This window comes from Ictidomys tridecemlineatus, chromosome X, assembly GCF_052094955.1.
Source record: "Ictidomys tridecemlineatus isolate mIctTri1 chromosome X, mIctTri1.hap1, whole genome shotgun sequence".
Classification (NCBI taxonomy): Eukaryota; Metazoa; Chordata; class Mammalia; order Rodentia; family Sciuridae; genus Ictidomys; species Ictidomys tridecemlineatus.
This window is the reverse complement of record NC_135493.1, coordinates 85566304-85638392: the sequence shown is the minus strand read 5'-3', so window position 1 is coordinate 85638392 and position 72089 is coordinate 85566304. Positions and strand designations below refer to the sequence as shown.

Below are 72089 nucleotides of genomic sequence, written 5' to 3'. Positions count from 1 at the left end.
CTCACCTCTTTATACATTTATGTACCCAGCCAACTCTCCTCCATCTATGTACTCCCTACTCACCCATCCATCCAGAGACACAGAAAAGAATCATCATCACTTACCACCTTGGTCTCCACCCGGATGTGGGGGCAGGGGTGGGAGACCTCCTCTTCTCTCTGGAAAGATTGAATGAGTTGAGAACTGTCACAACCTTGCCACAGGTTCCTGGGATAGCCCTTATTACCCCTACTTGCACTAAAGGACTCACCTTCATTAGCTGGTGCTGGTGGTGGGGGTAGCTGGCGTCTGTCTGCAGCTAGACAGGTGGATTGGAAGTCAGAATCATGAGAAAGGTGTTTCTAGATCCCCACCTGTGCAATCACCTCTTCCCACTTTCTGTCCTACCTTAAGACCTCCTCACCTCCACTTTGCCTCTGACTCCTTTTTTGTATCTTCTCCTGCACCAGGGCCCGGAAGGCCAGGGCCTCACCCTCGTCTGCAAAGTTCAGCCCCACTTGGCAGTCCTGCACATGTCTTGGGGTCAGTAGTCTTTCAGGCCCCCACACCTTTCCCATCTTCTCCCCACACCCCAAATGATGCCCAAGGATCAGTTGGCCACTTACATCTCCAGCAAATGTGTGAAAAAAGGGGGTGGGAGTGAAGTAGACCAGCTGCGAGTACAGTTCCTGTTCCCAGAGCAGCCGGCCAGCCTGGAGAGGAGCAGGGTGGGAGTCAGGCTAGTACTGAGGCAATTCTGGGTGTCAGGCCTTGGTTATCTAGCCAGAGAAAATGGTGTCCTGATTTGGGGCCTTGGTCTCTGACTTGGAAATTTTTAGATCAGGATCAGAGAGTTGGAGTTCTAGGTATCAGATATGGAGGGTTGGAATTCAGAGACTCAGATACTGCTGAGAATCAAACACTGCTGTGAGAAATTTAGATTGGGGGTTCAGGGCCCTAGATGTGAGATTGAGGGCTTGAGTTAAGAATTTAGAACTCTAGGCCTAGGAAAATTCAGAATATTGAATTCAGAATAAGTTTAAGGTAAAAATACAGTGCTCATTTAGGGGGGGGGGATTTGTGGAACAGATTAGGCTTAGGGAGTGTATGATATATTTGGGCTTAGAGATTTTTATATGAAGACCTTGGGGTCAATAATCCCAGATTTAGAAAGGCAAAACTGAGTGGTACATGCCTGTAATCCCAGCAATTTGGGAGACTGAGGCAGGAGGATCACAAGCTGAAGGCCAGCCTGGGCAACTTAGCAAGACTCTGTCTCAAAATAAAATAAAAATGGGTGGGGATATAGCTCAGTAGCAAAGCATCCCGGGAAAACTGAGTTTAGTATCTGTATAGTCTCTGGTTCTGGGGCTCAGGGGTTAACTACCTGTCAGAGGGCTCAGGCTATGGACACAAATCTGGTTTTGAGGATTAATAACTGGCTTGTATGTACAGTGGGGCACAGGGTCACCTGAAGGCCATAAAGGCGAATGAAGTAGGACTTCTGGGGGTTATCCTTCACGAAGCACACAGCCCCACAGTGTTCCATGGTCCAGTGCTCCGCTCCAGGGGGCAGCGCCAGGTACAGCTGAACAACTGCGGTGGCCAGTGTCTGGGAGGGGAGAGTAGGGGTCAGTGGAGTCTGTTCAGGGGTAGTAAAAGGGTTGTGGAGCCAAGCCTGGTCCTTTCTTGCCCATGGCTGTCATGGGCCCAGAGGAAGAGCTATAGCCAGAGGGAAGGCAAGTAGACATACATTGTTATCTTCCTGGGATGGATGAGTGGATCCTAGGAGATGAGATGGAGGAAAAGGAAAGGAGAAGAGGCAGTATGGGAAGAAAAAGGAGCATCAAGAAAGGATGTAGAAGAGAAGGACTTAGGAGGGAGAGGAAGAGGAGCTAGAGAGGAAGAGGAGGGAAGGGAGGGACAAAGGGAGGGCCAGGAATTCAACTCACCCAGCATTTTCGGCCAAGCATCTCGAAGAGTCGCTGGTTCTCATGATCTTGGAGGAGAGTGGAGGGAATGTTCTGCTGAGCTGTTGGTCCTCCTCGGCCCCCAGACCTGCTTCCCATAGGACCCCCACTCATAGTGCCTTTCGCCCTTGTCCTCTCCGGTTGTTAGACTCTGGGTATAGAGTAAGAAGAGGAACTTCCGCAGTGAGCAAGGGAACAGGAAGTGCAAAAAACCACAAGGGAAACAAGTCCTCCAGGGGCCCCTCAATGGGCCTGGTCTCCTCCTCCTTAGACAGACTTGGGCCCTCCTCCATTTGACTGACTAGACCCATCTTTTTGACCAGTTCAGGTCCTCCTCCTTCTTTCTTACTCTCTTAAGGCCCAACTCCCTCTGGCTGGCTCACACCTGCCTCCCTTTGGTTCGCAGCAAGAGCTGAACCATATGAGCACCTGTGCAGGGCTGGCTTTGTGGGACTTAGTCACACAGCAGGGTGACCTCCTTCCTCTCCAGACCACCCAGTTAGCTTGGGGTTGAGTCTCAAGGCGCCTAGTCATGAAGGGTTACTTCATTACAATTTTTTCCTTTTAATTATATAGTGAGCCCCTGTATTCCCATCCCTATTCCAAACCCCCATCTCCACCCTGGACATCACTAATAATGTATAAGCAAACCCCTAACTCACTTTCCCATCACTTACCCCTGCCTCCTGTAGCTCCCAGATTACTGTCTGTGTATCATAACCCTTCTAAAAGGAAGGAGGGACTGGGAGTGTAGCTCAATTGTAGAGTGCTTTCTGGGCATGCGCGAGATCCTAAATTCAATCCCATCACTGCACACACAAAAAGGAACTTTGTAGCACATACAAATGCTGAAGCAACATCTTGTTTAGTTTTTGAACTTTGTTTTCCAATGCTTGGCATTGAACCCAAGGCCTCACACATGCTGGGTAAGCACTCTGCCACTGAGCTACATCCCTGGCCCTTCAAAAATAGTTTTTCCTCCATTACTGGGGAATGAACCCAGGGGTGCTTTAGCACTTAAGTAGGTTCCAGTACCCATCCCCTTTTTGAGACAGGATCTCACTAAGTTGCCCAGCTGGCCCCCAATTTGCAATTCTCCTGACTCAGCCTCCTGAATAGCTGGAATCACAGGTGTGCACCACCATACTCACTGAGTTTTTGAACTTTTTGAATATAATCTTTGGAGAATTGCTTTTTCCCCATTTGATATTGTACTTTGTGTTTTGTTTTGTTTACTTTTTAAAATTTTGGTGCTAACGGTTGAACCTAGGGCCTTGCACATACTAAGCATATGCTCTATCTCTGAACTAACACCCCTGACTCTTCTAATTTTGTCATAACACTCATGTAGCACTTAATGTATGTACCAGGAACTGTTCTGATCCCTTTATATGAGAAATACTTTAAATCATTGAAATCCTCATAACAGCCTGTGGGATACACACTATTATGTCCATTTTACAGTTGAAGAAACTGAGATTCAGAGTAGTTAAATGGTTTTCTCAATAGCACCCATCTAGCAAGTAGAGAGCCCAGACTGCAAGCAGGGCAGTTGGGGTGTGTGGTGTACTTTTATACTTCTGCTTATGCCTTCTCTTCTGTGATATTACAATTCATATTCATATTTACTTGTAAAGTTTGCTATTCTTTGTCATTGCTATATAATATTTTATGGCGTAAATGTGCAATCTGTTTATCCACAGACTCCTGTTAACAGATTTTGAAGCTGGGCGTGGTGGCACACACCTCTAATTCCAGTGACTCAGGAGGCTGAGGCAAAAGAATTGCAAGAGGCAGAAGGATTGCAAGTTTCAGAAGGATTGCCAGCCTCAGAAACTTAGTGAGAGCCTATCTAAAAAAAAAAAAAAATCTGGGGATGTAATTCTGGGGCAATTTTTTTTTTAAAGAGAGAGTGAGAGAGGAGAGAGAGAGAGAGAGAGAGAGAGAGAGAGAGAGAGAGAGAGAGAGAGAGAGAGAGAGAGAGAGAATTTTTAATATTTATTTTTTTTTTAGTTCTCGGCAGACACAACATCTTTGTTGGTATGTGGTGCTGAGGATCGAACCTGGGCCGCACGCATGCCGGTCGAGCGTGCTACCGCTTGAGCCACATCCCCAGCCCTCTGGGGCAATTTTGAGATGTTTCTGGTTCTTACTGGTGGGAGCAATGCTGCATGGTCCACATTGACATGCAAACCCACACAAGGGTAATCAGTGGTTTCAGAGTTTGCACATCCCTAAATTTTCCAGATAATGTTAGATGGTTTCCTCAGGTGAATGCCAGTTCAGTCCCCTGCCTCCCTGGATGACAGTTTCCCTATCCATGAAGTAGACCATTTGGAGATATGAAATTCTTAGGCACAGGGACAGCACTTTGGGGAGCTGAGCAAGTCTAGGATAGGACTGACACTCTCCCAAGCAACTGAAAGTGAAACAGCACATCTCTTGAATGGCCCACAGGCCTGCCTGGAAACCTCTTGGCTCCACACACCCACAGATTCAGAGGTTTTCTCCTGAACCTAGGCTCAAAGGTCCTTCTAGTGTGGCAAATCCAACCTCCCTCCCACCTCTTCCCTTCCCAGCTTAGCTTATGGTGCCCACACTTCACCACGTCATCTCACACCTCCGAACTGGAGCACCTTCCAATCTGTTAATGGGAGCAAGCCCCTACTTGGGCATTAAAAATCCATTATGGCCAGCCACTGTAATGCACACCTGTATTCCCAGTGGCTCAGAAAGCTGAGGTAGCCTTAGCAAAAGTGAGGCACTAAGCAACTGAGACCCTGTCTCTAAATCAAATACAAAATAGGGCTGGGGATATGGCTCAGTGGGCAAGTGCCCATGAGTTCAATCCTCAGTACACCAAAAAAAAAAAAAATGTAATTTTAAAAGTCATTGCATTCATTCCTCTACCCTCACCCACAGTACTGGGAATAGAATCCAGGGGTGCTCTGCCACTGAGCTACATCCTCAGCTATTTTTTACTTTTATTTTGAGGAAAGATCTAGCTGAATTGCAGAAGCTGGCCTTGAACTTGGATTTCTCTTGCCTCGGCCTTACCAAGTCACTGGGATTATAGGCACGAGCCACCACAGCTGGCACAAAACCCATACTGGTTTTTGAAGATTGTTCTTGGTTCCCAAGAAAGATTCTCTGACATTCACATATGTGACCACTTTGGCACAAAAGCCTTACAGCAGGGGAAAGCTTTGTGTCGTCTTCCCTAGTTCATCAGCATACACTTGTCTATGTTAAACTGGGAGTCATAATGTGGCCTTGGTACCCCAAAATAAACCATCAGGTAAGCGTATGTTGTGATATCAAGATGATGTCACTCAAAAGAGTCAATATAGCTGTTTTTAGTTTGTGGATCATCCTGTTGAGAATCCTGCATGTTTTAGTTCATTTCCTCAATGTCAGAGTTGGCCTTTGAAAAGCTCTTAAGTGCTTTGTGTGACATGTCCACTGCCTCTGTACACTTTTCTTTTTCAGTACAGCAACAGGAGGTTCTGTTGACTTTTACAATGACCTTTAGGGAGGGGAGTTTGGAAGTTATAAAATGTTATAGGTTATTGCACACATCCTACTGGAAGTAATTGTTTTTGAAAAGTATCTCATAAAGCTGGATACAAATTAGCTTGTGGGCCGGAAGGTCATTCCCTACCCAAAGACTGAAGTGAAGATATTCTTTACTGCCTTGTAAAAAAATTATAGTTCTGCTCTTCATATTTGTCTTTAGCCTGCCCTGAACTGATTTTTATCAGAAGTATGAGGTAGAAATTCAATATAATATTTTTTTGCTTTATGGATGGATGGTAGTCCCAGTGCCATTTACTGAAAAGTTTATTTTCCCCACCAATCTGTAACACTGACTCTTTTGTAATTCCAGTTTCTGTGAAACTGTGGTCTGTTGATGTTTCTTTTTTTATCTGATTCATTGGTCAATTTGTCTAACCTTGTAGCAGTACTGTACAGTCCTAATTACTGCAACTTTGGGAAAATGTCTTAATAAAAATCAGGATGCCTCCACACTTTATCATGACATTGAATAACCCCACTGCCAACATCATTACCAAATTTTTCTGCCTTGGCTATTTTAGTCATTTGCTCATCCAAAGAGCTTCTAGAATTAGATTGACAAGTTCAGAATCAAATATAACATTTTGGAACTTAAAAAAATAAAGTATCTTGAACAAGTGGATACTCAAATGGAAGGAATTGAAGGAATGAATGAGGGATTAATAATAATGTCTAATTTGATTTGGTGTTTCTTCAGATTTTTCTAAGTATCTTACATGTATGAACTAACTTAACATTCACAGATGACTGTCATTACTATTTTTCTGATGGGGATCCTGAGGCCCAGAGAAGCTTAGATAATTTGCTCAAGTCACACAGCTTGTGAGTGGTGGAACTGAGGCCAGTTATGTGAAAAATCTTTCCTAAACTGTTAGGTGTCACACAGGGACCAGGATAAAATTATTATGCTCCTTCAGTGTCTCCATCTTACCTCTTTCTCTGCCCTCGGATTTATCCCACTTAACTCTACATCAGGGGATGCTAAACCTCTGCTACATTTCCTGGTTGCTTTTTAAATTAACATTTAAAAGTTGTATATTTCTTTTCTTATTTTTAAATAGCAGATAGGTATAACCTGCATCAATAATTTAGAGCTGGTTTATGTGACTTTTCTGGGTCCCCATCAGCTCTTCTTTTCCACACTAGATGTCAGTACATATTGAGGTGATGCCTTCAAAGGCACTTTGCTCTCCTGGGCCTTCAGATAGACTTAAAAACAATAGAAACCTTAATGCAGCTTCTCTGGTCTAATGCAAGTCAGTCCACCCAGCTGGAAGCAGAAGTTCTAATTTAATTCTTAGTACAGTGAATGCCAGGAACCCTCAAGAACAAGGATACACCTAATAACTTACATGAGCCTTGTGCTCCCCTATCACCTACCCTTCCCCATCCTCCAGGGGTCACTAGATGGAGAATAAAATAAGCTTTTTCTTATTTTTTTTAATTTTTATTTTTAGTTTTAGATGGAAACAATGCCTTTATTTTGTTTGTTTATTTATTTATTTGGGTACTAGGAATTGAACTCAGGGGCACTCGACCACTGAGTAACATCCCCAGCCCTATTTTGTATTTTATTTAGAGACAGGGTCTCACTGAGTTACTTAGTGAGGCTTAGTTACATTGTTGAGGCTGGCTTTGAACTCATGATCCTCCTGCCTCAGCCTCCCAAGTCGCTGGGATTACAGGCATGTGCTACCATACCCGGCTATTTATTTATTTTTATGTGGCACTGAGGATTGAACCCAGTGCCTCACATATGCTAAGCAAGTGCTCTACCACTGAGCTACAGCCCAGCCCAGGCTTTTCCTTATTTTGCCTTATGTTGGAAGATAATTTCCACAAGATCCTCATCACCATGTGTCAAGCCCAATTTGAGGGTGTCTTCCATGCTCCAGTCCTCACCACATGATTGGTCTATGGAGGGACTAGGCATAGGGAGTAGCCATCTGTCCTTTAGGACCAAACTGAAGCTGAGATGGCAACATTTACACGCCCACACCATTCTTCTCCCCTTACCTTCCTCCTCCTCATGGTTCTCTGTACCCATGACTAGGGAGTGCATCTTGGGGACACCTTTGACCTATGTAAGCATCATTTCCAATCCCGGACCCAATGCTTCTTTTTAATAAGAAACATTTTGGGAGACCTCCTTTTACCACCCTGAAGTGGCATTCATGTACTTTACAAATCTTGGTAGTATGGGGCTGCTGCCTGCATCAGGTTGTCCATTGAATGCAGAAACACACGTATCTGTCATGGTAACAGTCAAAACATACCTACCAAGAATCCCCCAAATGCACCTCCAGAACTGGAAGGAGCAGACCTTTTTCTGTCTTTTCACTGCAGTATCCACATCACCTAGCACAGATCCCTGCATGCAATTCATAGATAATTATACAGTCTAGGTATCTGTGCTGTGATTTATTACCCTCTTCCTATAAGGCTTCCCAGTCCTCTCTCTACTCCCCCTGCCTGAGGATAAAGGGAAGAAAAACAGTGCCCAGGGGCCAGCCCCCTTCCTATAAGTATTTACACTGTTCCCAAAGGCTATGGACAAATGGTGTTTTAGGAAGTCTTATTAATGATGGAGATGGGTGAGGACTGGGTGAGCACAGGAAAAGAAACATCCATAAAAATAAGAGTGGCTTAGTAGTTAATACCAGGATCTGGAGCCCCCCAGCCTGGCCCTGCCCTGGCTCTGGCCTTTCTCAGCTGCACACCTTCTGGCAAGCTTTGAATGCCTCAGTTCTCTCATCCACAAAGTGAAAATATAATAGTTAAGTTTGTTATGATGACTGAATGAGATCATACATGTAAAGTGATTAGGACAGAGTTTGACGTATGTTATAATTATGCAGCATATTTTAATGAAACAGCTCAGTAACAGACAAATGAAGTATCTTTCCTTCAGCCTAGCATTACCCCCAAACCCCTCCCCACACTCTCGCTCATTTTTAGATCCCACCACCATCGGTGGATGGCTAGAGACCAGAATACATAACCACATTCACACTGCCCCTTCTTTACTTTCCCCTCCTGCAAAGCCCATATCAGAGGTTCATTCTGTCAGGCCCAGCCAGACTCCTCTAGGAGTGTGACATGCCCTCCCTGTCAACCTAAGGTTCCAAACATCACGTTTCCCAACCTACAACCCCACCTGAACAGCCAAACACTAGCACGGACACGACAATAAAGTTCATTTTTTTGTCCCTACATTGCTCATATCCTCAGTCACCACCAACTCTTCCTGCCTCAGGAGTATCCACACTTCAGTCTGTGTGCCCACAGGAGTATACATACTCAGGTGTGAACCCACCACCTTCTAAACTCATGTGTGACCCCAGGAGTGATAATTAAATTATGCCAGGTGTGGGGGAGGAAAGCTCAAATGGAACAATACACGCAGCATTGAACCGTGTAGAGGAGCGACCATTTTGCATGTATCATTTTGTGTTTGGGGGAGGAGCGCGGAATACAGAGAAGAAGTGCTCTGTCCCCACACCGGACCGGCCTGTTAGTCCCGGGACCCGGTCCTGTTCTGTCTACTCCCACCCGCCGCAGGCGGATCTCACTCTTCAGTCAGCCCTCGATCTCTCTCACATCCTGCCATGTTAGCCTGGCTCACCCTGTATTTCTCAAATTCGAACCGGCTTGCAATGTACTTGAGTAGGCAATTGGCTCAGCGGGCTGTCGGAGGCTCTGATTGGTTGATGACCGAATTATGGTCCCTATTATTCTCTGAAGCTGCACAGCTCAGGAAATTATATAATTCAGATGCCGCGCCAGTGCGGTGGGCTCCCATTGTCCCTGCTTCAGGGCATGCGCAGTGGTGTCAGCCCTTTACTCAGGCTCCGAGGAAATCTGGGTTTGGGGGATTTAAGATAATGGGTTCGAATATCAACTCGTGGGTGTAAAGTTCACCTATAAAGAGGCAAAATGGAATGTTTACTATCGGAAGTTAGGGAGATCACACACCAGGGCATGGCTCGTCCTTTGTAACCTCTGTAACAAACCCAATAGCGAGTTCTTGTCAGCATTCAGCTCTTCTTAAATGGTTTAATGCTCTAGTTTCTAAAACCGAAGGGTTGCTTTTTGTATGGAAATTCTGGAATGGGATCGACACAATGGGTGTTTGGTGAGCATCCTGTGGTATTTAGATACAGTGCACTAAGATTATAGTACCTTTACTCTTTCTGACAAAACGAATACAAAATTTGCAGCTTTTTAAAAAACCGGTTTGGGCTGCGATATAGTTCAGTTTGTAGAGTGCTCGCCTCACATGCACAAGGACCTGAGTTCAATCTCCAGCACACACACACACACACACACACACACACACACACACACACACACAAGCCGGCTTTACAAATAGTCAGCAATGTTTTCAGAGAAAATCAATTCACATAGAGGTGGGGAAATCACATAAAGTCACTTGTCAAACCCCATCAAACATAAACAGTGGAGAGGTTATGGGGAAAGAATTATTACGCAAACTAACGTTAAGCCCTTCCCCTAGATGGGACTTAAATATTTCAGAATTTGCCTGCTTCAGGAATAAGCATCTGACTCGTGTTCGAGTTCTGCACACCAATCTAGAGATGAATTACCAGCCAGATGGCATGGCACTCCTACTCCCTCAAGATTGAGGAATAAGCCAGGTGTGGTGTCACATACCTGCAATCCCAGAGACTCACGAAGCTGAGGCAGGAGGATTTCAATTTCCAGGCCAGCTGCAGCAAATTAGTGAGGCAGGCAGTAAGGAATTAATTGACAAATGAACAGGGGGATTTGAAACAGAATTTAAGGATAACTTCACACTGAGAGTAAAGGTTGAAGGGCTGTCCCGTTTCCTCTTCCTCCCCTCCTACCCTGCCCCCAGGGACACCAAGGAAACCTAAGATAGAGATCGCTTTCTGCTCAGGCCTGTCTACTAACTAAATTTACATATGTATGTCACCTGGCTTTTGTTTCTATAAAGTATAACGGCTTCAGTAGGACTTGCAGAGAAGTAATCTAGCTGCTTTATGATCAAACTGGATAAAATTTATTTTTCCTCCTGGTGGTAAGCAGCCAAATCTAGCCAGTTAGGATCCCCACAGGCTCCCTAGCTTGACTGCCAGTAACAATAAGATAGTACTGTGAAAATAAAGCCAAAAACCGAAACCTGGAGAGTGAGAAATGAAAGAGGGAGACCAGGCAAAGATACACAAAGTTTATTTGTAGGAGCTGACAAATAAAGGCCATCTCTCTATAGGAGAAAGAGGCAACACAGGTTTGAGTTCTGGGACTTTTATGGGGGAGGCTCAGGAGTCAGAGCCGGTGGGGACCTATCTGGGCAGTAAAATGTTAGGTTGGTATGAGGCAGTGGTGAGCTTTTCTCAGAAAGGCCCTTGGGCAGGAAAGCGAAATTTTTTCCTTAAAATGGTGGCTGTGACTTAAGATGGCTATCCAGATGCTAAGCAAGGACCTTATAACTGGCATCATGAATCCCTTGATAGGATGCACTAAAAAAAAATGGCCTCATTTCATTGACAAAAATGTATAAGCTCCTGCAAATCACAAGAAAATATCAGAAAACCTAAATTAAGGACCCTTCTATGAAATAAACTCAATATGTGTCAAAGGTGTGTCATGAGGAGGAGACAGAAAAGATTGAAGAATTGTCTCTGGAAGAAACTAAGGAGAAATAATAACTAATGCAATATGAAATCCTTAATAGATACTAGAATAAAAAATGGATATTAGCACAAAAAAGCAATAATATTTAAATAAGGTTTGCTGTTTTGTTGGTATTGAACCTGTTAACTCCATAGCTCTGATTGTTTTACCACAGATACCCAAGGTGATATCATTAAGAGAAGATAGATGGTCCACAGCAAATCTCTGTACTATTTTTATAACTTCCTATAAGTGTAAAATTACCTCAAAATAAAAATTCAATAATGCCAGCAAAACAACAACAACAACAAAAAAACCTTCTTTAACAGTATCTTAAAGTGATCTATTCATTATTTGTTAATTTAAAAAGTATGCTTTTTTAAAAAGCCACCTTAAAGGGATAGGGATGTAGCTCAGGTGGTAGAGCACTTGTCTAGCATGCTTGAAATCCTGGGCTCAATCCTCATTACTACCATATTTCTTTTTAAAAAGCCATCTTTGATGAAGTGAGTTTAGAAGAATAAAAACTTTCCTTAGTTCTCCACATGCAGAGCACCATCAGCCTATCCCTCTCCCAGATCCACAGTAGATATTTCTTTAGTGTATTCTTGCATACTTGAATTGAAAAAAAAATTTTTTTGGTACTGGGGATTGAACCCAGGGACACTTAACCACTGAGTCACGCTCCCAGCTCCCCCCCGCCTTTTAATTTTTTATTTTGAAATAGGGTCTTGCCAAGTTGCTTAGGGCTTCAGTAAGTTGCTGAGGCTGGCTTTGAACTCACGATTCTCTTGCCTCATCCTCCTGAGCCACTGAGATTACAAGGTGTGCACCACCATGCCTAGCTTGAATTGGAACTTTGAGGATCGATTTTCATCAACAAAATTATTTGATGTCTAATGGACTGGCATTTGTAGTGACTATTTGTTTGATCAGCTGTCATCAGTAGCTGAACATTGAAAGTCTTCTTAGCCCACTCTTGGTCTGTTCAGTTTAGAAAGCCAAAATAAATTCAATTTCAAACTGGATCTTTGCCAAAAATGAGAGATCTGCTTAGCTTTGATATGGGGGTAGGGGATTGCCCTCATGACTTGTTGAGAAACTTTTATCAGACATCTGTTGAACTGCTGCACACCAGATGCTTTATAAACATTGTCTCATTTAACCCCAAGACAAATCTAGAAGTACCTGATTTATGCTTATTTCATTCCTGAGTAATCTGAGATTGAGAGAATTTAGGTGACTTTATTGTTCAAGGTCACACAGCCTGCACAAACAAAGCTGAGCTATATCCTCAGAAATCTGGGCCCTGACTTCTCCGGTCCTCTCATCCCATTCATCTATCAAACTCTTCTTCATAGGAAGGGGATGTGGGGAGGGGAGAGGGGAGTGTAAGGGAGAGCAGTGGGAATGGATATGATCAAAGTATGTTATATGCATGTATGCATATGCCACAATAAAACCCATTATTCTGTATAATTAAAATCTACTAATATAAATAAAATAGACAAATATTTTTTAAAATTCCTTTTTCATCCTTCAGATCTTAGCTGAGACTTCAATTACCCCAGGACTCCTTCCTCAATGCTCAAATTCAGGTTCTGGGCTTCTGTTGTGTGCTCCCATATTTCCTTGGACTTAGCCCATCATGTTTGCTATAAGCCCACACATTACTTCTCTGTAATCCCTAAGTGAGCAAGGGACTTTCTGGCTATATTTCACAGTTTGAAGCATGTAGTAGGTAGTCCAGAGTTAGTTTTTGGAGCTGGGCATGGTAACACACACCTGTAATCCCAGTAGTTTGTGAGGCTGAGGTAGGAGGATTGAGAGTTCAAAGCCAATCTCAGCAAAAGTAAGGTGCTAAGCAACTCAGCAAGTCCCTGTCTCAAAATAAAAATAAAAATTAAAAATGGCTGGCAATGTGGCTCAGTAGTTAAGTATACCTGGGTTCATTTCCTTGTGCCAAAGAAAGGAGGAGGAGGAGGAGGAGGAGGAGGAGGAGGAGGAGGAGGAGGAGGAGGAGGAGGAGGAGGAGAATTGGCTGTTGGATGAGTGAATAAATAAATGTGTGAATGTGTCTGGGGGGTGTGGCTCAGGGAGGTACAGTACTTGCCTAACATGTACAAGTCCCTGCATTCCACCCCCAGAACACCCACAAAAAATGTGTGAATGATGCACTCCAAAAGTTCCCACAAATCTCCATAGTCTCCTTTTGCCTCCTTTCATAGATCCAGGCCCATTATGAGCCCTCTGGGGAGGGACACAGGATACTAAAATGAATGAGTATGATCTTGTGTGTCCAGTGGTAAAGAGGCAATGCAGAGAACAACTGGTGGCCATGTAATGTGCACTGGGCTGGGAGACAGGTGGGCAATGCTTTAGGAATCAGGAGAAGGCTATGCGATAGTCTGAATGTATCCTCCCAAAAGTAAAATGCTAAAACACAATCCTCAATGTGATATAAGGAGGTGGAACTGTTGGGGTGTGAATACATCACCTCCCAAATGGGATTAATACTCTGATCAAAGAGAACCCAGAGAGCTACCTTGCTCTTTCAGCCATGTGAGAACACAAGGGGAAGGTGCCATCTATAAACCAATGTGCAGCCCTCACTAGATAATAGTATTTGCCAGAATCTGCCAGCACCTGGACTTTCCCTCCTCTGTATGTGAAAAACATATTTCTGTTGTGTATAAGCCACCCCATCTGGTATTCTTATGGCAGCCCTAACAGACAGGCAGGGTAGAGAGGATGCTGAGGGAGGAAAATCAATTGGAAAAGAGGCAATATTTTAAAAGTGTTTATTTTATTTTATTTATTTATTTATTTATTTTTGTGTGTGTGTGTGTGCATATATGGTACTAGGGATCAAACCCATGGCCTCACACATGCTAGGCAAGTGATCTACTGCTAGCAAACAAAGTTTGTTTAGTCTAAATTAGTTTCTCAATTCCAATGTGAGAACAATCACAATAATACATATTTTTAACTGAAGAGTCTGGCCTGACACCTTGGATGTCAATGTTGATGAATAGGCTACATATAAACACTTCCACGTGAAAGCGACTCAGCATTTACAAGTGGTTATTACTATGAAGGATTGATCAAGTTCCAGTAATTCCAGAACACCTGGACACCATTTGTCACCTTCTCCTGCTCTTTCTCCCAGACTTGGTTTCTCCAGGGAGCCTCCCTTAATCACACATTCCCCTTTCTAGGGACTCCAGTCTCAATCTCCACTGAACCAGATTCTTCAGTGGAAGGAATAGATATAAGCTCCCCAAGGAGATAGGGAGTAGCCAGAGGACAGGAATAGCGACTTATATTTCTTTCTTTCTTTCTTTTTGGTACCAGGGATTGATCTCAGGGGCACTTAACCACTGAGCAACATCCCAGTCCTATTTTGTATATTATTTAGAGACAGGGCCTCACTGAGTTGCTTCATGCCTCATCATTACTGAGGCTGGCTTTGAACTCCTGATCCTCCTACCTCAGCCTCCTGAGCCACTGGGATTATAGGCATGAGCCACTGCGCCCAGTGTGACATATATTTCTGTGCTCCCTCCACAGTGCCTGGGGTCAGACCAGACCATAAAATGGCAAAGAGTATATAATATGTGTGTGATAATGTATTGCTTCCTTATAAATGTTTGCAGTGATCTATTTTTTTTTTTTTTTTTTTTTTGCAGGGGGTATGGGTGGGGATAAGCTCTGACACAGGTGGCCTGAGCTCCTCACACCCAGTCAGGGAGGTACCCAATCACGTGTGAGAATGGCTTCCCACAGTGTGTGATAATGTATTGCTTCCTTATAAATGTTTGCAGTGATCTATTTTTTTTTTTTTGCAGGGGGTGGTGTACCAGGGATTGAACCCAGGGACACTCTACCTTAAGCTACACCTGCAGCTCTTTTTTTATTTTTTTTATTTTGGGGACAAGGTCTCCCTAAAATGTCAAGGCTGCCCTTGAACTTTCAATTCTGCGTCAGCCTCCTGTAATCCTTAGCTGGAATTATCGGCATGTGCTACCATGTTCAGCTATTCCAGAACCCAAACGCAGAGGCTTATTGTTTAATAGTTTAGGATTTTACTTCTGCAGGTATCAGCAGTTTGCCTCTGCCCATGGCACATTTTAACTTTGGCCTGAGCCCAAATAGCTCTGCTCTTTGTCTCCATTCTTGGACACTGCTCTCTGGCAGCCTGACAGCCATATAGATGAGCCAGGAGACCAATGTTTAGAGGGTAGAATTGGAACATTTTGTGGGGGGCAATGCTGGGGAATGAACCCAGGGATTTTGAACTTGGTAGACAAGTGGTCTGACACTGAGCTACATCCCCAGCACCAGAACATTTTTTTGAAGGATGTCTTTTTTTTTAAATTTTTAATTGGCACATATAATTGAATGTTTATAGAGTACACTGTATACATTATCCAACGTGTAATGATAGAATCAGGGTAATTAGCATTTCCATTTCCTTAAATATTTTATTGTTTCTTTGTATTGGGAGCTGTCAAACTCTACTCTTTTAGTTTTTTTTTTAATAAAATATATAATCAGGGCTGAGTCTGTAGCTCAGTGGCAGAGTGCTTGCCTAGCATGTGTGAGATACTGGGTTTGATCCTCAGCACCACATAAAAAAATAAAACATAAAATAAAGGCATTCTGTCCATCTACTATGACAAAAAATTTAAATGCATATATTTAAATATATATATATATATGAAATCAGTTATAAACTGTGATCACTTTACTGTGCTGCAAAACACTAAAACTTATTTCTCCTGTTTTCTTTTGGGGAGGTTGTTTTGTTTTTTGGTACAGGGATTGAATTCAGGGGCACTCAACCACTGAACTACATCCCAAGCCCTATTTTGTATTTTATTTAGAGACAAGGTCTCACTGAGTTGCTTAGGGCCTCACTAACTTGCTTTGAAGTTGTCTGGCTTTGAACTTGTGATCCTCCTGCCTCAGCCTCCTGAGCCACTGGGATTACAGCTGTGCACCACCATTTCTGGCCTAATTGTATTTTTGTATCTGTTATTTACTTCCCTTTATTTCCCTTCTTCCTACCTTTCCAGCCTTTAGTGATCTCTACTCTACTCTCTTCTCCTATGAGATCAACTTTCTTAACTCCCATATTTGAGTCAGAACATGTGACATTTGTCTTTCTGTGCCTGGCTTATTTCATTCAACATAATGTCCTCCAGTTCCATCCATATTGTTGTAAAGGACAGTATTTTATTATTTTTTAAGGCTGAATAGAATTCCATGATGTATGTAGACCATATTTTCTTTATCCATTTGTCAGTTGGTGGACTCCTTGGTTGATTCTTTGTCTTGGCTATTGTGAATAGTGCTGCATTGACCATGGGCATGTAGCGCTCTCTCTCTCTCTCTCTCTCTCTCTCTCTCTCTCTCTCTCTCTCTCTCTCTCTCTCTCTCTCTCCACATGAGAGTTTATTTATCAGAGCTGACAAATAAAGGCACATCCCTCTATAGTGGACGGAGGCCTGCAGATGTCTCTTTGACATTTCATTTCCTTTGGACATGAAAATATCCAAATTGAAATAACTGGATATATTTTTTTTTTGTTTTTGGTGCTGGAGATTGAACCCAGGACCTTGTGCATGCTAGGCCAGTGCTCTACTACTGAGCTATACCCCCACCTATTTTTCATTTCTTGAGGAACCTCCATACTGTTTTCCATAATGGCTACACTATTTTACATTTCCATTAATAGTGTATAAGATTTATCTTTGCCCCTCTAAAATTATAACTTTGATAAAAGATTCTGTTTCAGGATTTTAGAAAAGTATGGATCCTAATTCTTTAGATTATTTTTGGAATTCTGAAATGAAAAATAATAGCCTAAGAGCTGTGGATGTAGCTCATAGCTCAGTGCTAGAGAGCATGTCTAGCATGCATGTGTTTGATACCCAGTACTACCAAAAAAAAAAAAGTGATGTTATAAGAAATACTAGCCTATATTTCAATTTTATTTTTCCTCCTGTGTCTTTTTTATAACTTTGTTAATAAGAGTAGCAATATTTTGCTTTTTTCACATTTTTAGTTGTTGCATTATTGTTGTACATATTGATGGGATTCATTGCTACATATTCATACATACACATGATATAACAATACAATTTGGCCAATATCCCCAGCACTTCTCCCCTCCCTCTCTAGCTCAAATCCCTTGTTCCCTTTCATCTACTGATCTATCTTTGATTACCATGAGATCTGTCCCTACCTTTCTTTTCTTTTTCTTCTCTAGCTTCCACATATGAAAAACAAAAATACATCCCTTGACCTTTTGAGTTTGACTTATTTTGCTTAAAATAATGGTCTATATTTCCATCCATTTTCCTGCAAATGCCATAATTTTATTTTTTTATGGTTGAGTAAAACATCATTGTGTATATACACCACATTTTCTTTACCCATTCATCTGTTAATGGACACCTAGACTGATTCCATAATTTGGCTATTGTGAATTGTGCTAATATAAACATGGGTATGCATGTATCACTGTAGTTGATGACTTTAATTTTTTAGGATAAATACCAAGGAGTAGCATAAATGGGTCATATGGTTGTTCCATGCTAGTCTTTTGAGGAACCTCCATAATTATTTCCATAATGGTTGTACTAATTTACAATCCATCTAAGATTATACTAGTGTACCTTTCCGTCCCACATAATCTCCATCATTTATTATTATTTGTATCCTCGATGACTGCCATTCTGACTGGTGTGAGGTGAAATCTCAGTGCAGTTTGATTTGCATTTCTCTAATTGCCAATGATGTTGAAGATTTTTTCATATATTTGTTGGCCATTTAAATTTCTTCTTTTCAGAAGTGTCTATTAAATTCATTTGCCCATTTATTAATTGAGTTATTGATTTTTTGTTTAAAGTTGTTTGAATTATTTATATATTCTAGATATTAATCCTCTGTCAGAAGAGTAGCTAGCAAAGATTTTCTCTCATTCTGTAGTTCTCTTTTCACATTCCAAATTACTTCCTTTGCTGTGAAGAAGTTTTTTAATTTGATGCCATCCCATTTATTAACTCATGGCATTATTTCTTGAGCTTTAGGGGTTCAATCAAGTTGCATAGCTTTTGGTCTAATTCCTAGATCTTGGATCCACTTTGAGTTGATTTTTGTGCAGGGAGAGAGATGAGGATCTAGTTTCATTCTTCTACATGTGGATAATCAGTTTTCCCAGCACCATTTGTTAAAAAGGCTGTCTTTCTCCAATGTATGTTTTTGGTAACTTTGTCAAGGATCAGATGTAGATGTGTGGATTTGTCTCTGTGTCTTCTATTCTGTACCACTGGTCTTCATATCTGCTTTTATGCCAATATCATGCTGTTTTTGTTATTGTAGCTCTGTAGTATAATCTGAAGTTAAGTATTATGATGCCTTCAATGTTGCTTCTTTGGCTTAGAATTGCTTTGGCTATTTTGGGTCTTTTATTCTTCCAAATGAATTTTAGAACTGTTCTGTGAACAATGTCATTGGTATTGTAATGGGTTATGCTTTTTTTTTTTTAAAGAGAGAGTGAGAGAGGGGCTGGGGATGTGGCTCAAGTGGTAGCACACTCGCCTAGCATACATGAGGCACTGGGTTTGATTCCCAGCACCACATAAAAATAAAAATATTATTTAAAAAAAAAAGAGAGAGAGAGGAGAGAGAGAGAGAGAGAGAGAATTTTTAATATTAATATTTATTTTTTAGTTCTCGGCGGACACAACATCTTTGTTGGTATGTGGTGCTGAGGATCGAACCCGGGCCGCACGCATGCCAGGCGAGCGCGCTACCGCTTGAGCCACATCCCCAGCCCCTGGGTTATGCTTTTTAATTAAGGAAAATAAAAGCCACTTTGGCACATGGCTCTAACAAAGTTACTCTAGAACCAAATTACAAAGAAAAGGGAGGAAGTTCCCTTTTCATCAGTTGTAATAAAATTCTTAGCATATGTGTAGATTGACATATATTTACTGTCTATTTTTTCTAAAATGCCCAGTTTGGAGCCAGGCACAGTGGTACATGGCTGTAATCCCAGCAGCCTGGAAGGCTGAGGCAGGAGGACTATGAGTTAAAAGGCAGTGACAGCAATTTAGCAAGGCTCTGAGCAACTTAGTGAGATCCTGTCTCAAAACAAAACACAAAAAGGCCTGGGGATGAGGCTCAGTGGTTAAGCATCCTTGGGTTCAATCCCTGGCCAAAAAAAAAAAAAAAAAGCCTAGGTTAGTATGTTTAGGCTGGTGATGATTATGCATAAAAAATAAGAATGCTGGCTGTGGGGGCACCACCTGTAATCCCATCTACTGGGGAGGCCGAGGCGGGGGGGAATCACAAATACAAGACCAGCCTTGGCAACTCTATGAGATCCTATCTCAAAAAAAAAATTTTTTTTTAATGGGCTGGAGATGTAGTTCATCTGGGTTAAATTCCCAGTAATAAAACAGATTTTTCTTTTAAGAATGAGAGCTTGGTGGGGGCCGGGTGGGGTGGGGTGGGGTTGTAGCTCAGTGGTAGAGTGCTTGCCTCGCATGTGTGAGACCCTGGGTTCAAGCCTCAGCACCACATAAAAATAAATAAGTGAAATAAAGGTATTGTGTCCAACTACAACTAAAAAATAAGTATTAAAAAAAATAATGACAGCTGGGGATATAGCTCAGTGATAAAGCACTTGCCTACCATGCAAGAGGCCTAGGTTTGATTCCCAGACACACACACATACACACACCTGTGCATAGAAAAGAAATAAAGAAAACTAAAAAAGAAATGGAAGGATGTAAATAGTACATACATATTAAATACTAAAAATATTTTAAATATTTTTAGTTGTAGAAGAACACAATGTTTTTTAAAAAAATTTTAAAGTTGTAGATGGACATCATGCCTTTATTTATTTTTTTATGTGGTGCTGAGGATCGAATGCAGTGCCTCACGCATGCCAGGCAAGTGCTCTGCCACTGAGCGACAGTCTCAGCCCCATCTTTATTTTTATGTGTTTATTTTTATGTGGTGCTGCGAATTGAACCCAGGACCTCACACGTGCCAGGCAAGTGCTCTACCACTGAGCCACAACCCCAGCCCCAAATATTAAAAATGTTAAAATGTAAGACAATATAAGATTTAGAAGATAACCTAAGACTAGTTGTTTTTGTTTATATTTTTGTTTGTCATTGACAGGAATTTATTTTCCATTTGAAAGGTTTGTCAGAGAGAGTCTATACATAAACACGTGATATGCAAATGTAGATTTCCTGAACAGGCACAAAATCATAGGAAGATTTAGTACAGGAAAAAAAAAAAGACTTGAGCCATGTATCTGTGAACTTCTAGTAAAGTAGATGATCCCACATTCTCCTGCCTTCTTGGGTGTGGGCCACTGCTCTTCAGAAAGGGTCTCAAATGAGATCCATTCACATAGCAACTACAAAGATTCTTTGAATATTTTTTTCTTAGTTACAAAAAATGTATAGTTTTTTCAGAACAATTTTCTTCTTTTTTATTGATTCTTTTTACTTATACATAACATTATGATTCATTTTGACATCATTATAAAAGCATTGAATGTAATTTGCTATAATTCAGTCTACAGTATTTCTCCTTTCCCTTCCCCCTCTTTACCCCTGTTCCTTTCCTTCTACTAATCTTTCGGCTATTATAGTTTATTTTTATTTTTAGTTTTGGAGGTATCGGGGAATGAACTCAGGGGCACTCAACCACTGAACCACATCCCCAGCCCTATTTTATATTTTATTTAGAGACAGGGTCTCACTGAGTTGCTTAGTGCCTCCATATTGCTGAGGCTGGCTTTGAACATGTGATCCTCCTGCCTCAGCCTCCCGAGTCACTGGGATTACATGCATGTGCCACTGTGCCCAGCTGTAGTTTTTTTTGTTTGTTTGTTAAATTAGTGCCTTGCAGATGTACATGATGGTGAGATTCACTGTGCTATATTCATATATGTGCAAAGGAAAGTTAGGTCAGATTTGTGCCACTGTTTTTATCCTTCCTACTCCTTCCCCCTCAATCCCCTTGCTCTACTCCACTGATTTTTTTCTTGTCTTTTGATACAATTCCCCCAACACACACACTTTTCTTTTTTTTCCCTTATGTTAGGGCTAGCTTCCACATTATCAAAGAAACCATTTGACCTTAGACTTTCTGGGTCTGGCTTATTTCACTTAGCATGTTCTGTTCCATCCATTTACCAGCAGATGGCAAAATTTCATTCTTCTTTATGGCTAAGTAATACTTCATTATGTATATATACCACATTTTTTTCAGATGATTTGATATTCATTAGCAGGCCAACATTTACAGCATCCAGGCCTAATTCACCATACCCAGTATCAGGGTTAAATGTGTCCAACAAAAATTATTCTGTGTGTAAAATTGACTTTGAAAAAGGAAGATGTTCATTTGAGAAATAGTATTTCCAAGTGCATCATAAATATTGTTACACAGTGAACTATGTGAAATCTTCATGAAAAAGCAAATATATTTGTGTGTGTGTGTGTGTGTGTGTGTGTGTGTGTGTGTGGTGCTGGGGATTGAACCCAGGGCCTTATGCATGTGAGGCAAGTATTTAACCAACTGAGCTATATCCCCAGCTCAAATCAAAGTTTAAATGGTAGGGAATTTTGTATTCTAGAATCAGTAGCACTACAATTGGAATAAGCACCAGATTTACAAGAATGAATTTCATAAAGATGAAGACCTACTATGTGTTGTGTATTTATAGACCTTGCTAACAGTCCTAAAAGCCCATATGCAATACAGGTATTGTTAGCTTGGTTTTACAAATGAGAAAACTGAGCCTTGGAGATGAAATAATGTGCCCAGGGTGAATGATTTGTCAAGTTGTCAGATTGCAAAACCCAAGCTTCACCCCGTCTCCCCAAGTGATGAGTATTCACAGAAGTCTTTCCATTAGTTCTCTTTACTATGTAAAAAATTACTCCAGAACTAAGCAGCTTTAAACAACTTACATGTATTATCTACAGTTTCTGTGCCTCAGGAGTCTGGTCACAAGTTAAGTGGGTTCTCTGGCTTTGGTCTCAAACAAAGTGACCAGCTGGGGCTTTGGTCTCATCTGAAGACTTGATCGGTAAAAGATCCAAATCCAAGCTGACTCACAGAGTTGCTGGACAGAGGGACTCTGTTCTTTGTCACAGGGGCCTCCCCTTGGGGCATTTCACCACATGGCAGCTAGTTTCATCAGAGAAAGCCAACAAGAGGGCCAGAAAGAGTGACAGCAATAGGGAGAGAGAATGTTACAACTGATAGTGTTTTAGAACCTAACCATGAAAGTGACATCCTGTCACTTTTGTCATATTCCATTAATTAGAAGCTAGTCACTAGGTTCAGCCTACACTCAAGGGGAAGGAATTCCACAAGGGTGTGAACATCAGAAGGTGGGGTCATTGGGAGCCATGATGGGAGCTGCCAACCACAGTCTTCTTGGCACTACTGTTGATGGTCAGAATGCCTTTATTTTATTTGTTTATTTTTATGTGGTGCTGAGAATTGAACCTAGGGCCTCACATATGCTAGGCAAGTGCTCTGCCACTGAGCTACAGCCCCCAGCCCCTTGGCTCTACTGTTAAATAATTTAATTTATTGTGTTTCTTTTTGTTTGTTTGTTTTTTGCAATATTGGAGATCTAACCCAGGGTTATTCTACAATTCAGTTACATTCCCAGCCCTTTTTAATTTTGTTTTTGAGACAGAGTATCACTAAGTTGCTAAGGCTGGCCTCAAATGTGGTATCTTCCTGTCTTAGCTTCCCAAGAAGCTGGGATTGCAGATGTTGTGCCACCACATCCAGCCTTCATTGTGATTTATTTCTATGAAAGACTAAGAAGAGGGCTGGGGCTGTAGCTCAGTGGTAGAGTGCTTGCTTCACATACATGAGGCACTGGGTTTGATCCTCAGCACCATATAAATAAATAAAATGAAGGTATTGTGTCCATTTACAATTTAAAAATTTTTTTAAAAGAATAAGAAGATAATAGAAATACTGATTAACTTTGGACCTAAAACATTTTTAAATTTTATAATTTAGAAGATATCTTTTAAAATCAGAGGAAACCACAAAAGGAAGAGAAATAACATCTATAATTTATGAACCAGTAAGGAAAAAATTTAAATGTGTAATGGAAAGATTTAAAAACTTTATTACTCCAACATATAATAGGAAAAAAGAAGGGGAAAGGACACTAAACAGAAAACATAAGATGGTAGTAATAAATCCAAATACTCTTGGTTTGAAATATTAAACATAGAGGTCATTGGATTAGAATTTGTTGCTGTCATTAATTCAGCCATAGGCTGAAAATATCTAGACAAGAAAATACCTAGAACAAAACCACATAGAAAATGGAGGGGGCTGGGGTTGTGGCTCAGCGGTAGAGCGCTGGCCTAGCCCATGTGAGGCCCTGGGTTCGATCCTCAGCACCACATAAAAATAAATAAAATAAAGATATTGTGTCCAACTACAACTAAAAAATAAATATTTTTTAAAAAAGAAAAAGAAAATGGAGGGATATAATTACATATGCCAAACAAGTAAGAACCAAAAGAGAGTTGGACCACATCAACTCCTTTTTTTTTTCCCACTATGGATTGAACCCAGGGGCACTATATCTCTAAGCTATATCCCCAGTCCTTCCCTTTTTATTTATTTATTTTTATTTTGAGACAAGGGTCTCATTAAGTTACCCAAGTTGGTCCAAGTTCTCCTGCCTCAGTTTTCCAAGTAGCTGGTATTATAAGTGTGCACCATCATGTTCAGCTGCTAAACTTCTTTTTAAAAAAGGAAGAGGAGCTGGGGATGTGGCTCAAGCGGTAGCGTGCTCGCCTGGCATGCGTGCGGCCCAGGTTCGATCCTCAGCACCACATACCAACAAAGATGTTGTGTCCGTTGAAAACTAAAAAATAAATATTAAAATTCTCTCTCTCTCTCTCTCTCCATATATATATATATATATATATATATATATATATATATATATATATCTTTAAAAAAATAAAAAAGGAAGAAAAGTATCAGGCACAGTGACACACACACATATAGTCCCAGCTACTTGGGAAGCTGAGGCAGGAGAATTGTTTGAGCCCAGAAGTTTGAGGCCATCTCAAAAAAACTTTTTAAAAAGATGGCAAGAGAATGAGAAGACAAGTCACAAACTGGAGAAAATATTTGCAAACAATGTATCTAACAAAGGAATGTTATTCAAAATTGCCAAGAACTCTTAAAACTCAACAATAAAAAAATAAATAATCCAATTTTAAATGGGCAAAAGAATATCTGAGTGTGGTAGTCTATGGCTTTAATCCCAGTGACTCAGGAAACTGAGGCAGGAGGATCTCAAATCTAAGACCAGCTTGCCTCCACAAACTTAGTTCGACCCTATCTCAAAATTAAAAATGAAAAGGGCTGGGGATATAGCTCAGTGGTAGAGCACTCCTGGGTTCAAACTCCAGCACCAAAAACTTTTTTAAAAAATTAAATGTATTAAATTAAATTGAAAATGGGCAAAAGACACAAACAGACATCTCACCAAAGAGGATGTACAGATGGAAAACAAGCATATAAAAAGATGCTAGGCTGGATGTGGTGGCACATTCCTGTAGTTCAGCTACTTGGGAGGCTAAGGCATGGAGGATCTATCTATATAGGGAGAACCTGACTCAAAAATTAAATAGAAAGAACAGAAAAAATAATAGATGCTTAGTATCGTGTGTCATTAGGAAATTGTAATTTAAAACAAGATAACCACTAAACCTATTAAAATGGCAAAAATCGAAAACACTAGCAACACTAAATGCTGGCACAGTTTGGGAACAACAGGCACTCTCATTCATTGCTGGTGGGGTGTAAAATGGTTTAGCCACTTTTTTAAAACAGAGAGAGAGAATTTTTTAATATCTATTTTTTAGTTTTTCGGTGGACACAACGTCTTTATTTTATTTTTTTATGTGGTACTGAGATTAAACTCAGCACCTCGCACATGTTAGGCGAGTGCTCTACCATTGAGCCACAACCCCAGCCCCAGTTTAGCCACCTTGGAATACAATTTTGTGGTTTCTTACAAAACTAAGACCAAATAACCTAGTTAACATACCATATAACAATTGTTTGTTCTCCTTGGTATTTACCCAAATAACGGGAAAACCTATGTCTACATAAAACCACTCATGGATGTATATAGCAGCTGTATTCAGAGTTGTCAAAACTTGAAAGCAACCAAGAGATCCTTCAGTAGATGATTCAATACATAAACTGTGTTATATCTAAATAATAGTATATTACTCAGCACTAAAAAGAAATGAGCTATCAAGCCATGAAAAGACTTGGAGGATGCCAGACACAGTGGCACATGCCTGTAATCCCAGTAGCTCAGGAGGCTGAGGCAGGAGGATTGCAAATTCAAGGCCAGTTTCAGGAATTTAGTGAGGCCCTAAGCAGCTCTGCAAGACCACATCTCTAAATTTAAAAAGGGCTAGGGGTGTGGCTCAGCGGTTAAGTGCCCCTGGGTTCAATCCCTGGGGCAAAACAAAAACAAAAACAAAACAAAAGCCCCACAAAAAACAAAGACTTAGAGGAAATTTAAATGCTTTTTACTAAGTGAAATAAGCCAGTCTAAAAGGCAACACATTGTATGATTCCAACTATATGATGTTCTAGAAGATGAAAAATTATTGTGACAGAAAAAAGATCAGTGGTTTCCATGGGTCACGAGGGTGGGAAGGATAAACAGGCAGAGCACAGAGGATTTTTAGGGAAGTTAAAATAGTTTGCAAGCAGAGTGTGGTGGCTCACGCCTGTAATTCCAGCTATTTGGGAGGCTAAGGCAGGAGGTTCATGAGTTCAGGGCCAGCCTCAGCAACTTAGCAAGACCCTAAGCAACTCAGCGAGACCCTGTCTCAAAAAAAAAAAATGTAAAAAGGGGCTGGGGATGTCACTCAGTAGTTAAACACCTCAGATTCAATCCCTGGCGCCAAAAACAAAACAAAAAATTATGCACACTACTGTAATGGTGAATACACGTCATTTACATACTTGTTCAAATCCATAGAAGGCACACAATATCAAGGGGCTAGGGATTTGGCTCAATGGTAAAGCATTTGTCTGGCATGTATGAAGCCCTGAGTTGGATCCCCAACACTGCAAAAAGGAAAAAAAGAAAAGAAAAGAAACCTAATACAAATTGTGGACTGTGGGAGATAATGATGTGTAATCTCATCATTCATAACAAATGTACCACTCTAGTGGAGGATATTGAAAACGGGGAAGACTGTATATGTTGGGGAGCATGGGGTGTTTGGGGAATCTCTGCACTTTCTGCTTAATTTTGCTGTGAAACCTAAAACATACAATAAAGTTTATTTTAAAACAGAAATAAATTCTATTTTAAAAAATAACTTAAAAGAGTGATTCCTTAGTCACTGTACACATGTTTGCTGTCTGAGATTATAATTAAGATACTGAATATAAACAAGGTTATGGTCATGATCAGTGGAAACTATAAGTTTTGTAGCAAACCCCTCTGAAAAAATCTGTGAATTATATATTTGTGAGCACTAATGAAGGTTACTAAATAGACAATAAAAAAGCGGTCTGCTTGTTCTTTCTAAATGTGGGCTCGTTAATGGGTAAAATGCAAGTCCCTCCTCTTTTGTCTCCTTCATCCATTTCTAAGAGAGAAAGCAATTCTTCAATTGTGTTTGATGGCATTTGTTTGACACCATTAATTCTTGTCCCGCAGTGTGTTTTCTCTTCCAGTTCTCAGCATGGGAAAACTAGTGGAACAAAGACAACTCCTGGCCCTGGTGGAGTCTTCTTGGCCTTCTCTTAAATCCCTGGCTTTCTAATTAGGCACAGTAGGAGAGGACCTTTGCTGCCCCCTGCTGCTCCCCAGGGCTTGCGGAGGTCCTGCAGTGCCTTTCACTCCCCTTCTAAGAAAAGAAACATGTGGGTCCCACTTTGCTGAAACTAAGCACTCTCTAACCAGTTACCCTTCAATTCATTTCAGAGAGGCCTCCTAAAAGTTGCCATTTGACAATGCCTAGGTGACAGAAGAGGCTTCTGATGCCATCCTCTGGAGGAAATGAATAACCAAATTCAAAATTTGAAATCCAGGGCAGGGGGTGTAGATGGGACTGTAGGCCACATATTGAGATCTCATTGAAAATTTGTCCTTTCAATCAGTTCCTTTACTTAAGCAACTGACTATGATTAGCATCTCCACAGTCGAAATAGAAATACATTACAGGTTTTTAATCAGCCACTGAATTCTACTGCCTGGCTTGGTTGTGGTTTTCCAATGATTTCAAAGAAATTAGAAACTATCTTTCAAAAAATATTTATTAAATACTTTTTTGCACATAGCAGTTTTTTGTTTTGTTTTGCTTTGTTTTTTGGCAATGTGCAATAGGCATGGCCTCTCCTCTACAGAAATTTATCATTTCAGGACATTGAATTGGTTGCAGGACAATGGGTGGATCTGGAAATCATCATGTTAAGCTAAATAAGCCAGACTCAGAAAGACAAGTCTTGTATATTCTCATGTGTGGAATTTGGGAAAATAAAAAAGACAACATGAAACTAGAAGGGATCCAGGACTCATGATACATGCCTGAAATCCAGTGACTCAGGAGACTGAGGCAGGAGATCACAAGCTCAAAGTCAGCCTGGACAATTTAGCAACACCTTGTCTCAAGATAAAATTTTATATAGCTCAGGGGTAGAGTGCCCCTGGGTTCCATTCCCAGTGGGGTACCAGGAAGAAGAGAGTAAAAGGAAGTCTATTGGAGAAGAGGAAGGGGATGGGGGAGGGGAGAATAGAAGGTAGAAGTTGGGGGAGGTATGATATAATCAAAGTACGTTATATGTATATATATATGGAAATAGCAAAATGGATCCTATTATTTTGTATAATTAATATGCAATAATAAAGATAAATTTTAAAAATACAAAAAAGTGTTCTATAGAAGTACAAGAAAAAGAGAATAGTCGGATCAATACAGAGCTGAAAAGCTATTTCCCTTTAACAATCTAATCAGAGATACATTTTGGAAACAGAGTTAAGAGATGATAGACAGAAAGCAAACTGGGCTTTAATCTCAGCATCTTTGGAATCTGAGGCAGGAGGATCAGCCAGCCTCAGCAACTTAGCAAGGCCCTAAGCAAATTAGCAATATTCTGTCTCAAAATAATATATAAAAGATAGCTTGGGATGTGGCTTAGTGGTTAAGTGTTCCTGGGTTCAATTCCTGGTACCAAAAAAAAAAAAAAGTTAGAAAGCAAATAATATTGCCACCAGAGAACAAAAATTGGACAGAAATAGTTCAGGTTAAATTCTTTGTGTTTACTTATTTATTTTGAGGCAAGACTTAGCTATGTTGCCCAAACTAGTCTCAAACTCCTGTGCTCAAGCAATCTTCCTATCTCAGTCCTCTAGTGCTCAGACTATAAATGCACCAGCCAAAAAGAACCTTGTTTAAAAAGACAGCAAAAGACTGGGGATGTGACTCATTGGTAGAGCACTTGCCTAGTGTGCCAAAGACCCTGGATTTCTGGATTTATCTATCTCCACACCACAAAAAAATAAATAAAATCTAAAAAAAGAAAAGAAAAAAAAAGAAGGAAGAAAGAAAAAACGACTTGGGGGCAATGTAGAGATAGCCCCCAGGAACTATGGTCTATTTGTGGGAGCTGGAAAAGTCTGACTGCAAGCAAAGGAAATAATAGAGTTCTTTCTGAAGACTCCTAGAAAAGGTGCTTATAATTCCCATCACGGGGTCTTTGAGCAAGTTGACCTTCTTTGGTAGAGAGAAAGCTGCAGCACACCAAGCTCTTGTGTTGCATCTGTGGAGTGAGGGCCAGGTCCTGTGCTTATCTTCTAGGCACAAACTGTGGTTGGTGCTACTGTGGCTGCTGGCACAAGATAAAGCCTGTTGGTCTGGTTCTGTACATGCTTGCTTGCTTACTGACTCCTTTCCCTTCCCTCCCTCCCTCACTTTCTCCTTTGAGGTATAATTTGCATATCATAAAATTTTCCCATAGTGTCAATCCAATAATTTTTAGTAAATTTTTTTTTTGGAGGTACTGGGAATTGAACCCAGGGGCCCAGGGGCCCAGGGGCACTGAACCACTGAGCCACATCCCCAACCATTTTTTATATTTTATTTAGAGACAGGGTCTCACTAAGTTGCTTAGGGCCTTGCTAAGTTGATGAAGTTGGCTTTGAACTTGTAATCCTCCTGCCTCAGTCTCAAAAGCTGTTGGGATTACAGGCCTGAGTCACCACGCCTGGGTACCCATTTTATTTTTGAGAAACACAAAGAGTATGTATTTTGTTGACCTTGAATCCCTCCTGAATATTCATGTTGGTGACCTGAAGGATGAGTGGGTCACCTCAGGTTCAGCACAAGGCCTTTCTTACTCATTTCACTCTTCCACTGCTCTTGTTTGGGTTACTATAACAAAATACAGTGGATTGGGTAATTTATCAAGAACAGAAATTTCTTTCTCACAGTTCTAGAAATTGGGAACTTTGAGATCAAGACACTGGCAGATTCAACTGGTGACAGCTTGCTTTCTGCTTCATAGATAGCATCTCTTGCTGCCTTAAATGGCAGAAAGAGCAAACAGCTGCCGCTCACCCTTTTCATAAGGGCACTAATCCCATCGATGGAGACTCCAACTTCATGACTTCACCACTCCTAAAGGCTTCATCTCTTGATACTATCATGATGATGAGTAAGTTTCAACCCACATACAGACCAGGGCACACCCACATCCCACTCCACCATTTCCTGAACAGTTCCTCCTAGCAGTGGCTAATAGAGGGCTTCCACCCATCCTCTTAGTGATGCTGGCTCCCTTACCAGGGCATTGCTTATCACTTTGGTAAACTGAGGATCTGCCGAACCTTCATGGAACACAGTCATCCAGCACATTTTCCCAATCTTTCATAATCTCTCTGTTCCAGCAATGCCTGCTTCTTTGAACCTTTAAGTCCCTTCACCTACCATTTCTAGTTTCCTTAGCAAGGTGCTTTCTTCAAGTTTCCAGGGCTTGAGTCACATATTTATTTATTTCTTTATTTAGAGAGAGAGAGAGAGAGAGAATTTTAATATTTATTTTTTAGTTTTCGGCGGAAAACATCTGTGTTTGTATGTGGTGCTGAGGTTCAAACCCGGGCCGCACGCATGCCAGGCAAGTGCAGTACCGCTTGAGCCACATCCCCAGCCCTTGAGTCACATATTTAAAATTTTCTATTTGGACAATTGGTATGAAAACTTCAAGCCAGGTGCGATGGCACACTCTTGCTATCCCAGCGACTCAAGAGGCTGAGGCAGGAGTATCACAAGTTCAAATCCAGCCTCAGCAATTTAGCAAGGCCCTAAGCAACTCAGAGAGACCCTGTCTCTGATAAAATATAAAAAGGTTGGGGATGTGGCTCAGTGGTTAAGTGCCCCTGGGTTCAATCCCTGGTACAAAAACAAAAACAAAAAACTTCAATAGTGTAAGAAGTTTTAAAAATTCTAAAAAGCTTAGAGAAAAAACAAACAGGCCAAATTTAGAAGAATAAGAATCAAAGGGATCTTTATTCATTGGTTTGGAAGAGAAACTAAGAACTGTTTGTTCATTGTTTTTCCCCTGATGTGTCCAAGCCCCCAGGCACATAGTAGACACTTAGTACCTAGTTGAAATAGCTGATTAGAGCAGTGTCTTTTGAAAAAGTGTTTCAAATTGTATTTCAAACAGATACATAAAAGTACAGCCAGGCATTTTGGTGGTGAATGCCTGTAATTCCAGTGACTCCAGAGACTGAGGCAGGAGGATTGCTAGGTCAAGGTCAGGCTCAACAAGTTAGCAAGACTGTCTTAAAATAAAAAATAAAAATAAAAAAGGACTGGGGTTATAGTTCGGTAGAGCAACCCTGGGTTCAATCTCCAGTGCCATCAGTACTATCTATATCTATCTATATCTGTATCTATATCTATCTATGTATTTATGTATCTATATATAATTAATTTGGTACCACGTAATGTTTTGGTACATGTACACATTATGTAATGTTCAAATCAGGTTAAACATGCTTAACTCCTCAAAAGTTTTTCATTTCTTTATGGTGAAAACTTTCAAAAAATTTTTTTCTAGATTTTAAAATTTTATGGTATATTATTTTTCTTTATAGTCACCCCAATGTACAATAACACACTAGCACTTCTTACTATTATCTAACTGTAATTTAGTACCTATTGATCAACTGTCCCCATCTCTTTCTCCACCCTACTTTTTCTGGCCTTTGATAATCACCAATCTACTTTCAACTTCTATGAGATAAAACTTTTTTTTGGCAGTGCTAGGGATGAAGCCCATAACCTATGAATGCTAGGCAAGTGTTCCACCACTGAGCTATACCCCCAGTTCAAGATAAACTTTTAAAAATTCCCCATATGAATGAGATAATGTGGCATTTGTGTTTCTGTGCCTGGCTAATTTCACATACCATAATGAGCTCTAGTTTCATTAATGATACAACTTCATTCTTTTTTATGGCTGAATAATATTCCTTGATGTATATGCACCACATTTGCTTCATCCATTCATCCATTGATGGACACTCAGGTTGTTTCCATTTCTTTGCTACTGTGAATAGTGCTGCTATGGATATAGCAATGCAGGTGACTCTTGAACATACTGATTTCATTTCCTTTGTATATATATACCCAGTAGTGGGATGCTTGGATCATATGGTAGTTCTATTTTTAATTTTTTAAGGAACCTCCATACTATTTTCCAACATGGCTGTACTAATTTACGTTCCCTCCAACAGTGTACAAGTATTTGCTTTTCTCTACATCCTTGCTAACACTTGTAAAACTAGCTTGAAATCTAGGTCTTCATCACTGACCAGTGAACTTGCAAGAGTAAACACAAGATATAGTTACCTTGGGGGCTAGGGACATAACTCTAGGGGTAGAGTATTTGCCTAGCATATTGGAGGTCTTGGGTTCAATCCCCTAATACTGAAAAAAAAATATATATATATATATATAGTTACCATGGGACCGTGAGGATTCCATGATTACTACTCAGAGCCCTTATGTCCCAGAGAATGTACTCCAGTTAACAGGAGGGAAAAAATACAGAATGAATACAGGATTCAAGGGTCAAGGTTGTGGTCACCTGTAATTCCCTCGTGGTGGTGTGGTAGACTGGGAGCCACAGCTTACTGCCCAGCATCTCCAGAGAGGATTGGACTGCAAATAATGTCCTAGGAAGGGAAAAGATCAAAATGAAAAAGTCAAATTTTCTTGGATTGATTTAGGGATTTTTATTCCTCTCCCTTGGTATCTTGGAAGTTATATTTTATATTCCTGTTACTTTAACATTTATATAGGATTCTTAACTGAAACCTGCATTTTTTTTTTTTACCAATAACTAAAGTCACTTAGTCAACATTTGGGGGGTTTTTGATCCTCCAGCCTCCGGATCAAAGCTATTGTCTGCTTTTTAAAAAATTCTTAGTTGCAGATGGATACAATACTTTTATTTTATCCTGTGCTGAGAATAAAATCTAGTGTCTCACCGTTTCCAGGCAAGCACTGTATCCTGAGCCACAATCCCAGCCCCCTATTTTCTGCTCTTAAAACATCAGATAGCCAGGTGCATTGGTGCAGGCCTGTAATTCCAGTGCCTTGGAAGGCTGAGACAGGAGGATCACAAGTTCAAAGCCAACCTCAGCAAAAGCAAGGTGCTAAGCAACTCAGTGAGACCCTGTCTCTAAATAAAATACAAAATAGGGCTGGGGATGGGGCTCAGTGGTCAAGTGTCCCTGAATTCAAGTGGTTGAGTTACTCCCTCAAAAACAACAACAACAACAACAAAACACCAGATTATACATATCACTTTAACAAGAACAGCTTCATCTTCGTCATAGGACACTTCCTCTCCTAACTTTTGTTTTGGAAGTTATATTTTTGGTAGTTTAATTTCCAGCTCATTGTCAAAAGTGTAACAATTATATATTAGTGTGGCTGGGGTGTAGTTCAGTGGTAGAGCGTTTGCCAAACATGCATGAGGCCCTAGGTTCCATCCCCAACACTGCAAAAATAATCAAGTAAAACTGATTGATACTTTTAAAATTGCAAAATATAATTCACAAGTGACTGAAAAATTATATATATTTAAGTATAGAAGAGAAACAGTATGAACCAAAATGATATGTACTAGTAAATCCAGTTTTATATAAGTGAGAAATTATTCTTAGGAGGATATTGGTTATGTGTGCCATTTATTTCTACAATGAACTTCCTTTTTTCTTTAGCTCTGGGGACCCAACCCAGAGCCTCACTCTACCAGTGAGCTATACCCACAATCCAGGTTCCTTCTGTTTTTGAAAAACCTTCAAGTAGCATGGATGACGTGTGTGTGTGTGTGTGTGTGTGTGTGTGTGTGTGTGAGAGAGAGAGAGAGAGAGAGAGAGAGAGAGAGAGAGAGAGAGAGAGAAGAGAAGAGAAGAGAGAGGAGAGAGAGAGAGAGAGAGAGAGAGAGAGAGGAGAGAGAGAGAGAGAGAGAGAGAGAGAGAGAGAGAGAGAGAGAGAGAGAGAGACTGTGTTGACGGGGAGGGGGGGACTGGGGATTGAAGCAGGGGCATTCTACCACAGAGCTACATCTCCAATCCTTTTAATTTCTTATTTTGAGACAGTGTTTCACTAAACTTCCCAGAGTGGCCTCGAACTTGCAATCTTCCTGCCTCAGCCCCCAGAGTAGGGATTATAGGAGGCTCCATGACAATTTTTATTTGTTTGATTTTCATCTACTCTGGATAGAACCCAGGGCTTTGAGCATTTTAAGCAAGCACTCTACCAATGAACTACACCCCCAGCCCACTTTTAAATTTCAAGACAGGGTCCCAACCTTTGGGAGATTTTTGATCCTCCAGCCTCAGCTTCCCGGAGTAGCTGGGATTATAGGACAGCAGCACCTCATGGTCAAGGATGACTTTTCTAATGAGAAAACACTATTTCTCAAAGAAAAGGGTGGGGGCAGAGGGAAGGAAACAATGGAAGGCTATTTAACGGTGGCAGAAATGGCTCTTTTTCCAGAAGCAAGTCCTATAACCATAAGGCAAAACGGTCCTCCCTCTGACTGGGACTCACACACATACACACACACACACACACACACACACACACACACACAAGCACACACATCGACTCATGCATTCAGGTGCGCACTCTTGCACAGATGTACACGCGCATGCTCCTACGGATGTGTGTCCCTTTGTGTGAGCATTGTATAGTGCACACTGATGAATCATCCGGTGAGTCCTGTGAGAATCTGATCTAAATTGCTATGTCTTGTTAAGCACCCCAACAAAAATTCCCTGGAGTCTTCTGAAAACAGACTGTGGGGTCCCTGCCATACAGTTTCCAATTCAGTGGGTCTGGGTTGGGGTTGAGAATGTGCATTTCCAACACCTGTTTCCCATTGATCCAGCTGCAGCTGGCCTGGAGACACCACCCCCTCCCCCTTGTGAATCACTGGCTTAGTGTAGGAGTTAGCAATTGGAGGAGGACGGCCCAGGAACTTGTAGCCGGGTAGCAGGAAATGCCTTTCTTTAGCCTTTAGGTTCTGGTACTGGTTGCCTGCTCCTAAGACTGTGCCTCCTCAAACTGACAAGTTGACTACACAGGACAGTTGCTGGGATCTAACATGGAACGATCGAATGCAGATTTACAAAGTATAAGTAGAGCAGAAATAAAATTCTAGAAATGATGTCTGAGGACAGATCGCAGTTTAGACCTCAGAAAGATTTCAAATTCAAAGAAACAAAGCTGCAGCATCCAGGAGCTGCTCCCCCGCAGAGCAGAGGGTATGCAACCTGTTTTTCTGCCTTCCTGGTACCTGATTTTTTTTTTTTTTCCAGATCCAAAGGGCGGGAGGAGAGCACATACACTTGGGGGAGTTGGGTGAGGGTTTTGGGGTATTTCTGGAGCAACACTGCCATCAAGAGGAATCTGTGAGGGGCTGGGGGGATGTGGCTCAAGCAGTAGCGCACTCGCCTGGCATGAGTTCGATCCTCAGCACCACATACAGGCAAACATGTTGTGTCCGCCGAAAACTAAAAAATAAATATTAAAACTCTCTTCTCTCTCTCTCCCTCCCTCTCTCTCTCAAAAAAAAAAAAATTAAAAAAAAGAGGAATCTGTGAGAGTAATCCTAGCAAGTCAGCAGCCTAAGGGCTGGAGGATTGCAAGTTCAAATCCAGCCTCAGTAATTTAGGACCTATGTAACTTAAGAAGATCCTGCCTCAAAATTTTAAAAAAAATAATGATAAATGAAGGGTGGAGGATATGCCTCAGCGGTGGAGCACCCCTGAGTTGAATCCCTAGTACAAAAAAAGAAAAAAAAAAAGGAATCTGTGAGAAAGTTTCAAGCCATAGGGTCAAATAAGAGGGGCCTGCAACATTAGAAAAGAATGCCTCGTAGTAGCAATTCCAGAAGCCCTGTAGAAAGATCCAGAAGCCAACGTGGTGATGATTCTACTGATTAAAGATGGGATCAATTGCCAGGTGCAGTGGCACAAACCTGTAATCCCAGCAACTCAGGAGGCTGAGGCAGGAGGATCACAAGTTCAAAGCCAGCCACAGCAAAAGTGAGGCTAAGCAACCCAGTGAGACCCTGTCTCTAAATAAAATACAAAATATGGTTGGAGATATGGCTCAGTGGTCAAGTGTCAAGTGTCCCTGAGTTCAATCCCAGGTACCCTCCCCCCCCCAAAAAAAGATGGGATAAGTTGACTGGTATGAACAGGTAGGTTCACATGCCCTTTTTGCCGTTTATTTACTGTTTGACTCTAGACATGTTACTAAAGCTCTCTGTGCCTCAGGTTCTTCATCTGTAAAATGGGAATATTAATACTTTACCTACTTCATGGGTGGTTGTGAGGATTCATGAATAATGTGGAATAAAGTATTTTGTTCAAAATAAAGTATTTTGAACGCATCTGCTTGCTCTGGCTCAAGAAGCTCTTTGCCATTCTCTCAGAAATGACATAGAACCCAAGGTCAGTTGTCCACAATCCATATTTGGCCAGAAATTATCTGGCAAATCTTGCTTGATTTGTTTTGGAGTTTTGTTATTTATTTATTTGTGTGTGTGTGTGTGTGTGTGTGTGTGTGTGTGTGTGGTACTGGGGATTGAACCCAGGGCCCTGTGCATGCGAGGCAAAGACTCTACCAACTGAGCTCTATCCCCAGCCCTGTTATTGTTGTTTTTATGTTTGTTCATTTTGGTACCAGGGATTGATCCCAGGGGCACTTAACCACTGAGTCACAAAACCAGCCCTTTTTATTTTTTTATTTTGAGTCATGGTCTTGCTAAATTGTATAGGGCCTCACTAAGTTGCCGAGGTTGGCTTCAAACTTGCAATCTTCGTGCCTAAGGCTCTGGAGTCACTGAGATTACAGTCATGCACCACCATGCCTGGTCCTGATTGTTTTTCAAGATGGGATCTTATTCTGTTACCCAGGATGGGCTCAAACTCCTCATCTCAAAAGACCCATACACCTCAGCCTCTAGAGTGCTGGGAATGCTGGAACAAAGTATGTACATCACCCTGCCTGGCTCAGTTTCTTTTTCTGTTTTCTTTTTCTTTTTCTTTTTTTTTTTTTTTTTTTTTTTTTTGGTTCTGGGAATGAAACACAGGGCCTTTTGCATACTAGGCAAATGCTCTGCCACAGATATACTCCCAGCTCAGGAAGGTTCTCAATCCACAGGGAAGAGCCATTGTAATCTGGATCACAATGAACCCAATGGGGCCTCCATTCTCCCAAGGTGAAATGTACTTGGCACCCATTTCAAGGCTTTCAGACTGTGCAGGAAACCATTACAATAGCAGGCCCAGGACTGCTATTCTTAGATAGACCTGTTCACAAAGATTAGCCCTTGGCAGTATTAGGGACCGTTGTCTCCCACAATTCATATGTTGAAACCCTAACCTCCTGTGTGACTAGATTTGGAGACAGGGCCTTTAAGGAAGTAACTAAGATTAAATAAGATCATAAGGGTAGGTCTGTAAGTGGATAGGACTGGTATCCTTATCTGAAGAGGAAGAGACATCAGAGAGGTCTCTCCCTACCCTTACACATATCACTCAAAGGCCATGTCAGGATACAACAAGGCAGCTATCAGCCAGCCCTGTGCATACCTGTAATCCCAGAGACTCAGAAGGCTGAGGCAGGAGTATCTCAAATTCAAGGCCAGCCTTGATAACTTAGTGAGACTCTGCCTTAAAACAAAATAAAATAAAAAGGACTGAGTAGAATGCACCTGGGTTCAATGCCAATGACACACACACACACACACACACACACATACACACACAAAATCATAGCTTTGAGTACCACTATATGCTGAGTCCTGAGTCATGATAGTGAATCATCAAACCTAAGTATGGTCTTGGAGAACCCCAACACTGAGTCTATTTTTTTTTCTTTTTAGTACCAGGGGTTAAACTTAGGGGCACTCAACCACTGAGCCACATCCCCAGCCCTATTTTGTATTTTATTTAGAGATAGGATCTCACTGAGTTGCTTAGCACCTCGATTTTGCCAAGGCTGGCTTTGAATTCAAGATCCTCCTGCCTCAGCCTCCTGAGCTGCTGGAATTACAGGCATGCGCCACAGCACCCAGCAGTCTTTTCTATATAGTACCATGCAACTCATTTTTTTTTTGTTTCAGAATACTGTAATATTTTAATCTTTGGTATAAAGGTTAAAAGAGAAAATTTTCAAAAACAATAGCTAAAATAATTTGTTAATTTTTTACAGTGCCTCAAGAATACATTGTTAAAGGATGGCTTCACTGTTGAATCCTTCAAATAGTTAGAGAATCATTACTACCAATATTTCTCAGACTCTTCCCAAAATCTGAAGGACAGAGAATGTTGTCAAACTCAATGAGGCCAACACAACCTTGACTTCAAAACCTGACCAGGACACTACAAGAAAGGAAAATTACAGGCCAACCTTCCTGATGAACATAGACACAAAAATCTTTAACAAATAGTAGCAAACCAAATTCAACAGTACATTAAAAGGATTTTCTCCATGATAGAGAGAGATTTGTACTAGGGATGCAACATACACAATCCTATGAATGTGTTATACCCCATTAACAGAAAGAAAAACAAAAAATATATATATGGTCATGTAAATAGATGTAGAAAAACTATTTGTTAAAATTCATCCTGTTGTGATAGACTCTTACCAACTGAAGTACAGAAGGAATGCACCTCAACACAATAAAGAGTATATATGGCAAGTCTGTAGCTAACATTAAACTCAACAGTAACAGAGTTGAAAGCTTTTCCTCTAACATCAGAAATAAGATCCACTCTTGGGCTGGGGATGTGGCTCAAGTGGTAGCGTGCTCTCCTGGCATGCGCGGGGCACTGGGTTCGATTCTCAACACCACATAAAAATAAAATAAACCTATTGTGTCCTCCTAAAACTAAAAAATAAGTATTTAAAAAAAGAAATAAGATCCACTCTTTCCACTTCTATTCTAAGAAATTTAAAAGGAAATTTTTAAAAATCCAAATTGGAAAAGAAGAGCTTAAATACTTCCTTTTGGCAGGCAAACTGATCTTTTTTTTTTTTTTAAGAGAGAGTGAGAGAGAGAATTTTTTTAATATTTATTTTTAAGCTTTCGGCAGACACAACATCTTCTGGGTTTTTTTGTATGTGGTGCTGAGGATCGAATCTGGGCCTCACGCATGCCAGGCAAGTGTGCTACCGCTTGAGCCACATCCCCAGCCCAAGTAAACTGATCTTGTGTATAGGAAACCTAAAGACTCCAGCAACAGACTCTTAGAACTAATAAATGATTCGAACTTACACATTCAGTAAAGTTATAGGATATGAAATTGACATACAAAAGTCTACTAGTGTTTTTATGCTCTTAAGAAGTTTGTAAAAAAGAAACCAAGAAAACAATCCCATGTATAATACCTACCAGAAAAATAACACCTAGGAATAAATTTGACCAAGGGTGAGAAAACTGTACATTGGAAAGTATAAAACATGGATGAAAAAAGTTAAAGAAGACACAAATAAATGGAAATAAATGATACCATGTTTATGGATCAGAAGAGTTATTGTTAAAATGTCCATGCATCTAAAGCAAACTATGGATTCAATGTAATCTGTATTTAATTTCCAATGACTTGACTTTTTACAGAACCAGGAAAAAAAGAATTTTTTTTGATCCCTAATTTGTATAGGATCAAAAAAAAAAAATCCCTGAAGAGCCAAAATAATCTTGAGCAAAAAGAACAAAGTTAGAGGCATCACAATATCTGACTTCAAAATATACTACAAAACTGTGGTGATCAAAACAGCATGATAGTGGAACTAAAAAAGCATATAAACCAAAAGAATATAGTAAAAACCCAGAAATAAACCCACGGATTTACAGTCAATGGATTTTTGACATAACAGGGAAAAGAGAGTCTTCAGTTAACAACACTGGGAAAACAGATATCTGTCCACGTGCAGAACAAAATTAAATTCTCTCACTATGTATAAAAATCAACTCTAAAAGGATTAAAGATTTAACATATAAAATATCAAGCATTGAAACACAGGGCAGAATCATTGGTCTGGGCAATGCCTTTTTAAAATTTATTCTAATATGCTATACATGATGGCAGAAGGCAATTCATTTCATATTACACATATAGAGTACCAACTCATTTTCACAGCCCTTCCATAAATCACTTTATTGCCTGTATTGGTGCCAGCTCCTTCAGGGCAGGTCCTATCTTAGGCACCATTGTGTTCCCAGGGCATGACACTGTGTAGGCTCCCAGTAAATGCTTACTTAGTCTTATAGTGTGTCAATGGGAAGCAGTCTATGTACCGATAAACACGTAACCAGATTAGCTGGAAGAATAGCAAGTATAACTCGTTTGCCAATTTAATTACAATTTCTAATTATAATTTTTAAATACAGTTTTTTTTTCTTTTGGTACTGGGGATTAAATCCAGGGTTGCTTAGCCACAGAGCCACATTCTCAGCCCTTTTTATTTTTTATTTTGAGGCAGGGTCAAAAATTTGCTTAGGGCCCCACTAAATTGCTAAAGCTGGCCTTGAACTTTCAATCCTCCTGCCTCTGCCTCCCAAGTCACTGAGAGTACAGAAGTGCACCATCATACTCGGCTAAACATAGTTTTATATTTTTAAATATATCCAGTAATTCATGGCTAATAAAAATTATTTGGCAGCAGTTGGGGGTCTTTAAAATGATACACACTTAGCTGGGCATGGTGGTGCACACCTGCAATCTCAGTGACTGGGGAGGCTGAGGTAGGAGGATCACTAGTTCAAGATAAGCCTCAGCAGCAATTTAGCAAGGCCTTAAGCAATTCACTGATACCTTGTCTCAAATTTAAAAAGTAAAAAGGGCTGGGGAGGATGTGGCTCATTGGTAAAATCACTCTGGGTTCAATCCCCTGTATTAAAAAAAAAAAGATACACTCTTTTGATTAGCAAAATTTAGGACATACTATAGTCCCCCCTTATTCACCGTTTCACTTTTCTAAAAATTTATTTATTTATTTATTAAATTTTAATTAGGTATATATGACAGAAGAATGCATTTTGATTCATCATACATAATTGCAGCACAACTCTTCATTTCTCTGATTGTACACGATGTATTGTTGCACCATTTGTGCAGTCATACATGTACCTAGGGTAATAATGTCCATCATATTCCACCATCTTTCCTGTCCCCATACCCCCTCTCCTCCCTCCCCCTTGCCCAATCAAAGTTCTTCCATTTTCCCCATGCCCCCCCTACACTTAGGGATCAGCATCCACTCATCAGAGAAGACATTTGGCCTTTGGTGTTTTGGAATTGGCTTACTTTGCTTAGCATGATATTCTCCAACTCCATCCATTTATCTGTAAATGCCATAATTTTATTCTTTTTTAAATGCTGAGTAACATTCCATTGTGTATATATATATATCACAGTTTTTTTATCCATTCATCTATTGAAGGGCATCTAAACTGCTTCCACAGTTTAGCTATTGTGAATTGAGCTGTTATAAACATTGATATGGCTGCATTGCTATAGTATGCTGATTTTAAGTCCTTTGGATATAGAACGAAGAGTGAGATTATTGGGTCAAATGACATGTAGACCAATGGTACAGAACAGAAGACACAGAAACAAATCCACATAAATACAGTTATCTCATACTAGACAAAGGCGCTGAAAACATGCCTTGGAGAAAAGATAGCCTCTTCAACAAATGGTGCTGGGAGAACTGGAAATCCATATGCAGCAAAATGAAACTAACTCCCTATCTCTCACCATGCACAAAACTCAACTCAAAGTGGATCAAGGACCTAGGAATTATACCAGAGACCCTGTGGCTAATAGAGGAAAAAGTAGGCCCTAATCTCCATCACTTTGGATTAGGCCTCAACTTCCTTAACAAGACTCCTAAAGCATAAGAAATAAAATCAAGAATTAATAAATGGGATGGATTCAAACTAAAAAGCTTATTCTCAGCAAAAGAAACAATCAATGAGGTAAAAAGAGAGCCTACATTTTGGGGAGCAAATTTTTGCCACACACATGTCAGATAGAGCGCTAATCTTCAGGATATATAAAGAACTGAAAAAAAACTTAACACCAAAAAAACCCAAACAACCCAATCAATGAATGGGCCAAGGAGCTGAACAGACACTTCTCAGAAGAAGACATACAATCAATCAACAAATATATGAAAAATGTTCAACATCTCTAGCAATTACAGAAATGTAAATCAAAACTACTCTAAGATATCATCTCATTCCAGTCAGAATGGCAGCTATTAAGAATACAAACAACAGTAAGTGTTGGCAAGGATGTGGGGGAAAAGGCATACTCATACTTTGTTGGTGGGACTGCAAATTGGTGCAGCCATTCTGAAAAGCAGTTTCGCTTTTTGTGGTTTTATTTACCCATGATCAACCATGGTGTGAAAATATTAAGTGGAAAATTCCAACAATAAATAATTCATAAGTTTTAAACAACTATTATATATTGAATTGCTTTATTATTCATCTCTTATTAGCCTAATTCATAAGTTAAACTTTATCATAAGTACATACACATAGGAAAGAACATAGTATCTACAGAATTCTTACTATTGAGGTTTTAGTCATCCAATGGGGATCTTGGAACATATCCTCCTCAATACAGGGGACTACTATAAAATTAATGGCTGTTCACAAACTTAAATGAGAAGATCCTTCCACTGAAGAAAGTCAAATATATCCTCCATATTTTATGACACTCATGGACTGGAAATCTGAATTTATAAAGTTTTATTGAACAATTTTAACCAATAGTGTTTGCACTAGTTATCTATTGCTATGCAACAAATGATTCCCAAAACTCAGCAATTGAAGACCTCTGGCACATTTTCTGAGAGCCAGAAGTGTCTTATCTAGTTGTTTCTGGTGCTAATTCTCAGGAGGTTGGCAGTCAGGATGTGGTTGGGACTGTGGACTCATCTGAAGACTTATTTGGGCAGGAGGGTCTGCCAACATAATTGTTGGCAGGAAGCTTGGGTTCTTCACCACCTGGGCCCATCCACAGCTGACTGATGTGTCCTCACAAAACAGCATCTGGCTTCCCCCAGGGTAGGTGATCTAAGGATGGGCAAGAAAGAAACAACAATGCTTTTATCAAGTAGTCTTGTTAGTTTTCACACTGTCTCTTCATGAAATTCTAATTGTCAGAATTGACTTACTAAGGGGCTGAGGCTGTGGCTCAGTGGTAGAGTGCTTAAAGCGCCTTGCATGTGTGAGGCACTGGGTTCAATCCTCAGCACCACATAAAAAATAAATAAATCTATTGTGTCCATCTACAACTAAAAATATTTAAATAAAGAAATATTTATTTATTTATTTAAATAAAATTATTTAAATAAAAATATATATTAAATATATATATATATATATATATATATATATATGAATTGAGTTACTAAATCTAGCTAACTCTCAAGGGGAGGGAAATGAAGCATAGTCTTATGAATGAAGAATGCTTTAGTTTGCATCTGGAAGGTCCCCCAAATTTTCATGTATAAAAGCCTTGATCCTTAGCTTGGTGCTTTTGGAAGGTGGCAGAAACTTTAAAGGGGGTGGAGGGGGTAGGTCCTAATCCTGACACCAAGGCACACATCTATAATCCCAGCAACTCAGGAGGCTGAGGCAGGAGAATCACAAATTCAATGCCAGCATCAGCAACTTTGTGATACCCTCAGCAACTTAGTGAGACCCTGTCCCATATAAAAAATGAAAAAGGCTGGGGAATGTAGCTCAGTGACAGAGCATCTCTGGGTTCAACCCCCAGTACCAAAAAAGGGGTGTCTAATGGGAGGTCTTCTGATCACTGGGGGCATGCCCTTGAAGGAGAGTGGGACCCTGCACCTTCTTGCTCTTTTTTGTCCTTCTCTCTCTCTCTCTCTCTCTCTTTCTCTCTCTCTCTCTCTCTCTCTCTCTCTCTCTCTCTCTCTCTCTCTTGTCCCAACCATGAGGTGAATGGTTTTATGATTTTGCCACACACTGCTGCCATGACATGCTGTCATAGGCCCAAAAAAGAACAGAACACATCAAACATAGACTAAAATCTCCAAACTGTGAGCCAAAATAAACCTTTTCAGTTTAAGGGCAAAGTACCTCAGCTATTTGTTATAGTAATGGAAAGCTGACTAACATAAAGGAATATCAAAGAATTTGCAGATGTATTATAAAAACATCACACTGGAGCTGCAGTTGTGGCTCAGTGGTAGAGCACTTGCCTAACTAACATGTGTGAGGCACTGAATTCAATTCTCAGCACCACATATAAATAAGTAAAATAAAGGTCCATTGACAACTAAAAAAAAATATTTAAAAAAAAATCACACTAAGGCCGGGCATGGTGGCATACACCTGTAATCCCAGTAGTTTGGGAGGCTGAGACGGGAGGATTGAGAGTTCAAAGCCAGTCTCAGCAACAGTGAGGCTCTAAGCAACTCAGTGAGACCCTGTCTGTAAATAAAATTTTAAAAAAGGGCTGGGGATGTGGCTCAGTGGTCTAGTGCCCCTGAGTTCAGTCCCCAGTACCAAAACAAAACAAAACAAAACAAACATACTAATATATTACAGGTTAACTTTCATAATTTCTTAATGAAAGATGATACGGAAATGAATTTTTTTTCAGTGCTGGGATGGAACCCAGGGCCTTGCACATGCTAGATAAGTGCTTTACCAGTATGCTACACCATCCCTACCAGATCCCTAGTATGATTTCTACCTAAGGCATAGGCAATTCAAATTGGACCTCCGCTCTATGTCCTAAACCTCAGAACACATGCTTTGGAGTACCTTCCACAAAATGGTCCCTTTTGGTAACTGACTGGTTGGAGCCACAAGTGCCACATGAGTAAGATGCCCTGAATCTGAACTGGGACACATTTGTCCCTGAGCCCCATTTCTTCTTGTTGGAGGTGGTCTTGCCCTTTACCCTATGTGTAGGTCAGATGGAAGCCTTAGGAACTCTGTTATTTATACTTAGGTTTTCTCAAGCTCCATGGCCAGTAGTGGGAAAGTGACTTGGCAAGTAGATCACTCCTGCTGGCTGGTGTGGCATTTCTTTCACTAGATCCCATGAGATTGGGCCTCAGAGTGGTACTGATATGCTGATTTTGGGTGGCTCTTATTTAAGTCATCTACAAAACAATTTCAGAACTCTAGGCTATCAATAATCACTGTGAACCCTGGAGCTTGAGTTGCATGTGTAGGCCCATGCATCAGCTCTCACCCATCAGTATTCCAATTGAGGTGCCATCTCCAGTGTAGAGCATCCAAAAGTGTTAGGGGTAGTGGCAGATGCCTTTTTTTTCTGTGTGTATCTGTGCCACTGTTATCCAGGGTAGTCATTCCCTCCAGAGGTTCTACATATGGTATCAGGCATCCTTTGGGTCATAACTATGTTCTCCCAACAACTTTCAAGACTATTGCTCCATAACTCCTTAGAACCAATGTCCTCTCTCAGCTCCCATCAGTGTAATAATTCCCCAGGTCAGGCTAAAGCCATGCCAGATAAGAAATGTATATTCTTTGTACAAAGTGAGGACCATGGGCTCCTTGCCAATCCTCCCCACTGGTGGTGCTGTGTGTAAAGCAGTTGAACAGTCAACCTTGAAAGACATTTCATTTTAGGAATACAGTGATTACTGTTTAAAGAGTTTAAAAGAATACAGAAGATGTTCTGTTAAACATTTTTGCTATAAAATTTCAGATGGTAAATTTACAACAACCAGAGAATTAAGTACTGTTCATTTTTTTTTTTGGCATACTCCAAAGCTTCTGTGGTCTTTATTAACGAAGCACAGTAACACATTATGAGTCACTGGTGGCCACTTTCCATGGCAACCTGATGGATGATGAGTCACGCATAATAATGTAATCAGCAGTAAGTAATTTAAGGGGGCTGTGGATGTAGCTCCATGGTAAAGTACTTGTCTAGCATGTGCAAGGCCCTGGGTTCAATTCCCAGTACCTCAAAAAAAAAAGTAAAAATAATTTGAATAAATGGTACTTAAACCTGCAGAGGCAAGAAGATCTACATATCTACAATACAAACATTCTGAGAAGCAACAGTGTTCCTACCTTTTTGTGATAGGAGATATGAAGTTAGCCAGAAATAGCATATTTGACAATGAAGAACATAAATAAAGAACATGGAGCTGATCTTAGTGGCTCACACCAGCTACTTGGAAGTGAGGCAGTAGGTTCACATATTTGAGGCCAGCCTGGGCAACTCAGAGAGACCCTGTCTCAAAATAAAACAAAATAAAATAAAAAGTTCTGGTGATAGAGCTCAGTGGTAGAGCACTTGCCTAGTATGTGTTAGGCCCTGGGTTCCCTGTACCACACAAACATACACACACAAAAAAAGAAGAAGAAGGAGGAGGAGGAGGAGGAGGAGGAGGAGGAGGAGGAGGAGGAGGAGGAGGAGAGAAGGAGAAAGAAAGAAAAAAAGAAAAAAGGACATGGAAAATGGTTTTTCTAGCCAGGTACAGTGGCACATGCCTGTAATCTCAGTGGCTCGGGAGGCTGAGGCCAGCCTCAGAAATTTAGCAAGGCACTAAGCGTCTCAGTGAGACCCTATCTCTAAATAAAATACAAAAATAGGGCTGGGGATGTGGCTCAGTGGTTGAGTACCCCTGAGTTCAATCCCAGGTACCCCCCTGCAAACAAGAAAGAAAATGATTTTCCTGGACCTGAAAAGGGGGAGATGAAGCTTGAAAACTATGCAGGGTCTTCATGTGGCTGGAATAGATGAGAAATATAAATATTTCTTCTCTACATATTGATCTAAATCTTTACCAATAAATCATAATATCTAACATGAACCTATGATATTATAGTGTATTTTTACTTTAATTGTTTATATGGATGTAGGCCATATTTGTCTAAGGCCCCACATACTTTAGAGGCAGTGTGGTATGCAGCTTCTAAGATGGTCCCTTATTATCTCCATCTCCTGGTGTGTATACCCTTGCAGAATCCCATTCCTCTGAGTGTGGACTGGATTTAGTGATTTGCTTCTAATAGACTATGGCAGAAATGATGTGAGATATATATATATATATATATATATATATATATATATATATATATATATATATATATATATATAAAACTGGGAATTGAACTCTGAGGCACTTGACCACTGAGCCACATCCCTATTTTGTATTTTATTTAGAGACAGGTTCTCACTGAGTTGCTTAGTGCCTTGCCATTGCTGTAGCTGGCTTGGAAGTCATGATCCTCCTGCCTCAGCCTCCCCAGCTGCTGGGATTACAGGCATGTGCCACTGCACCCAGCATGATGGGATATTTAATGGATTCATTTGACCTGACTATAGTCATCTTTAGTCATAACCACCATGACTGCCTCTGAATAACCGTGGTGACTTGTCCCTCATAGTTTCCCAGCATCCTATAAATAGACAAAACCATTAGAGTGTTATGTGTTGAAGCTTTATGATGGACACTGGCATTCAGCACCACAAAGGTTCCTGACCCAAATCACAGGAATCCACTGGTCTTGCTGCCACTGTAACACATTTTTATTAGTAAGTGCTCAATAAATTGCACTCTGTACAATCTTTGATCAATATGCCTCTTTCTTTGGTTTCATGGCACTTGGGGCCAGTTTTCATACACTAAAACAGGACTATTCCAGAATAGATATTAATACATAAAAGACTGAAGTTTCCACTTTAGATATGATCTCTTCTACTTGTTCTTTCTCTCCTTCCCTTTCTCCCTCCTTCTCAGATTGGAGTCCATCTATCATGTAAAGAAGTCCAGGATGTTAAAATGGTTACATGAAAAGGAGAGTCCTTAGGGCTGTGGTTGTAGCTCAGTAGCAGAGCACTTGCCTAGCATGTGTGAGACACTGGGTTTGATTCTCAGCACCACATATAAATAAATAAATAAATAAAATAAAAGTCCATTAAAAATATTTTTAAAAAGAAAAGAAAAAGAGGGTCCCTGGAGGCTGAAAGCCACATGGAGACCTGAAGTGCCCCTGCCAACAGCCAACACCAACCATCAGTCACATGAGTGGGACTTTTTAGAAGCAGAATCTTCCAACCCCAGTAACCTTCAAATGACTGCAGCCCCAGATGAAACCTGGTGAGAGACCCTGAGCCAAAGCTGCACCTAGATTCCAGATCAAAAGAAAGAGTAAGATAAAATGTTTCTGGTTTTAAGCGATTCAAAAAAATTTTTAGACAAAATGTCACAAAGGATATTGATCAAGTTTATTTTCAAAGACGCTAGTGAATGTCACCTCTGATTTATAAAAGTAGATAAACAAAATTTTTATAGAGGAAATATCTCGATATATAATATATAATAACACTGAGACATAGTACACATAATATTCCAAGAATATCAGTTGGGCTGGGGTGTAAGTCAGTGGTCAAGCACTTGCCTAGCATGATTTTTTCCTAAGTGTCCTGGTGAAATCTCAAAGAGAGTTCTAGGCACTCTAGGCACAGAAGAGATCCTAAAACATCAATCTAATTTATTTTTTTCAATATTTAGGTGTGATTTGGGTAAGGCAAAATTCAAAAACTTCATCTCAGGAGATTTGGACACTTCATTAAAACAGGATCATAGGTGCCTGAGACATAGTATCAGTTTCCTATTTAACCAAAGGACAATAAAACATATAGAAAATAACATGATTAGGACTGGTGCTGTGGCTGTAGAGCACTTGCCTAGCATTTGCAAAGCCTTGGGTTTCATCTGTACCATGCATGAATGCACATGCACACGTGTGCGCGCGTGCACACACACACACACACAAAGAAAACAAAAGAAAAGAAAATGCAACATAATTCTAAAAAACTTACTTGAGAAAATTGTGTTCTTCTGATGTGATTCTGCAATCTGTATACAGGGTAAAAATGGGAGTTCATAACCCACTTGAATCAAATGTATGAAATATGATATGTCAAGAGCTTTGTAATGTTTTGAACGACCAATAAAAAAAAAGAAAATTGTGTTCTTCATATTTTTCTCCAAAATCAAGGATATCATAAAGCCAATATAAAGTTCAAAATTGGGGCTGGGATAAAACTAAAGTGGTGGAACACATGCTTAGCATGTATGAGGCCCTGGGTTTGAACCCCAACACCAAAAATGATAACGACAAAGCATGGAAAACTACTCCAGTTAGACACAGAGTCTTTGCCCTCTAGGCAGATTAAACAGAAAGTAAGTAATAAACATTCATGTTTTTATTCTTTTTATTGGATGGGAGTGCTGAGGATTGAACTCAGGGGCAGTTTGCCATGGAGCTACATCCTCAGCCCTTTTTTATCATTTTATTTTATTTATTTTTTGGTACTGGGGATTTAACCTAGAGGTGCTTACTACTGAGCTACATTCCCTTTTTAATTTTTATTTTGAGACAGGCTGTCAATAAGTTGCAGAGGGCCTTGCTACGTTAATGAGGCTGGCCTTGAACTTGTGATCCTCCTGTCTCAGCCTTCCAAATTGCTGGGATGACAAGTGTGCACCACCCCATCCAGCTCCATTTTTAATTTTGAGGCAGGGTCTTATTAAATTGCCAAAGCTGGCCTTGAACTTGCAATCCTCCTGCCTCAACCTCCTGAGTTGCTGGGGTACAGGCTTGCACCACTGCATCTAGCTAACCATTCATGATTTAAGCAAAGACAATAATAGTAAACCAAGAGGATCAGCAAATAGGTCCGTTAAAATTAAGTAAACTTCTCTCAGATGTGAACACATTGTTTAGGCTCCTCCAAGACTCGGGCATTATAAACCAAGGCAAATCAATCTCACTTCTCAAAGCTTCATTTTTCATTGTTCTTTTTCATATTCTAAAATGGACTGACACTTTACTTAAGAACAGAAGTCAGGAGCACATAATGTCAGAGCTAATTTCAAGGAATTCCCAACTGAACTAGGTATGGTGGTTTGCATCTGTAGTCCTAGTTATTTGGGAGGATTTTTGTTGTTGTTGTTATTGTTGTTTTGATTGAATACAGGATGCTCTATGACTGAGCTATATCCCCAGCCTTTTTTATTTTATTTTAAGACAGAGTGCCTATGTTCCCCAGGCTGGCCCCAAGCTTGCGATCCTCCTGCCTCAGCCTCCTGAGTAGCTGGGATTATAGGTCTGCACCACCACATCCCACAGTGCTTATTAGTCTTTATTAATAATCATAAAGAGATTCTTTCATTTAATAATCATTACAAAATAATTTGTGGATGCCCTCCAAAGATAGGAAAGCATGGCCAGGCATGGTGGCACACACAAGTGGCTCAGGAGGCTGAGGCAGGAGGACGATGAATTCAAAGCCAGCCTCAGCAACTTAATGAGGACCTAAGCAACTCAGAGAGACCCTGTCTCTACGTAAAATGCAAAAAAAAAAAAAAAAATTGGCTGGGGATGTGGCTCTGTGGTTAAGCACCCTACATTTAATCCCCAATCCACAAAAAATCAATAACTTGCCTATAAACACATCAAAAATAAAAATATTACAGAGCAGACAGAATGGCCTAGGCCTACCTGTTTATTTGACCTTATTTGACCCATGTGAGGAGGAGCAGGGAGATATGCAGTAAAAATTCTTTTTCTTGACTGTCACTAGCATAGCCCTTCTAAATCTCCATATTTATTTCTGTATTCCTGCTCAAGAACCCACTGTGGCTCCCTCCTTCTGGTTCTCATGTAGATCCAGGTGACAGATAATACCAAGCTGTCATCTATCTGCATATGTATTGAGGCCAAAGTGTTCACTGTGTGTCACATTCATGACAAGCAAGGCCAGTGGTCACTGCTACTCTTAGTCTGTGTCACTAGGTAGATGTTACAAGATCATGGAGAATGTCAACTCCCTGTGGGTAATGATTTTATCTATTTTGTCCATTCTTACACCCCGGCACAGTGCCTGGAAAATGTAGCAACTCAGTCAACATATATCAGAAAAATGAATTAATTTATTTCCCAACCCTCAAATGAGTCTTAAGGGCACTGAGGCATAGAATAGTGAAGTGACTAGTCCAGGACCATGTGGTGTAGTAATGGGAAAAATTGAGATTTTGTACCTAGGTCCCCATTAAGTACCCAGTGGCTATCCATTTCTTTTCTCATCCCCTCTCCCCACGACTTTCCTGGCAGTGATAGAGAAGGACACACACTACCCAGACCTCTTTTCAAGGGCCCATTGCGCAGCTGCAGGGAATATAGCACGCAGGCAGCCTCCAACTGTCAGTGCCATCAAGGTCTTCTCCAGCTGCAGGGTCAAGCGCACCCCCCTGTGATTGTGCCCTTCCTGGGAATATAGTCTCCTTCAAACAGGAGGCATCTGCTGTGCCATCCCTGTCCCAGAGATCTCCCACTGGGTTGGCCAAGTGTTTGTGTGGCCTGTGTCGCCCTTCAGCTTTCCCTCTGTCCAATCCTGCCTCCTCCTGCTTCCCTTTGAAGGAATTGATCCCTAATAAAGTCGTTGTATTCCAAACTCCATCTCAAATTCTACTTCCAGAAAACCTATCCAATGACTGTCCAGCAAAGTCCCAATAAAGTGCCCCAGTGAAATATTGGACCTAACATTGCATTCACCAAGAATGATGCCAGTTTGAGGGAAGCAGAGTAGTGGAATGGCTACCTTGCTTCTCAGCTGAATATTAGAATAGTTGAGTCAATAAAGCTTACGTGAGAAAATTGGAGGGGTGTAACATGAAATATAAAATGCAGGAATTGAACTTAGGGAATGTCACGGGCTCTCTTTTCTATAGAGCTGAACCCCGCTCTCCTTCTTTGCTCTTTGGTGCCATGTTCCCAACTGCTTTCCTCTGCCACGGTCTTCCACTATGATGTTCATCCTCACTTGGGTCCCAAAGAATGGAGTCAGCCGTCTATGGACTAAGACCTCTGAAACCACGAGCCACAAAATAAACTTTTCCTTCTCTAAAACTGATCCCAGAACAACCAGGCAAGTAAGATAAAGCAAGAAAACCCAGGACTGGCTTTTATTCAGAATACTTTTGGGCCAGGGCAGTGGCACACACCTGTACTCTTAGCTTCTTGGGGGGCTGGGGCAGGACGATTGCAATTAGAAGTCCACCCTTGGCAACTCAGCAAGAACCTGTCTCAAAATGAAAATAAAATAAAAAGGGTCGGGGATGTAGCTCAGTGATAAAGCGCTGAGTATCCAGTACCACACATACACACACACACACACACACACACACACACACACACACACAAAATTATTGTCAGAATTTAAATTACATCTTGTTTGATGTTTTCAGTATTTTAAATACTTCCTTGATGTTTCCTTAGTATGGAATTATTTCTCATTCTTTTCAAGTGATTTGGAAATTCTACCCCTGTTTTGTGTGTGTCTGTTTTTCATGGTACTGGGGAGTGAACCCAGGACCTCACATATGCTAAGCAAGCACTCTACTACCAAGCTACATCCCAAGCTCTTTTTATTTGAGACAGGTCTTACTAAGTGGCCCAAGCTAGCTTTAAGCTTCCTCCTGCCTCAGCTTCCCAAGTAACTGGGATTACAGGTGTGTGCCACCAAGGTCTGGCTTCTATCTTTGCTTTTAATTCAATTTGTGGTTACCTTATGGGTTTTGTTTGTTTCGGTATTGAAGTGCTGAGGGTTAAACCAAGGGCTTTGCACATGCTAGGTGAGTGCTCTTCTCCTGAGTTACATTCCCAGCCCCACCTTTGGGCATTTTTTTTTGTGTGTGTGTGGTGCTGGGGATTGAACCCAGGGACTTGTGCATGCCAAGCAAGCACTCTACCAACTGAGCTATGTCCCCAGCCCCCAGGCCTTTTTTTATTAATTGTTGATGGACATTTATTTTATTTATTTATATGCAGTGCTGAGAATCGAACCCAGTGTCTCACACATGCTAGGCAAGTATTGTACTGCTGAGCTTTGCTCCAGCCTCCACCTTAAGGTTTTTTAAAAAAATTGAACCTACCTACATTTATGTAATTATCAGCAGCAGAATTAAAGAATATCTATCCATTTCTTCTCTCTTTTGGGAATGGAGTGTGAACTCTCCTTGGGTCACACAAATGGATTTTCATGCTATGAGAGTCACACTAGGAAGTAACAGAATGGAAAGTAGACCCCCAAGAGTCACACAGCCTATAGTTTGGAAATGCAAGGGCCAGACAGACTGGGTCTAGATACTCCTGATGTCATGCTAACTGTGATATGAACACTTCTGGGGTCCCAGCCTGAAGTATGGACACTTACAGAACCACACAGAGTAGGGAGTCAACAGTCTTCTGGTAACCAAGACTAGAATGTGGACACTCCTGGTTACATGTGCACTGGGGTACAAACCTTTCTGGGTCATACACACTGGGATATGATCACTTCTTGGGTCACACAGAGCAGGATGTGGAGACTCCTGGGGTCACCTAGAGTCAGGTATAGATAATAGGGACACATCCTAGTCTGTGTCTCCACTAGAATCCACATTTATTTCTGAGAACACCCCATTATATCCTGACTATAGTCTATTTCCCTAGGAGTGGCTACTTTGAAGTCCTTACAAGTTCACTAGTTTTCATTTCCTATATTTAAAATTAGAACAAAATGCTACTAATGCTGTAATATTTACCATAAACTTAGGTTTGAAATCTTATCAAAGAGGCATGGCTATTGAAATACTTAACAGTAGCCCACATTCATGATCAGAAAATAGTATATGGTGGATAAAGAAAATATGGTACACAGTGGGATATTACTCAGCTACAAAGAATGAAATTATGGCATTTGACAGTAAATGAATGGAACTGGAGACTATCATGCTAAATGAAATAAGCTAATCCCCCCAAAAACAAAGGCCAGTGTTCTCTCTGATATGCAGATGCTAACACACAATAAGGGGTGGGGAGAGGGAAGAACAGAAGTTCATTGGAGTAGACAAAGGGGAAGGAAGGGAAGAAAGGGAGGATGGGAATAGGAAAGAAAGTAGAGTGAAGTGGACTTAACTTTCCTATGTTCATATATGAATACATGACCAGTGTAACTCCATATCATGTACAACCACAAGAATGGAAAGTTGTACTCCATACTCTATGTATGTATATGTCAAAATATACTCTACTGCCATATATATCTAAAAAGAACAAAAAATGAAAATAGGGCATGGATGGTGAACTAGTTAACCTAGGCCAGGGTGAGTGAATGAGAGCTCTAAAACAGGAGAGTATTGATGGCAACCTCACTAATCAAAGCCCTGTTTAAGCTCAAGTCAGAGGGGCATTAAGAGTGGTGGCCTTGGGTTGGGGTTGTGGCTTGGTGGTAAAGCACCTGCCTAGCATGTGTGAGGCCCTGGGTTCAATTCTCAGCACCACATAAATAAATAATACAACTAAAAATATTTTTTTAAAAAAGAGTGGTGTCCTTATCAGAGGCCAGGGCTGAGGCAACACTATCAGGGGAAGTTGATAGTGAAAAAATGAACAGAGATCATGGTTACAGTTCAGATAAGAGGGGCATTAATGAGATAAAAATTAATACACACAGTTCAATAAGAGACCAGAAAATCACTGATCATGGAATAAAGAGGAACAGATATGAGGTCAGACAGGAGGAACCAATAATTTTAATTAACAATTATTCTATTTGATTATACAGATGGAGGTGTGAGTGCAGATAGAATAATCAACAAATCCTTGAATTCAGACTTGAGGGATATGAATGGTGTAGTAGTTAACAGAGGCCCTAGTTTAGGGTGAGACCAGAAAAAAAGAGATGAGGACAACTAAATGAATATCTGAGTTTGAGGTCAGTCAAGAAGGGAACAGATTATAGAATATTTAACAGAACCTGGGGAAGTTCAGACTCTGGTGTTGGAAGCAATAACAATGGAACAAGTTCAACAGCAGATCCTCAAAGCACTGGTGTTGGAGCATCAGAGGATTCAGTTCAGGGCTAAACCAGAGGGAACTGATGGAGGTATATTTAACAAGAACTGAGTTTGAAGATAAGCCTGGAGCAGAAAGATTTTGCAAGAGTTAATTGACTGTGCTAGGAAATATTTTTGATTATGGAAGAGTAAGCATTTAAGTCCTGGCTAAAAATTGGACTGACTAAACCAGGTGTGGTGGCTCATGCCTGTAATCCCAGCAACTCAGGAGGCTGAGGTAGACAAATTCCAATTTAGAGGCCTACCTAAGCAACTTAGTGAGGACCTGACTCAAAATTTAAAAGAAAATTAAAAAGGGCTGGTGATGTTGTTTAGTGGCAGAGAACCCCTGAATTCAATCCCCAGAAACAAAAAAAATGTTTTAAATGTAAAAAAAACAGAAAAGAAAAGAAAGAAAAAGAATCAGACCAGAAAGTAAGGAGTAAGGATAGTGGAAGAGCATTCACTAAGAACTAGGATGAGGGGCTGGCTGGGGATGTGGCTCAAGCAGTAACACGTTTGCCTGGCATTCGTGGGGCGCTGGGTTCGATCCTCAGCACCACATACAAATAAAATAAAGATGTTGTGTCCACCGAAAACTGAAAAATAAATATTAAAAAATTCTCTCTCTCTCTCTAAAAAAAAAAAAAAAAGAATCAGGATGATGGGCTAGGATTGTGGCTCAGCAGTAGAGCGCTCGCCTAACATGGGCAGAACCCAGGTTCAATCCTCAGCACCACATAAAAATAAAGGCATTGTGTTGTGTCCATCTACACCTAAAAAAATAAATGTTTTTTTTTTTTTAAAAGAGTTAAGGGGCTGGGGATGTGGCTCAAGCAGTAGCGTGCTTGCCTGGCATGAGTGCGGCCCGGGTTCGATCCTTAGCACCACATACCAACAAAGATGTTGTGTCCGCCAACTAAAAAATAAATATTAAAAATTCTCTCCTCTCTCACTTAAAAAAAAAAGAGTTAAAAAAAAAGAACCAGGATGACATTGAAGGTGAAATAACTTTGAAAGGGAATCTCAGTTTGAAAACAAGCAAGAGGGCTGGGGATGTGGCTCAAGCGGTAGCGCGCTCGCCTGGCATGCGTGCGGCCCAGGTTCGATCCTCAGCACCACATACCAACAAAGATGTTGTGTCCACCAAAAACTAAAAATAGATATTAAAAATTCTCTCTCTCACTCTCTCTTTAAAAAAAAAAAAAAAAGAAAACAGGCAAGAAGGTCATTGATGCTGTAGTGGTTAATAGTGAACCACACTTGAGGTCAGACCAATGGAGCACTGATGGTTTAACAGTTAAAATGGTCTGTTCAAAGTAAGACCTGAGGGGACTAAAGGTTGAATAGTTAAAAAGAACTCCAAGTGTGATCAGTGTGGCATTCTTTTTTTAAACACACACACACACACACACACACACATATATATATATATATATTTTTTTTTAAGTTGGACACAATACCTTTATTTATTTATTTATTTTATGTGGTGCTGAGGATCGAACCCAGGGCTTCTAACATGCTAGGCAAGTGCTCTGCTGCTGAGCCACAAGCCCAGCCCACCCTGTGCGGCATTCTTGAGTGAAAAATTAATAGAGATCTGGGTTTGATTTGCAACCAGAAGGGCCTTTAAACTAGATTATCAAATTAAGGCCTGATTTCAAGGCCATGTCAGAAGAGCATGGATGATTTAATGGTAAACAGACATTTGTTTTTTAAGGTAGACTAGTATACTAATGGTGGGTTTGGTAACAGAAGAGGTCAAAACAGAGAGGTGGGGATAGTTCAAAATAAGAACAAAGGACTTGATGTTAGAAGTTAAAAGAAGTTGCAATTCAGGGTCAGACCAGAGGGCCAAAAATGGTGGAATAGTTTAGAGAAGCCTAGATTTGAAGTTGGGGCAGAGGGTACCAGGGGTGGAATAGCCAACCGAAGCCCTGGGTTTTTGATGAATGAAGGGCCTGTCATGCTGGTTTAGTTAAGAGCTGTCCATGTGAAAATTCAGATCAAGGGTGGGGGGGGGGGTTTGATAGAGACAAAGCTAATAGACTCTGGGTTCAAAATTAGACCAGAGATGCCTTCATGGTTTTAGAGTTCAGAAAGATCCAGCTAAAGCAGAGGCCCAATTGGTGCTAGGATATTAATCAGAAGCCCAGGCTGAAGGTCAGAAAAAAGAATTGTCTGCCAGAATTTCAGTTTTAGAGGAGGCCAGAGGGGTTCTAATGATGGAATAGTTTGCAGAAGTTCAGGTTCAAGGTCAGAACAGGGGGAAATGACCATGGCATAGTTAATAAGCACACAAGTCTGAGGCCTGCCCATAGGGAATTGATACTGCAAGTGTAACCAGTGCCCAAGGTTCAATATCAGATCAAGGCAGAGGTTATAGAGGAATATTAAATAAAGGCCAGAGTTTGAGGCAAGATCAGAGGGTATAAATAGTGGACTAGTTTACTGAGGTCAAGGCCCGAAGAGCACAGAGTGCAGAAAAGTTTTTTTTTTTCTTTCTTTTTCTTTTTTTTTTTTTCTTTTTTGCATTGCTGGGGAATGAATTCAGGACTTGGCACCTGCTAGGCAAGCCCTCGACCACTGAGCTACATTCCAAGCCTAACGGTGGAAAAGTTAACAGAGGCTCAAATTCAGGTATCAGACCTGAGGAGCACTTACCATGAATTCACTGAGGACTGGATTCAAGGGTCTGGCAAAAAGCCCCCCATACTGGCGATGGAAGCCAGGGGTTCTCTATCACTGGGCTACACCCTATCCTTTTTTGAGACATGATCTTGCTAAGTTGCCCAGGCTGACCTTGAACTTGAGGTCCTCCTGCCTCAGTCTCTTGAGTAGCTGGGATTGCGAAGCATGCATCATCATGCCTGGATGGCAAAGAGTTATTGATGGTGGAATCATAAATAGAGTCCCAAACTGGAGTTTAGAGTTTAGAGTTTTAAACTCTGACAGAAGAGTTTTTTAAAAACTCAGGTTTAAAATAAAATTAGGGTGGCTCAGAGGTAGAGCGCTTGCCTAGCATGCATGGGGCACTGGGTTCAATCCTCAGAACCACATAAAAATAAAGATATTGTGTCCACCTACAACTAAAAAATAAATGTTTAAAGTGAAATTAGGGGTTTTGATGCTGGAAGCATTGCCAGGCATGGAGGCATAGGACTGTAATCTCAGCAGCTCAGGAGGCTGAGGCAGGATGATCACAAGTTCAAGGCCATTCTCAGCAACTTAGTGAGACCCTCACAAAACAAAAATTTAAAAAGGCAAGGAAGTCACTTAGTGGTACAGGATCCCTGGATTCAATCCCCAATGCCAAAAAATAAATAAATAAATAAAATAAAAGTTGGTGGGAGCATTAATAGAGGCCCAGGTTTAAGCAGAGGCCAGATGGACACTCATGGTGGTAGTCTTTAAAATACCTGGGTTTGAGGTCATAATAGATAGGTATCAGTTGAGGAAACATTAAGAAATGCCCAAAGGCCTGGCATGGTGATGCATGCCTATAACACCAGCAACTTTGGAGGCTGAGGCAGGAGGATCTAAAGTTCAAGCCAGCCTCAACAACTTAGTGAAACTCTAAGAAACTTAGTGAGATCCTGTCTCAAAATAAAATATAAAGGGTATGTGATTCAGTGGTTAATTGCCCCTGGGTTCAATCCCTGGTACAAACAAACAATCACCAAAAATGAATAAAAAGGGCTGGGGATGTGGCTCAGTGGCTAAGCACCTCTGAGTTCAATTCCTGGTACAGAAAGAAAAAAAAGGAAGAAAAGAAATGGAAGAATGAAGGGAAGGAAGAGGGGGGCAGAGAGAGAAAGGAGGGAGGGAGGGAAGGAAGGAAGGAAGAAAGAAAGAGAAAGGAAATGCCCAGATTTTACGTCAAAAGAGTGATGTTAAAATAGTTAAGAGGCCTGGGCTTAATTGTGGATGACACCAGTTATTAATGGTCCAAGTGTTAATATAGAGGTGTTGATAGAATTGACACCATAAGAGGACTGATAGTGAAATAACTAATAGAGCCTCAGATTCAAAGTCAGGATTGAGGATCCTCAGAGCAAAAGGACATTGCTCACAAAATAACTAAAAGAAGCCTAAGTTTGAGGTCAGTTCAGAGGACAGTTGCTAGTGGACTATCATATAGAAGCCCTGTTTTGAGACTTGACCAGTGGTAATTGACTAGCTGGATAATAATTAATAAAAGCCCACCTTCAGGCTCATACCAGAGAGGATCTTGATGGTTAAGTAGTTAAACACACCAGTTCAAAGTCAGACAAGGGGCATGGACAAGTTAATGGAGGCATGGCTGTAAGGGAATAGGAGAGTAGCATTGATGGTGGAATGGTTAACAGAGCTCCAGATCTAATGTCAAATCAGAGGTACAGTGATTATGGACAAGTTAACAGAGGCCCAAGTTTGACCAATAATATTATTTTTTTATTCTTTATTATTTGTCCAGTATTTATTTCCCCTTAGATTTTCAGTCAAGAAAAGTATCAACAAGATGAATTTAAAGTAAAATGTCAAGTCTGCCACCTCAAAAATTTCACAAGGAGGAAACCCCCAAAATCATGCACAACAATCATGACCAATCATCCTGAATCCAGATTCAATAAAACATGAAGAGTGTAAAGAAAAGAAGTTAAGAAAACTGATTCTCCATAATTATCTTGCCATCCAGAGACCTTGGCTAAAACTGAGTATCTATTTAGTGTTGCATACAGTGCAGGAAAGAGTGAACATGGCAGATCTGAACCGCTATCCTTGGAAAGGCCTGCTTCAAGGCTGGTTCTGACTGCTATCTGGAACTTACATTTCAGTATTCCCACCACTCTCTAAAAGGTAAGGATGACTCGCTATGCCTCAACTATTTGCACAAGGAATGCGGTTCATGCTGAACACCTGCTTTCCTTCTGGGAGTCAAATTTGGATAAGGGGCAGTGTGATAGGCAGGGGGGTCTCTGTGACCAGCCACCCCCAAAACCCTGGCCCCTGTGTTTCTGATGAGCTTCCATGGTTGGCGACATTTCACATGTTGTCACAACCCCATTACTAGGAGAACTGAGCACATCCTATGAGTCAACTGGGAGAACTGAGCACATCCTATGAGTCAACTGGGAGAGGACCCTTGGGAACTTGTGCCTAATCTCCCCAAAACTTGGCCCTGTGCACCATATCTCTTTGCTAATGTTGCTCTGTATTTTTTTCTGTAATAAAAAGTATTCGTGAATACAACCATACGCTGGGTCTTATGAGTCCTCCTAGCATATTAACTGAGCTTGCCACTGGTATTAGGGACAATGATACACACATGTACATGAATGTCTCAGCTCCCTGATATCCCTACCTTATCACCGTTTACCTAAGGTCTGTCAGATGAAAGTTATCAGAAATCTTTTTGTCAAATATCAGTAGATTGAACAGATTATTTTCCTCTCCCAACCAGACTGGGGTTAGTTCTGGTGTTAGTTCTGGAGCTCAGCAATGGTGGGCCACCAGATTGGAGTCTCTGACTCTGTTGACTGTCCCTGAGGTCCCAAGATACTAACCACGGTTCAAATTGTCATATATGTGGCAGCATACAGAGCCAAAGGGAAGGAAATACCTGGAGCAAGAGCCTCTTTGACACTTCCTGGTCACTCTGATCATTAACAAGGGTTTTAGGTTATTTGTCCCCCTGTCAAAATCCAAGTGATCTCTCCTTACTCAGAGTTCCTTATGGAACATCACTTTTTGGTCTCTGAGCTGTTCTAGGGCAAACCCTGGGCCCTGGGTGGGCATGGGTGGAGAAAGGAGTGGTCTGGGAGATTTCCCATTGCCTCCATCCCACAGCAGGAGCCCCAAGCTGTCTCAGGGTCCATAGTTATCTCTGCACCAGCTGGGTGATCCAAGAAGTCAACATCTCTACTCCCTGCTTGTGAGAAACCGTCCAGTGCAAAAGTATGGGGCCCACTCAGGCAGGGGCTACCATGTTGGAAGGTTTGCAGAGTCTCAGCGCCCTGGAGGACCCGACCGGGTCCTGTAGCTTAATATGATAAACCCTCTAGGATAGAACCCAGCATTTTCTACTCAACTCCTCCACTGTCACCAGATAATGTTCCTCCTTTGCTTAAAACAGGCAACTTCTCCTTCACTCAGGAAAAAGGCCAAAGGTCTTCATCATGGCCCATGAACCCCTACAAGCACCTGGCCTGTTTGACCTCATCTACTCTCACACTCTAGCCTATACAGTGATCCTTCAGGCACATTCTACCCTCCAGTGCCTTTGTGCTGGATTTTTTCTTTGAGAATATTCTCTATCACACTATGGCTCCCCCTCATTTCATTCAGGACTTTGTCTAAATGATACCATCAAGAATGTCTTCCCTGGGCTGGGGATGTGGCTCAAGCGGTAGCGCGCTCGCCTGGCATGCGTGCGGCCCGGGTTCGATCCTCAGCACCACATACCAACAAAGATGTTGTGTCCGCTGAGAACTGAAAAATAAATATTAAAAAGAATATTCTCTCTCTCTCTCCCTCCTCTCTCACTCTCTCTTTAATAAAAAAAAAAAAAAAAAAAAAAAAAAAAAAAAAAAAAAAAAAAAAAAAAAAAAAGAATGTCTTCCCTAATGACATCACCAAAAAGACTGCAACCCCAACTCCTAGATTATCTCCCTTCCTTGCTTTATTTTTCTTCACATCTTTAGCTGACTTATTACACATAGATGCTTCCTGATTTACAACAGAGTTACATCCTGATACATATATCGTTTAAGTTGAAAATACCGTACGTTGAAAATACACTTAATACACCTAACCTACCACATATCCTACCTTAGCCTAGCCTACCTTAAATGTGCTCAGACCACTTATATTAGCCTACAGTTGGGCAAATTCATCAAACACGAAGCCCACGTTATAATAAAGTACTGACTACTCATGTTACTTACTGAACACTGTACTGAAAGTGAAAAAAACAGACTGATTGTATGGGTATGCCTTTGTACCATCATAGAGTTTAGAAGTAGTAAAGTGGAAAGATCATTAGTTGAACCATGGGGACTGGCCATGCTTGTTTATTGTGTGCTTGCCTCCATTAGGATACAGGGCCATGAGGACAGGGATTTCTGTCAGTTTAGGTCACAGCTGTATCCTCAGGGCCTAGAACAGTTCCTGGCACACAGCTGGTGCTCAATACTGTTGAACGCATGACTGTAAAAGGCTGATACAGCAGACATTCAGTAAGTGCTTGTTGAATGAAAGAACACAACACTGCATGAATAATTGTACCCCCTTCCACCATGGGTCCCAGAGCTGCCCACTCCCTCATGCCGCCCCCTGGCAGACCTGGGAGCTGGCCCTCAGCACAACCACAGAAACTTTATTTACAATGCAAGACCAGGGTAGGAGGTGGGGGTTGGTGGACAGCACAGGGCTTGCAGGACCCTACTTTTGCTCCCGTCTCCAGACGATGACCATGCCGCTGGCGTCACTGGAGGCCAGCAGGCTCTCGTCGCAGTTGAAGCTGACGTCAAGTACAGGCGCACTGTGGCCCTGCAGCTTGTTGACAGCAGCCTTGGCTGCTCGCTCCACATCAAAGAAGTGCACGCACATGTCCTCACTGCCTGTCACTGTCCAGGTGAGAGGGAGAAGCCATCAGGATGACTGGGGTGCTGCGGGTATGAAGGCCCTGAGGTATCTGAGTTGTGAAGACCCAGCATGGCTTGTGGAGGTTTGAAAAGGGGGACCATTCCTAGATGGAAGGTCATCTGACGATTTGGGTTCTATGTGTATAAGGTAAGATTTCTGGGCTGTTTGGGAGCCTGTGTCTCAGGCTGGAAAGCTTCTGGGTTATTTGGTGGTCTGTGTTCAAAGTTTTAGGAGCTGTGAGTTTCTGTATGAGGCTGACAGGACATAAGAGGACATGAAGCCCAGGAAGTCATGGCATTAGGGTGTTGTAATGTCTGAACCAGGACAGTAGCAGACCTGATATCTATTCCTCCCTAGCCACCCAGGCCCCTTGCCCCTCTGGGACTCACCCACACAGGCCCCCTGGCGGAAGGACATGAGGGGACAGAAGATGCTGCGCACAGGGTGTGAGCTCTGCTCAATGGGAAAGCTTCTCTTCAGCTGCAGGGTCCCCTCGTTGTCCACCACCCTGAGGAGAGGATGACAAAGCAGATCGGGACACAGTCTTTGATCCAGGAGGGGGCCAGCAGCAGGCCAGTCTTGTGTCCCCACCTCCACACCTGAGTTCTTTTTAAGGTTCATGAAATCGATTTTTCTTTTTTAGAAGAAGTCTTACCATGTTGCCCAGGCTGGCCCTGAATTCCTAGGCTCAAGCTCTTGCCTCAGTCTCCTAAATACCTGGCATGACAGGCATGTGCCACTATGCCTGGCATGAAATCCAGTGTTAAGAGGATAGCATTCACCTGTAAGTACAGCTGCTGTGTGTTTTCATGAGGGTTCAGAAACCATATCAGTAGACACAAACGGGAGCCTCTAGGGTTTTGTCAACTAGTTTTTCATTAAGCATCTCTAAAAGTTCTGGTGTCAAGACAGGCACAGAGAAAGGAAGTGGCTGTACAAATCTCAGTCTGTCCACCATGTGGAAAACTAAAGTTACTAAAGAGAATGAGGTACAGCCACTATGGGTAACCTGGGGGTAAGATTCCACAAGACATCTTCTGGGGATAAACTTGAGATGTAAACAAGATGTGGGGGTTGGGGGGGAGATTTTCTGTAAAACAATGATCTTCCTTCAACATGTGGGACTTGAGGGCAGAGAACACATGTGGAAAGATGCCTATTGTCACCATCCTTGCTGTGGCAATGGGAGGACTGAAGTGGCAGGAGGAGGGAAGGCAGAGGATGGGGGAAGTGCGCAAAACCTTAAGAGTATACTGGAAGGGCTAGGGTTGTGGCTCAGCAGTGGCATACTTGCCTGGTATGTGTGAAGCACTGGGTTCAAATCTCAGCACCACATATAAATAAAGTAAAGGTCTATCAGTAACTAAAATTTTTTTTTTAAAAAAATATACTAGAAGTAAAAGAAAAAAGTAAATATGTATATCTATATAGAAGATTTCTTAAAGAAGATAAATAGTACAATTAAAAAGCATTCTGTTCTTGGATATGGTGGCAGACATCTATAATCTACTCAGAAGGCTGGGACAGGAAGATTGCCAAATTCAAGGTCAGCCTGGGCAACTTAGCAGACCCTCTCTCAAAATTAAACAGGGCTGGGGTTGTGCTTGGTGGTAGAGTGCATGAGGTCCTTGGTTCAATCTCTAAAACTGACATCCTGTTGGGCAGTGGTTTTCAGGCCAGGCCAGACATTGCTTGGAGACTTTTTCGCTATACCAAACCTAGGCCCACCCAGCACTTCTGAAATTGTTGGACTAGAGTAGGACCTGGGCATGACTTTGTTTGCACACATGTGTGGTCCTGGGGAGTGAAGCCATGGGTGCTCTAACACTGAGCCATAACCACCTAGCCCTTTTTATTTTGAGACAGGGTCTCCTTAAGTTGCTCTAGCTAATCTCCAACGTCCAAACCTCCTGCCTCAGCCTCCCAAGTTGCTGGGATTACAGGTATGTGCCACTGTGCCTGGCTGGCCTAAGTGGTTTAGGTCATTCCAGTGCATAGCCCAGAATGAGAGCCCCATCTGGGTAACATGACAGTGGTGAGTGGGGGAAGGGAATTCTCCCCCATAGAAATGCCAAACAATGATATAGGGCTGCGGGTATAGCTCAGTGGCAGTGCATGGACTTAGCATGTGTGAAGCCCTGGATTCTACCCCCAGCACTACAAAATAAGTAAATACAATAAATAAAAGGAAGGAAGGCAAACAGGCCTTAGCTCTAAGGGACTCTGTTTATTTTTCTTTATTTTATTATTATTTTTGTGTGTGTGTGGTGCTAGAGATGGTACCCAGGGCCTCATGCTAGGCAAGCATCTACCACTGAGCTATACCCCCAGCCCATGACCCTGATCTGTTATGCCTCAGTGTGCTCAACTGTAAAATGGAGATAATAGCAGTATCTATTTCACAGATTAGTGTAAGGATTAAATGTGATTCACAGAAAAGAGTTTGCACAGGCCTGGTCATAGCAGTTGCCATATAGAAGCTGTTACTGACATTATTGTTATTATCAACATAATTCTGTTAATTTTTAAAAATATTTTAAAAAATTGTTTTAGTTTATTTATTTTTATGTAGTGCTGAAGATTGGACCCAGTACTTCACACATGCTAGGCAAATGCTCTACAACTGAGCCACAACTACAGCCAGTGTTATTTTTTTTGGGGGGGGGTTGGAAATCAAACATGCTAGACAAGTGCTCTACCACTGAGCTATATATAACACAAGGCCTGTCATCATATTATGAAGCCAGATCTCCACCCTCAGTGAAATTAATCTGTTGAGGGAGATAGGCTCCTCTCCCAGTCTGATGGAGGAGGAAGGCCTTCTTGCTCTGCCCCCCTGAGGTGAACCTGATGGGGGTAGGGACACACCTGTAAAGTAGCAGCTTGTTGAGGCAAGCATTGATGAGCAGCGAGGGGTCCCGGGCCTCACGGCTGACCCAAGAACGGGCAGAGATGCTGGTCACAGGGCTGCCCTCATGCACCACCAGCCGCTTGGCTTTGGTCAGCTTTCCTACAGCAGTGGAGGCAGGGGAGGCAAAGGTGAAGGTGAAGGCTGAGCCCTGTATGGATAAGAGGCAGAGCACCCAGATGCAGGTCTATGGCCTGCCTACCTGTGGCCATGTCAAAGAGGAAGGAGAAGACACTGCCACGGTCATCACCCGCCCAGAGCAGCCTGCCAGGGGCATCAAAGGACAGAGCAAGAACACGTCCTGTCAGCTTGCTGGAGCCACCTTTCACTTTCTTGCCAGTGGAGATGTTCATGACATGCACATTGTGCTTGGCATTCCCCACCTGTGGGTAGAATGAACACAGCATCCTGTGCCCCAACTGTCTCTTCTTGAGTTTGACCAGAGGGGAGGTACAGTGGGTAGAGTAGAAGGTGACTCAGTCATGTCCCTTTGCTCTCTTGCTAGTCTCTCTGGCAATTTGCCCATAGTAGAACAGCTGCTCATGGTACTAAAGGGGTCACGGCAATAAGGCTGACCCTTGGCCAGTCTGAAAACCACAGGGCTTTCCCAGGCCTACAGTAACATAACAGCTTTCCCCTGTGCCCTGACTGCTCCTTCCTGGAGACTGAGAGGCTGCTCCCGCTGAAACAAGAAACATCCTCAAACCACAGCTCACTCTTGGACAGTTCCCTGTACTTGACACCTCCACCCCCAGGTCACGTCAGACTTTTCATGTACTTCCCCCTACCCTCTGACCAATCTGTTCTGGAGTCTGACCACAGTGGGGCCACCACTGAGAGACTAGATGAAATTTCAGCCTCAACACCCTGTTCTCCAGAGCCCCATGCCAGTGGAAAACTAGGACTTTGAGCAGTGGGACCAAAGGGGTCCCAGAATCATGACTACACCTCCAGCCCCACCCCCTAGAGTCTACCTCAGCAAGGCCATCTCAGACCAAGAACTGTGCTTCCCATTCTCTGGCAGGTTTCCCTTTGAGTCTGACCACAGTAAGGATGCTGTGACAGGACTAGGGAGGGATCCTAGACTTTATATTCTGATGCCTATGGATAGCCCTCAGACCCAGCATGCCTGCCCTTTGTAAGCAGGTGCCCTGGAGCCTGACCACAGTGAGGTTGTTGTTGACGGGCTGAAAGGTGCAGCAGAGCAGTTCGGCGCCATCAGGGTCAGGGATCTCCCGAATGCAGCGGCCGTCCTCGGAAGCCCAGATGCGCATGGTGGCATCCAGCGAGGTGGACACGAGGATGTCATTGGAGAGGGACCAGGCGAAGTCGGAGACACCACGGGTGTGGCCCCTCAGCACGCGGAGCACAGTAGGTGGGGCAGGCACCAGCTGGCACAGGGAGATGCTGCCGTCGAGTGAGCAGCAAGCCAGGCGGTGTCGGTCGTCATTGGCGAAGCGCACCCTTGGGACTGCAATGCCAAGGAGCCATTTATGGGAGTCAGCACACTTGCTGGGCACTTTTGTTTATAAAAGGCTCCGACATGTGTACAGAGGACTGGGACCCCATGCACAACGAATGGTGACCTCAGCAAAGGGCTTTCCTTGGCTGACAAAGACAGTTGTAACCTCTGCCAAAATGCTCCCTAAATTTCAGTAGGTACTTTGCAGATTTCAAGTCTTCTGCAATGTGAAAAAGCTCCTACTGTCTTAGCGAGCACTTTACAATCATCCAGGTGTCAGCAGTTTGCAAAACCTGACACTGCATAGCCTACTCTGCTCTCTGCAAGGGAATTCACCATCAGCAAAGGCTTTGAATTCTTCCCAGTGACTCATGAACCCAGGCAGCCTCCTGCAAAGTGCTCTCTTGAGTTTCTGAGACCTTTTACAGTATATAAAGTACCAAGACTTTGCAGACCACTTTGGAGAGGGCTTTTGAGTTTGTAAAAGGCTTTATGGATGGTAATTCCTCCTTGAGAGGCATGTCAGAGGCCTTACATTCTGAAAAAGGATACCTTGGATGGATGATTGGACAAATATTGGTGATGGGACCCCATATACTGACTCACCTGCCTCATCCACATGCTGGTCAAAAACATGGTACATGCCTGCAAAGGCATAGTTCTCGCTCAGCGATGTGTCCCCAGCCATGGCCCGACTTGCCTCTGCTGCTGATGTGGGCACCACGCTGCCAGGAGGCCTTAGCCCCAAAAGGAAATGGGGAGGAGGGTGACAGGAGGTAGGTGTGGGTGTTCAGCCTACCATGCCCTAGGGCCCCTCTCTTCCTCAAGAATGCCCATCCCAGCCAGGCGCAGTGGCACACACCTGTAATCCCAGCAACTTGGGAGGCTGAGGCAGGAGGATCTCAAGTTCAAAGCCAGCCTCAGCAATTTAGCAAGGCCCTAAGAAACTTAATGAGACCATGTCTCAAAATAAAAATATAAAAAGGCCTGGGGATGTGGCTCAGTGGTTAGGCACCCGTGAGTTCAATCTCTGATACAAAAAAAAAAAAAAAAACCCAAAAAACGAAAAACAATGTCCATCACTCAGCTGCCCCCAGTGCATACCTGTCCTCATAGACAGCACGGTTCATCTGTGCCTGCAGCTGATAGGAGCCACGGCTGACAGAACGGCGGTGCCCTCGGGCCCCCAGGGCTCGGGGATCGTCCTCAAAGTCCTGCAGACAGAGAAGATTAAGGTGTATATCTTAAAAACAGCCCTAGAGAACCTCTGAGGTCTGGAGCCTTCAAAATATATCTAGAACCTGACCCCTTCTCATCACACACATCCCCCCCCCACTACAATCATAGCTCATTTGCATGGCTTCTTCACTTGTTCCTGTTTCTACCCCACTCTGCTCAGCACATACACAATATGTGTTCTTTGCACAAAGAATAAGTACTCTTCCCCAAGAAAACCAGTTAGCTCACTCTCTCATTTCATTCAGGTCTCAGTTGTCACCTTCTTGAAGTAAAGCAGGCTTCCGTGATCACCCCCATCAAACATTCAAGTCCCCTTTTTTCCCAGTACTGGGTATTGAACCCAGAGCCTCATGCATGTGCTCTACCATTGAGCTACACCCCACCCACACAGTAGTCCTTTGTTAATCCCTAAAGAATGTTTTATTTTTCTATCTTAGCACTTCTTACTCTCACCATGGTAATTATGGACTTATTTATCTGACTTGCTATGTTTACTGACATGTTTATCTTGTTTATAACCTGATTATCAAGTTTATTGTGTATTTATTGGCTAAACTGGTATATTATCTCTTTTTATCTTCTGCTGACCCTAAGATTCTGGAAGAGTGCCTTGAACATATCAGTGCTTGACAAGTGTCTGTGGTGAATGTAGTGGAGGCAAGGGAAATGCATGATAGGTAGTTATGACCAGGGCTCACCTCCATGCGGTCAAGGGTTGTGCGGCTGCTGCGGACGATGCTGTTGCTATAGGCACGTGCACTGCCTGGCTCAGAGAGGGGCCCGTAACGCTGGCCCAACAGCTGGCCCCGCAGCCTCAGGTACTGCCGACGCAGTGCTGGGGGGTGCCCAGCCTTGGCATTCTCCCGCAGCAGCTGGCTGCGCCGACGGATATATTGGGTCCGAAACTGTGGAAACGTTGGTGTGCGGTACGCGTTGTACCTGCGGGGTCAGGATGCAGGCAGGCAGCAGGCACAGGACAAAGGGAATCAATCAGCTTGGGACATAGGGCCGCGAATGAGGTATGTGGCAGTGATTGAGGTCAGGGTGGCAAGAGTGATCAATGGTGTTGATGGGGGGTTTCCTCCTGGTCTGTGATAGGGGTGATTCTGCAGGAATGACTGGCATGGTGATGAGGTCAGTGTGAGGACAACACATTCTGCAGCTCTGTTGGGGTGGTATGGGGGGAATGAGTCACACAAACAGGAACAGGGATTAGTCTAGCATTGGTGATAGAAGTCAGACTGGCATGACAATGATTAGTGTGAGGCACCGGTAGCGGTTAGTGTGGTGTGGAGATGGGATCACATTCAGTGAGCATGGAAAAGTCTATGGGGTGGAGGGGGCAATGGTAGTGCTAAGAAGTCACCAACCTGAGGTCCACCGCCCCCACCCCACACCCGTAGCCTCTTTGCGCATGCCCATATTTGACCACATTTTCCCTGCATGCTGTTTAGAACACTCTCAGGCCGGGTCATCTCACTTCTGGAGCTCCCCCACGTCTGCTACTGCGCATGCTCACCTCCGGCATGCCCACGCAGCCGCATAAGGCAAGTTCTCCGCCCAGCCTCACTTATCGCCATTGCGCATGCACCATAGTAAGTTCCGCTCCCATGGGCTCCGACCCCACGCCTCACCTCGCGTCCACTGCTAAGACTTGCTGCCACACCGCGGCCATTCCCCGGCCTCCTCCTCTGGCTTGTCCGCCCGCGGGAGCCTGCAGGATAAGGGCTTGGAATGTCAGCGTCCCAGGCGAAGGGATCTAGTTCCGCCCGTTCTGCCAGGTGGCTGTTGCCATAGACACGGATTCCCTCCACGCCAGGGACGTCGCGAAACCCCACAGGGCTGTTACCATGGTCATCACCCCAACCCTGCCCTTCCTGGGCAGCGCCGGGTGACTCACAGCAGCAATTCAGACCTGACCCCGCCCCTCCCCAGTCGCCATAGCAACGCCCCTCCCCCGCCTAGCAGTTCTCGTTTGACATTCCCCACCCATCTTGACCCCGCCGCCCTCCGCCTTCCCTTCTCGGGTCCAAGAGCATAGCCCAGGATCGAGGACCACCTCCGGGGCTGCCTCCGGCTCTTGAGGCCCCCGGGGCGGCCCTGAGACCACTGTCACCCGTTCCTTCTGTCTCTCTTCTCCCTTTCTCAGGCTCTAGGCAAGATGGCCGCCTGCTAACAGAAAGAGCTGCTGAGCACTGAGCGAATCGATAGGAACAGGGCGTGGGAGTCTCGCAGGCGCACTGAGGGACAGTAGTTTCCGGTATGAGGACGGAGGCTCCACCCTTTGAGTTCTAACCACTCCTTTTTGGCACCTTAATATACATAGGGATGATGTCCACGGGTCCCCGGGATGGCAGGGTGATAAGTACGTGAATCAATCACTAGAAATCAGTGCAACTTTTTAAAGATGATGGTTTAGGCTGCTTTTTAGCAGCACAATCCTAGCAAATCTTAGATAGTAGAATAAAATACACACAGAAATCTTTAGTAGGTTCCTTTAATTTTTGTTTTAATTTTGTACCGGGGATTGACCCCAGGGGTGCTTAACCACCCCGAGCCACATCGCCAGCCCTTTTATACCTCATTTAGACACAAGGTCTCGCTAAATTGCTTAGGGCCTCACTAAGTTGCTGAGGCTGACTTTGAACTCTCAATCTTCCTGCCTTAGCCTCCAGAGCAGCAGCAATTACAGCCATGCACCACCACAGCCAGCAGTTCTTAAGAGTCTCAGGAGGCTGAGGCAGGAGGATCACAAGTTCAAAGTCAGCTAACATAACCCAGTGAGACCCTTTCTCAAAAAATAAAGAGCTGAGGCTGTATCTTAGTGGTAAAGTGTCTCTGGTTTAAATCCCCAGTACAAAGGGAAAAAAGAAAATTGAGTTCTGAACAAGCTGGTGAAAGAATCCATTTTGTTGGGAGCTTAGAGAGGAAGGGGCAGATTGAGCTGCAAGAATGGAAGGTCAGTGGATGAAGGAAAAGGGGGTCTCAGGGCTGGGGATATGAAGTCACCAAAAGTAACTCATGCAGATTGTGAATAACCTTGGTTACAGTCATGACTGAGAAAAGGTGGTCAAACCCATGGAAGACCACAAGTCCCATTAACTCTTAACAGGATCCAGGGCAATTTTACTTCTAGAATATGGTTGAGGGTCCCAGCCAAACATAAAAATAGATTTGGATAGAAAAGACAGGTAAGCCAGAGCTCGTTGAAGATAATGCTTATGATAGTAGTGATTCCAATGATGGAAGAAGCCATGTTTTATCCAGACTCATCCTTCATTTGTGTGCCTATTTAGTAAATTCTTTTTTTTTTTTTTTTTTTGGCGTGTGTGTGTGTGTGTGTAGGGGTGTTTGGGGATTTGAACCCAGGGACTCATGCAAGCCAGGCAAGCACTTTTACCAGTGAGCCACATCCCCAGCCCTCCTATTTGGACTCCAAACTTTAAGAATACAAAGAAAAAACCAGGCACACTGGCACATGCCTGTAATCTCAGTGTCTCAAGAGGCTGACGCAGGAGGATCACAAGTTCAAAGCCAACCTCAGCAACTTAGTGAGGTCCCAGGCAATGTTGTGAGACCCTGTCTATAAATAAAATACAAAATAGAATCTGGGGATGCAGCTCACGATTGCCCCCAAGTTCAATCCCAGGTTTAAAAAAAAAAAAAGAAAGAAAGCAAAGCAAAGCACTGGACCACACTGGTTGTCTGCTATTCTTGACACAGGTTGAAATGAAATCTGAAGTTGAACCCCAACTTCAGAGGACAAATTGGAACATAATTTGAGAGGAAGCCTAGGTGGCTTGGAGTGACAAGGGGTATACTGAGAATCAAATGAAATGGAGAAGCCATGAAGCTGAGGTACAACTATAATGCAGACACCGAATCTTCATTTGTTTATCTCATCCCTGAAGTTTCTTCCTAAATGGGGCAAGAGGGGATTGGGGTGTGAGGTCATAACCTGAATTTCACCATTTCCTGATAGGAGAATGTCTGCCTCTCAAGCCAAAGTTCTCACAACCACTAATGTCTTCGTGGTGGACAATGTTCCATGGCCTCAACCAGAAACAAAATTCCTCCAT

General features: G+C 42.0%; 2 protein-coding genes and 1 long non-coding RNA gene across 9 annotated transcripts in view; all 3 read right to left on the bottom strand.

The window, feature by feature from the left end:
* Was (WASP actin nucleation promoting factor) overlaps positions 1-2764 on the bottom strand; it is a 7309-nt gene extending 4545 nt beyond the window's left edge. The window contains exons 1-7 of the mRNA XM_013364432.4: positions 2627-2764; positions 1932-2100; positions 1451-1591; positions 606-692; positions 404-506; positions 251-298; positions 105-158 (exon numbers count right to left, since the gene is read on the bottom strand). Coding sequence (XP_013219886.1) covers positions 105-158; positions 251-298; positions 404-506; positions 606-692; positions 1451-1591; positions 1932-2063 — 565 coding nt within the window. The 5' untranslated portion in view covers positions 2064-2100; positions 2627-2764. The remainder of the gene's footprint in view (positions 1-104; positions 159-250; positions 299-403; positions 507-605; positions 693-1450; positions 1592-1931; positions 2101-2626) is intronic.
* Positions 2765-42326: 39562 nt separating this feature from the next.
* Positions 42327-61138, bottom strand: LOC144371754 (uncharacterized). The gene is made up of 2 exons (XR_013431849.1): positions 48715-61138; positions 42327-42944 (listed from the first exon to the last, which is right to left on the bottom strand). It is a non-coding gene; the product is annotated as an uncharacterized LOC144371754 (long non-coding RNA).
* Positions 61139-61811: 673 nt separating this feature from the next.
* Wdr13 (WD repeat domain 13) lies at positions 61812-70300 on the bottom strand. 7 transcript variants are annotated; one of them, XM_078034839.1, is made up of 10 exons: positions 70070-70300; positions 69645-69724; positions 68709-68915; positions 67876-67985; positions 67378-67508; positions 66473-66780; positions 65512-65692; positions 65270-65411; positions 62791-62909; positions 61812-62382 (listed from the first exon to the last, which is right to left on the bottom strand). In XM_078034839.1, the coding sequence occupies exons 3-10, from the start codon at positions 68712-68714 to the stop codon at positions 62198-62200; spliced, it is 1182 nt and encodes a 393-aa protein (XP_077890965.1). In that variant the 5' UTR covers positions 68715-68915; positions 69645-69724; positions 70070-70300; the 3' UTR covers positions 61812-62197. The 7 variants fall into 7 exon arrangements, with proteins under 7 accessions (XP_077890965.1, XP_040136322.2, XP_040136341.2 ...); XM_040280388.2 differs by having other exon boundaries at positions 68709-68949; positions 70070-70229; XM_040280407.2 differs by having other exon boundaries at positions 68709-69174; positions 70070-70218.
* Positions 70301-72089: the final 1789 nt, after the last annotated feature.

Coding starts and splice junctions, on each gene's coding strand:
- Wdr13 (XM_040280388.2), bottom strand. CDS start 69,685: ATGGCCGCGGTGTGGCAGCAAGTCTTAGCAGTGGACGCGAG. Junction 67,509..67,875: donor CGTGCTGTCTATGAGGACAG/GTATGCACTGGG, acceptor TTTGGGGCTAAG/GCCTCCTGGCAGCGTGGTGC. Junction 65,412..65,511: donor CCTCTTTGACATGGCCACAG/GTAGGCAGGCCA, acceptor CCACTGCTGTAG/GAAAGCTGACCAAAGCCAAG.